Source organism: Dermacentor albipictus, chromosome 4, assembly GCF_038994185.2.
Source record: "Dermacentor albipictus isolate Rhodes 1998 colony chromosome 4, USDA_Dalb.pri_finalv2, whole genome shotgun sequence".
Lineage (NCBI taxonomy): Eukaryota > Metazoa > Arthropoda > Arachnida > Ixodida > Ixodidae > Dermacentor > Dermacentor albipictus.
The window spans coordinates 132,123,103-132,184,050 of NC_091824.1; the positions used below are offsets into that span (position 1 = coordinate 132,123,103).

The 60,948-nt window shown below is 45.1% G+C and overlaps 1 pseudogene; it reads right to left on the reverse strand.

Annotated features, from left to right (window-relative positions):
* Positions 1 to 3,661: 3,661 nt before the first annotated feature.
* Positions 3,662 to 38,470, reverse strand: LOC135898359 (uncharacterized; annotated as a pseudogene).
* Between the last annotated feature and the right edge of the window lie 22,478 nt (positions 38,471 to 60,948).

Sequence of the window (60,948 nt, forward strand, 5' to 3'; positions counted from 1 at the left end):
AACCGATGTCATGCGATGCTAACACATTAGCAACCCAACCACTATGTGTTTTTTTTTTAACATCCAGTATCTCTGTCATTGTAGTTAAGAGGAAGCTTTAGCTCAGGCCCAACTCCGACGCGGCCTATTCAAATACATGTAAAATGCGAAAGCGTTTTTCTGAGATAAACCCTCGACCAATTTTAATGAAATTTGTTGCATTTGAAAGAGAAAGCTAAATTCTAGTGACTGTTGGAAGCGTAATTTCGATTTAGAGCCTGAATTTTGTTCAAAATATTTTCACAAATTCGGAAGTTTGAAAATATTGAAGCACGAAGTTTACAAATTAATAGCTCTGCATGAAGAACAGATATCGCGGTTCTGTAAACGGCATCCACTAGATCATTAAAAACGGACTAATTCTATATGTCATTTTATATCTTATGTGAATTTGTTACGTTGGGTACAAGGGTTCTGCAAAAGCTGTATTTCCATATTACTAAATTTTTTGAGATGCACGTGTAACATATCCATTTTGTCCGCTTTAAATGTACTATTGGATGCAATTCACGGAATTGTGACATCGTTTTTAAGTGCTAAGGTAGAGAGCTGTAAAATTGATAGTTTTGTTTTCTAAAATTTAAATATTTTTGCCACAGTTTAATAAAAAATTGACGGCCTAAATCGAAAATTCGAAACCAATAGTCACTAGAATTTAAGTGTTTCTTTTAAATGCAAAAAACCTCGTCAATTTCGGTGCAGTGGTTGCCGAGAATAAGCGAATTCTCTTTTTAGATGTATTTAGATAGGAGCACCCGAGCTAAAGCTTCCTCTTAATTCCTATAAATATGCGATATTTGAGTTTCCTCGAATTTTCGACGATAACTGTATGCCTGGAAGTTGAACGCCACTAGCATATCCTCGATCATTACGCTAGGCTTATGCGCATTCGACCTTTCCCTGACACAGCGCGCATTTTTTCCTACGTAATGTGTGCCGACTAATTCACCAACGGCATAGATTTCACCTTCCACCCATCCAACCAAATGACAAAGGTGCACGTGGTGAGTTTTGCTAGAAGTATCAATTATTGATTATAACATTGCACTTCTTTTGTTTCTAATGTAGGAATTGGTGTTAAAGGTAAGGCATGATTAAGCCAACTGAATCAAAGACTAAGGTCGAAGAATAACATAGATATGACTAAGGTAACATTGAGTTGCCTAGAACAATATAGGAATTCACGATTGGTAGCCAGCCTCTAGGATAACATATCAAGGCACACCAAAGGTGTTCCTTTCAAAAGATGAAGCGCCAGCAGAGACGCCACACTAATGAAGAAAGAACAATGACAGGACAAGGCGCTACTTGCAACTGTTTATTGAGGTTAAAAGCGGCGGAATATATAGCCGTGGGGAGAGGGCAAAAAAAAGAGGGAGCACTGAACATGTGAACAGCGTGCCGCACTAGACGATTGTACGCGCCAGCCAATATATCACGAAATTAAAGCACGTGTACACCTGCGCTCAAATTTCGCATTAAGGAGTATCGTAATGGTCGGTGAATTGGTTTTGTTTGTCGCTATTGTTTTGGGTATTGAGTCACTGTAGACACACAGGAAGGCAAGCTATTATTCCTTTTCGTTTAGAAGAAAGCGTTCTGCTGACGCGGAAATAAATCTAACATTGCTGATAAAAAAAAAAAAGAAAATCGCCGGTGTGACGTTTGTTCTGCCGTCGAGCAGACTCGTTTTGCAGCAAAGCAAGTTTCTTTCTTTTTTATGTCAAAATTTTAAAACCTGATCACTTTATGCATGAAAGTTGCAGAACAGCCTATGAGAACTTTATGCGAGGGCAGTTATAACTACTTAAAACCTAAAGAGAGCACAATATGAAGCTGGAAATTAAGACGCGGCTAGCGTTTCACAGATCGAACGCAAAAGTGAAAGTCTGCTTTGCTGCAAGAATATTAGCTGCGTGGTGTAGCAGCCCACACTCGTGACATTATACATCTATACAAATGGTACTTTGAGAACTGCCGGTGCAGATTAGTGAATGTGAACTAAATATTTCTGTGAACGCTCTGGCTTACTCACCTTCTTCGAAGCGCGCCTTTGCGACATACCTGCACATTCTTTCCGTTCTATTCTCTACACTGATGAGCACGGACGTCACGGCGCAATAAACGTAAGCAGGCTTTGCAAGCGGGCTCACGCAATTGCCGATGGCATTGATAAGCTCCGTTACGGTACCGAAGTCAGGCAGTGCCACTCACAGCCGTGTCATCGACTGCAGATAGAACTATCAAAAGTAAATCAATGCTGTGGAAGCTTGACTACGCAGAAAACCAATTTACCTTTGAATATGACTGGACCGACACTAATCGGCCACCTTCCCACCAGTGTATGAGCATCGGAAAGCATCGCATAAAAACCATGGCTGGTGGCTGTTGTCGTCTGCTCTAAAGACTAATGGCCACCGAAGGCCTTTAATTGATTGCTAACACAACTCGTTGTGCGCTCCCAGGGCGCGTGCCACAACGAGGGTACACTCGATATGCAGTTGACAATTTGATGCAAAACGTTCCGTGCTGCGGTCCACAAAGTGTGTACCAACCGTATGACCGCTTAAGTCTGCGGCAGCATATACTATATGCAAATCGTTCACAGATCTGCCGGAGTCACCCCAAACGAATTGTTTAGCAGCGTTAACGGCGGGGCCCTTCTCTGGTTTGTAAGACTATCATGGAGGTAAATAAGCTGACTGGCAGGGTAATTGTTCTTGTCTGTGAGGCGCGCATTGAGAAGATTGGAGAAATGAAGCCGCTCTGGCCTTGCTGTTGTTCGTGCTAGCTAAGAACATGCGTCAGATTGTCGTCGGCAGCTTCCATCTGGCTTCTGCACTCTGTCGCTGCCGTATAGGTTGATTGCCACAGAAGTGACAGCACAAATGACGGACCACAAAACGGACGCTAATAGTGAAACTCAAAGCGTGTGAAAATTACGAAGTCAGCCACCGTGGTTGCTTAGTGGCTATGACGTTGGGCTGCTAAGCATGAGGTCGCGGGATCGAATGCCGCCACGGCGGCCTCATTTCGATGGGTGCGAAATGCGAAAACGCCCATGTACATAGATTTAGGTGCACGTGAAAGAATCCTAGGTGGTCGCAATTATTCCGGAGTCCGCCAATACGGCGTGCCTCATAACCAGATCGTGGTTTTGGCACGTAAAATTCCATAATAGAGAAAAAACCAATGCTGCGGAGGTAGCTCCGACAAGAACTTCGGAAAATGCTGCCGATTTTTCATTGCTTAAGCATAAACTGCGCATCACACTTCCGCGATCACATGCTGCAGTTCTATTTAGTTGAGCGACTGCGCGAAAATTGGCAGGCATAAATAGAACAAATATTTGACTCTCAATTTTGTAAACATTGTGTTTGGTAAAAGCGTGCATTGAATGTTTTCGCTTTCAGTGAAGGCATCATGAAAGATAGGCTATCGCTGGCGCTGCTACCAATGCGCCACTAATGACGACACACACACACACACACACACACAAACACACACACACACACACACACACACACACACACACACACACACACACACACACACACACACACACACACTAATCATATACACTAATCACGACTGCATCGTGCTGGCAGACATGGAAAGCCACTTAATTTATGGACAGCTTTATTAAAAGGAGTTTCAAGTCACAAATCTAACTATGGAATATAAAATATTCCGTTGTGGATGCTTTGGAGCAAACAACATCGTCCGGGGTTTTCAAAAGTGTAGAGAAGTTTCAATAGACGGTGTTTTTCGCGTTCTCAGCCTGACTGAATACGGGCGCTGAGGTCAGCTAGTGGAGCTGGGTTCTCCTGTGCACCGAAAGAGTGTTACAGAATTGGAGCAACCTTTGGGACTCTGCCCACTGAATGCAGGGATGTGCATAACTTCCAAGCACTCTTGCTTTTGTCATTCTTATACTCGTTACAGTCTGCGTAAACTTTGCTTTTGCGCCTTTTGAACATATTTCGTGTTTTGTATGAAAGTATCCAATTGCTGACATACTTAAATTATGTACTGACATTTGTGGTTCGTGTCTTGCACTCGTTGTTTGACTGATATAACTCTGTAATCAGCACGTTCCCCATGTTTTCGCTCTCCACTTGCTCATGTGTAACAAATATTCTCGACCATGGAACTTTAAGATCTACTGAGTAATGAACACATGTTTAACTCTGAAATACAATGGTGAATTTTAGGTAGCTTAGCGAGCACGGCACACGACAAACCAATGGTGAACCCTTAGGCACGTGCTAAGTTCTTGAACACGTGACAGCGATTGCGAAGGAACGCGGTCAGCGATGTTTCCAGCACCACGTAGATCGAGTACAGGGACACGCCAAGCCAGAGGCCGAGGTAGCCGCCAATGTAGGCGAGCGCCTCCTGTTCCTGCGATAACGGCGATTAATAACAATACGCATTACAAGAAGTTCTACATAGAGACTTCTCCAAACACCTCGATCACCAGCATTCGAATACACAATACCTTAAGTTCGTAAAAACAATATTTTTTATCGTATGGGCACGTTTTTCGCGCTACCACTAGCAGTTCTACGCTGGAGTCACGCTAGCGACTCTTTCGTAACAAGAACTTCATTAGTACGGGTACGGTGTGTGCATTATGTAACGATTCTTTTCATTTTGCTTTCTTATTGCCCTTCGCCACCGCTTCGCAAGAAGCCGCACTCCTGCTATTGCTGGGATCGGCCGTCGTTTGGAGGGATGATAAGAAATAAATAGAACGCAGGGAAATCCTTTCATAATATGGCCCCAGGGCCTCGTTCACAAAAAATGCGTTTATATTTATTTTTATTTATTTATTAGTTTATTGACGTTAGTGCTGCCTGCAATAGGCGAAGTGCACCCTTAACTTGGTCTTATGCCGATAGGTATCACGATTGGCGGGTAGCTGAACACTGGCAAATGAAAAAGCCCACTTGCGCAAAAAAAAAAAGAAGAGTTGTGAGTTGACACTTCAGAGCGGTCGCGCAAAAAAAAAGTGCGAACCAATCGCAATAGTTACCAGATTATTAGCGAAGGTGGCTAGGCAATAACAGATGGTTCTTTCGAACGAATGTAAAACTTGTCTGGGTTCGCTTTGACAAAGATCTCTCGGACGAGAAAGACGCCTGTGACTGACCGTCGCCGAGACGATCGCAATCACGTGTGGCAGGCCCCAAACGCCGGCCAGTGAGGAAAGGCTCTTACATAGCAGGGATCTGAATTCACACAGCTTTTCGTTCGTAAGGGCTTTTTGCCGTTTATCGGCGCCCATCGCTAATAATATGCCCAACCTCCCGAGTGGCTAGCTTCTCGGGTCAAATGCTCAGAGCTTTTTTTCATTCTAGGTTCTATTTTCCATGGACTGGCCACCTTAGCTAATGATAGGCAGAGCTTCCGGAGTGGCTGCAAGTTGCTCTTACAAACAATTCTAGAGTAAACGCTTTCTGTGCACAAAAAGCACTTTCTCTACGGAATGACTCGGTTTGTGGATGTGGGCCCTGTGCCTGTTCACAAGCACTCTTCTCTCGTAAGAGCGTTCACTCGTTGGCTGACACCCCGGCAGACAATACTTATGATAGCGATCGGCATGGTAATGAAAAGATCGCTATGGAAAATGCCAATCGTAGGCCGTACGAGTTTGGGAATACGTGCCCAGAACTAACGACTCACTTATACAAAGCGAGCGAGAACGGGTTGAGGCAAGTCTACTTTAGTGTTTCTTTTAAGTGCCCATCCTGCTTGAATACATGAGTAGGACTCACCGTAAGCCGTCTCTGGTAGTCGTAGACAGTTAGCGAATTTGTCGCGAAGCGAATTCTGGCCGTGAATGACGACCTGTGAACGGAAGCCAACCATTGCAACTACCATCAAAGTGCTCACGAAGCTATAAGCAGACTTTCGGCAAAATTTCAGGCCACACTAAGAAATTTTGTTATGAACTTTTTGATAACAAACATGCAGAGTAGTATCCATGAAGGGAGGTGGGAGGGGGTCACATCGGACACGTGCTGCACCCGAAATTCTGTGTACCGACATGCCTGGCATCAAACGACATGTGAGAACACCCACTTGCCCCCCCCCCCCCCCTTTCCCCGCTTAAGTGTGAGTAGACACCCATTCACGCAGACCCCGCCCCCACCCCTCGCCCCTCCCCTTTTAATTTCCCAGAATAATATTCCTGGCTAGGCGCTAGAAAGTTACGGTGGGGTGATGGCGACGTACTTAGGAGATAATAAGGCCAACGGAAAACCCGACATTCGATTGCCATCCGTGAAATTAAGTTGCATTTATTCAAATGCTATTAAGTGGACGTGAACAGCACTCGGGAGAAATACATTTCAGCTTGTAAGGCGCAGTAAAACCGGATGACCAGTCATCCGACTTTGGAACTTGTATTTTTATGCTTTTTTACCCAGCCAGTCTCTGACGCTTTTAGGAGTGGCTGGTAGCTTGAGTTTTAAGGGATGCCTCTAGTGTATTTATTGTATTCACCATAGCGTTCAAAAATGAAATTTCTATCCTCAGTACCTTTATATACGAAAGTGCCGACTTAACTAAAGAACTTCAGGATGTTAGTGCTGAGAAACACCCAAAGGAGGGAGAATGGTGCCAATTGAGACACTGAAACGAGTATTGCATTGGTGTAAGAAGAAATAGAAAGCAGTTACATATATCGCGCCATTTGTTTGGAGGTTGATGTACCTACGCATTTGTCACGCCTCTGTTACTTCTTGCTTACGCTATTTTGGTCAGGTTCATAGGCTTAATATGAATATGTTGAGAAAGATAGAAAAAAATCCCAAGGATAAGAAAATAATGCTTACTGGTTTTGTCCGGGCTGGTGCGTGTAAACGAAAGAAAAGAATGCGAGACAGCGTGGGATTGCGCACATATGATTTCATAATGCTCCGGCGTGTGACTTTTTAGTCGACTAGAAGCTTCGGTGTAAGAGCCACCCGAAAATGTAGCTACGGCGAGTCACTGTCCCTTCATTAACGTGACGTCGCTTTGTTCTGACGAGCACATTCTATTTAAGAGCTGTGAATATATAGCCTGCATGTGGCGAGCCTTGATTGAACAAAATTTGTATAAAAATAATTTGCACGTTATTTTCTTCTAGAAGAAACAAGTTCTAGAAGAATTTTTTCTTCTAGGAAGTTAGGCCGAGTTCCAGCAATTAGACAATTCAGTGCAGGTTAAAGCAAGTGTTATTTTTCTATTTTGTTAGCTGTAATAATTTCAAGTATTATTTACGGACCCATTCATAAACCCTTTATGTTCAGTGAAAGAAGAAGGGGTGCGCTTAAGCATGGAATGGTTGCGTGTCAGGTCTTCTACAGGATAGTTACGTACTATGAAATGAAACAGTCTTGAAATTCAGGTGGCTTAAAATATTATAAGCACCCTATAGCACAGTAATACTCCACATGAATCATAACTGGAGTAGTCGCCATGTAGTCCAAAACTCGATCTGGATGATACCAACTCTATTATTTTTTGAAAATGCTAACGAGGAGAAAACGGGCGCTCACTGTAAGTTGATACTAATTGAAGATTGGTCAGTTGTGCTCCTACGACAATACAGTCGATATTAGACTCAGACGACATATCACTATTTCAAGAAACTGCGTCGCGTATACTGAAACCAAAAATAATGAGAATTATGGTCTGCGGTCCTCTTGGTCTGCTGTTTGCATCCGTATATTATACATGCATACGTAACGGCCCGGCTCGACCTCGATTCAGCGACAAAAATGAAAACAAAACTAGACGTGTTGTGAAATGCAGCAGTTCAGTTGTGAAACGCAGCAGTGAAACCGTTTCTTCGGGAAGTGGAAATTTTGATACTGCCTCTACTTGTGTAATTTTGTTGCCGCCATGCTCTGTGGAACGACCTCTTCTTGCGAGAATAAAATTGATGCAAGAGTTCTCACGTTATATCAGAGCTACTACTTTCCTTCCTTAAAGTAATAGCAGTTCGCGTTACTTATTCTTGAGTTGCATTTTTGAGTTACATCTGACATGCATGAGTCACATTAGAGTCAGATTCATCAAAGCTGTTGCACGCAGGTAACAGTGCAATGTCTACTGACAAAGAAGTTCAATTGCTCGTCAGAAATGGCAGTTTCTGTTTGTTAAGCGTTGCGCTACCCTTGAGGCTGTCTATAAATTTTACATGTTGCGTTTTGAGCACAAATAAAATGCTAAGCCAATCAGTGGTGCCTTTTTGGAGACGAACAACATAAGCAGACATTACTCAACAAAAATCGGCCGTTTAGGCGACCTATCATGAGATGGGGCACATAGGGAATATAGTCTTGCACGTTTATGGCTACTTTCTTCCCGGCAGTATCAAAATTGTGTCTGAGAGTCTCTTTTGACACGTCATCATATGTCATTGAAAAATATTACTGTGTAGTATGTCATCGGCCAGCCTTTGTTGTTATGGAGAGGGTCAAAAACTTAAATTAAACGGTGGTGTTCAGCGTCCAGAAACCGCGTCATTGTTTACACGGGTCACTGTAGTGGAGTCATACGTATTTATGTTGACCATGTGTTTTTTTTTTTTTTGACGTGCACCCAATGCACGGCATACCAACGTATTTGCACTCCATCTCCATCGGAATGCGGCCACACCGCAATAGGGGATCGAACCCGCGAACTCGCGCTCAGCAGCGCCCCGTCATGGCCACTTTGCTCACCGAACGACAGCTAAGAGGGCTACGTTGAGCCCAACAGTGTAATTAATTTGCTGAGCTATTGACATCAATAATGTTTCGCTCTTATTCGCAAGAAATGTTTTCACACAGTCTGCGGTAAAACGCATCATGTCACTTTTCAAGCGATACCACAGTCAAATTTCTAGAGACTGGCCTCTATGAATTGACCTACACGGCTGATAACGAACAGCCATAACCACGTGCAGCGGGTCTGTAATAAAAGAAAAATTGCAACACCAAACTCGAGAACGTGCGAAGAACAAAACCTGGCAATACTGGACAAGAGAGCTGAATTATTACAATCGTGCTTACCTCATTATCCGCAAGACCAGTTAGCTTGACGTCGTACGTAATCTCGCTATTACAAAAGGAATGGGAAAAATGCGTTTAAGTAAGTAAGAGGTTTCATGCACTAGGCGTGTTGTGAAACGCATCAGTGAAATTGTAAAACGCAGCAGTTAAATTGTGAAATGCAGCAGTTAAATTGTGAAATGCAGCAGTGAAACCGTTTTTTCGGGAAGTCGAAATTTTTACTTTTTCGAAATTTCCCTGGCTTCAATTAACATTGACGAAAAGTCGCTCTAAAAAAGCTGCTGCCAACATTTTCACATTTTTGCTTGTCTGACTGAGTTAATACACAAAGCAACAGGCTGGCTAGGAGTGAGATCATAGTGGGGGGCTTCGGATTGATTTTGAACCCCTGGAATTGGTAAGCGCCGATTCCAATAGAATGTGGTCGCCGATGCCGCACGTCCAACCCGCAATCTCGTGCTCGGCAAGAGAAAACCATAGCCGCTAAGCCTGCAGGAAAGGATAATTCTAGAATGTTAGAAAAAAGGAAAGTTAGTGGACACTAGTGGTTGGGCGTGCAAAATAACGCAAATGGAATCGTTATTCCACGTTACTTCTGCATTTCAATGAGGCATAAGAAATAACTTACGTTATGCTTCTTGTGGCTTCATTGTATATATGCTTCTTCGTACGATTGTGAGTAACAAAGGTTAAACCCCTTGGTTGTCTTATTGCTCCCACTCGAGTGTAGCTTGGAGTGTTTGCTCATGCTAAGTCACTTGGTGCACATGGCACAAGGTACCATTTTGAACAGAACATTGATGATTCTTTAGCAATAACTTCACGAAACATAGACTGTTCTACATGACTATATTGAGTCTAAAGTTGCGTTCTTGCGAACAGAAAATAACTGCACCCGAACAAGAAAAGTACATATACCTGCAGGGTTGAGAGCATCGCTCTTTGCAGATTTTGTAGTTGAGGTCACGTGAGAACATTTTCGCACATTTGCCTGCGGAGAAAACATCATTTTGCAGACTAAAAAGCTGACTAAACAAGACAGATTGTTGTACCGGAGACGGAAAGCGCGGTTTTGCGCTAAAAGCTCATTTTCGAGTAAATGAGTGAACTCCAGGATGGCCCCAGCCATTTTCCGACTTACTTTTCTTTTCACTTGAGCAGAGAACCCCATTAAAAGAGGTAGCGGCAAACTCGTGGTCGTGAAAAGCACAGCCACAAGTTTTCAGCTCTTGCTGAATCAGGCAATCTTGGAGGCACACCTGCGCAGCAACATACAGGGATGGAAAGTAGCCCGCAGTAACTGCACGTGCAAACTCACTAAAGCTTGTACACAGCATTGTTAAACACGCTTTCTACTGCAGCAGCAGGTATCCCGGAGTTTTTAATATGCAAATATGCTGGCGTTCTATAAGTTTGACGTTCACATGTCAACGCTGCAGACACTGACGTATTGCGTGTGTTGCGGGTGATAACGGAACACTTTGCATGTAACGACCGTGTGCTGCTGTTGGAAGCACAGATTCAAGGTTCTATGCTGTATTACATGGTATTGAAACTGAACGAAGAAAGAGCGAGCAAAAAACCAAGCCGAGCCGATCCCTGACGTTTTGCCGTGTTTTGTGACCTTTGGAGAACAGTGCATTGAAGAAAAAAAAAAAAAAACAGTATATGGTATGTACAGTATACGACGTGTACATGGTTTCGCATCCTTGCACGATAGCGCATAATATCGGTCCGTGGATTCTAAACTAAGACGCGTACATAACGCCGTCTATGTCCACAATCTCTGTGGTCGACACGCATAATCGACAAGACCACCGAATCGCGAGTAATAGGTGTCGCGTGGTCTAATACCAGCGATCAGTTGGGAAACGCAATCGCTCTTGCTACTGCAGAAAGGCTCTGTGCTGACGATTTCCGTGCGTTTAAATTGCTTGCTGCTATGCGCATGCGTTACAAACTATATTTGCGTAAACTATAAGAACACATGTAGCGCAAAACATTTAGTGAAAAGCCAACACAGTTGACCAGGGCTGAATAAATATTCACGATAGTTAAGGATGTAGAAAGGATGCAGGCTGTGTGCGCCGAATTAGGCACTATATAAGTTAATACAAGACTGTGTCAGGGCTGTGTGAATATTCAAAACTGTCGAATAACGAGTATAATATTGTCCTATGTAGTCGTTATTTGATTAGGTCATCGAACCAAATAGTCACTATTCCAATAGTTTTCGAAAACTTTAAATGGTCGGCTGTACACAATCAAACATGAAATTGAAGCCAAATGAAGATAACTTTCAACTTATTCACAGTGGGCATAACAGTTGACAGCTCTCTGCGTCGCTCAGACAGCCTTACTTTTCAGGCTGTGCACCATCATTACACAATCATACACCATCACACACCATCACACACCATCATTAGCAATAAAATTTTAGTCACTGCCATTCGGCAATGGGTATTGTTTAGTACTATTTATAGATGCAGCACCTGTGTTGTCTTGTCAAATTAAATAGGAATACGCTTCATTGCAACATCCTTGGATGGCACATAGTTGTATGCTAAGCGTGTGAAGTAGTCTATATATTGACGTACTGCGTAGTTCATATAGCCGAAGTAGGCGCCCACCCGACCTCTTCCTCGGTAGTCGGTGCACCGTGAAGCGCTCGGGTATGGAAGGCGTCGAAAAGCCCTCTGAAAAAAAGAAAAGAAAAAGAAGCGCAGATACGTTTTTTTTTTCACAGTTCCAATTCATTGTGGTATTATCATAATATTTTAATCCGGCAAATGAGAGATTACGTTGGATTCACATGTTAGTACGAGTATATTCGCGGGGGAAGCATGCAACTGTTGAAGATGTTCGCCCATTCAACACCTCTTTGATGCAATCCCTGATCCAGACGACTCTCTTCTCAGACTATCTCGAGGAGCGCCAGACGCTATAAACAACGCGAGAGGAGGGTACGGCACGGCAGACGACATCATAGCCTTATGGCATTGGCAGCGGCCGCGCAATGACCCCTACCACCCGCAATCATCTCCCCAAGTGAAATGTGCCTGCTCAAGGAAGCTAACTCCAAATATCCGTCGCTCGTGTGAGAATGTGAAGGACTCAATGCATTCCTTGAAATGTGCCGGCCTAAGGTAGCCTAAAGAGGTGATCGCGCCTGAAGACTGGGTTCGACCACGGATCAACGTAAAAGAGGCCCTCAACTCACTATGAAGCTTCGCGCGCGAGGCTTCCGTAGTGGACCATACTTGCTATCTTCCCCTAACCCACTTCTCCACATAGGCCTTGAACCATCCTTTGAATAAATTATTCTCTCTCTCCCTCTTTCTCACTCTGAACTATGAATGCAATGATTGCGCTTCGCGTACTCTGAAAGAAAGTGACTCACCTGGGCTATGGACACTGTGTAGCGCATTCCCTGCCTGAGATGGATGGGGGCCAGCTTTTCCGGTGGGCAGACCTCCGGTTCGTGCACGATGAGCGGGTACTTGAGCACGTTGTCCGTGGGCCCAGTGTTCAGTGCGTCCCACGCTACGGTCAACTCCACTTCTGCCCACGCATAGGCCAAAGGTGGCCGTCCAGAAATATATGGGCGATAAGAAACACCGATGGGCCGTTCGTTGCGTATTTGGAACTAAAGGTAAACACTCATTATTAAACTAATAACTAATTAAGGTAATCGACTTACTAATCAAGTAATGAACTAAGGTAACTAACAATACTAACCGAACTATTACCTCACTAACTAGTAAACGAGCTATAAATATATAAACTAACGAAATGAACTTATCGAACTAGCAAAGCTAACCAACTAATTAACTAAGTAATGTAACTATACTAACAAAGTTATACACTAATAACCTGGCTAACTATATTAACAAAGCAAATATAATTAACTTACTATAGTCGGGTACTGCTTTAGAAAATATTGCCGTGGTTGAACGTGGTTAAACCAAGTTTGTCGAGCGATAGCATGGTTTTGCATGTTTGGGAAAACACACAGCCGCTGCTTGGCGAGAAGCAGCGAGCAAATTAACCTTCATGCTGCATCTCGCTTCGACGCGAGCTAAGCGTGGAAAGCACAGCGCATACGAAGCTACCAACACTCGGCGCACACGTCGCAGATCGCTTTGAAGATGAGGCCCGCGCGACGGCGCACTTTGTCCACATCGCAGCTCGCTTTCAAGATATGCGCGCCCACGCAGCGTACGCAGCAGCCACCGGTAGTGGCAGCCTTATTCCCAGTTTGACCTTGGCTGAGCTCGAAGGTCAGATTTACGGAACCAGGCGTTTTGTGGATTTGTACCTGGAGTAGTAGAGCAATCGCGCTAAAAGAAAGGGGTATATAAATCACAGCCCGCAGTCACAAAAACTTTTCGGCTATAACTGTTCGCAAGAGCGAATTCCGGTGAATGCTGATGCTGGACATATCGTTAGCGAAAGCGGCCGGCCAATGGCAAAGAACACTTACAAACGAAAAACTTTGCATTTTCGGCCCCAGGTTTCAAATCAGTGCTCCCTTTCTCTGCTCCTTTCCAGTTCTTCTGCCATGCTGTTATCCTTAAACTAAGATGCATTTGAGATTTCGATAAAGCTGACTGTCTTTTGAGCTTGTACCTTTGATAGTAATTTAGCCATTTACAGGGTCATACCAATTTTGTTCGGGCAGCTGTTCATAAAACTGATAAAAGTTTGAACTTGAGACAACTTGTTGCAGGGTGAGTTGGTCCCAGGACCCGGCACTCAAGAAGGACATACAGGGCCGTAGCTACGCTGTCTATTCTGGTGAAAACCGAAGTGCTGTTTCACTTGCAACGGGGATGCGGTAAAGTAAAACCTTAACAGGCAACTGACAGCTGAGCAGGGACCAGCGGTATGTCAAGTGCAGCTAGTGGAAAGCTACTAGCGTACAGTCGCAGAAACTGCAGAGCATATGCCATCTTGGTGGCTGTGTTTCCTTTAGGTGGTGGTGATAAACTTTATTGAAAGGGGGAAGGGTAAAGGGGGACGTGCTTGAGGGTTTATGTATTTGATTGACTGTCCACGGATGCTCACGAAACTGCTTAATTACTGAAACGGTCTCATGCCACCTCATAACATCACGTTCCACTCAGTTAAATATTTATTGTTTGTAGAGAAGCTGACGACAAGTTAGTTGTCAGTATTTCTAGCTTCATTAAAATAAACGAAAACACGCTCCTGGTACAATCAAGTGACTTCCGGTGAACAAGGCAAACATGATTGCTTCGAAGTTCCCCAAAAGCGCTTTGTCAAGAGCTCTTGTCGACCTCGGTGGCAAAATACAGTCTGCTCGAGCAGTTCCTAGTGCTGCTGTTCGAACTAGGAGCTATAACTTACAGTTTCCGACAAACCAGATGCTGAACAACCAAGCCTGAGTTCTTATAGGCTGTGCAATTATTGTGACATGTTTCTCAATGTACACGTGCTTCATATTAGCTTTTCATTATTATTATATTGCATAGGACCTACTAGAATCCCTACGAAAATGGGTACAAACACTTGTGCATGCAAATACTTCACTTTTATTTAAAAATATATATTTGAAAATTATTGAGTCATTGCTTGCTCTTATACCTTCTATCGATAGGCTTATAGTTTTGAATGTAATGATGAATGTTTTCAGCGCAGGGTGCGGCGAGGCTGAATTAACGCTCCGGCAATGTGTCTATTCCGTCTGATAACCAAAAAGAATCCAAGCGAGAGAAAGAGAGAGAGAGAGAGAAAATAGTGATACTGACAGATCATCATCATATCTTTATATCCCCTGCCAGGACGAAGGCCTCTACCTGTGATCTCCAACAGTGATAGATATATAGATACATAGATAAATAGATAGCCAGATAGATATGTAGGCAGGCAAGTAGGTAGAGAGAAAGGCCGATTAGAACTTTGGGGAAGCAGTGTCTTGCCAGACCATAGTAGGAATGCTTTTCTGTCTAAAATTGGCTATATACCTGTGTTGAAATATTATGAAATAAAACAAAACCTCTACCGCAAAAGATTTACCGTAACCGTAACGAAACCGCAACGTTCTAATTCTACTGCGCTCACAGGACTGAAGCCATTGAGGAGTTTCGACCTAGATTGATACACAAAGGCACCACTAAGGAGTGTTCCTTGACTCGCTGCACACTGACACTTTAGAAGTGAAAACTGATTTTGTTTAAATGCGATTGTTAGATGCCAGAAGTGGGACCTCAATGCACGCGGACAATGTGCATTATGCAATGCACATGTGCATTATGTACTATACTGTGCATAAGGAGACTCAGCAGAATCTACAATTACTAGTTACATATAATTATGTTTACAATAAGTATCCACGCGCACTTGCTGAATAAGAATGAACTTTACCTCATTCTAGAAACGATATTTTTATCTTTCATTATATTAAACGACGTGACCGCATGACCTTAGGTGTGAAAGACAAATGAAATGGAACGAAATTGCGCGGCTTGCACTCATAACCAATGAACAGATATTCTTTTTTCTGTTTGTAACGCTCCTGAAACTTCGCATGTCTGCATGACAAGCTGCGCGAACTCATCAAGTATCACACTGACGGCCTTAAATAAAGGGCGAACTTTGGTATTTTGGGGCAGATTTGGTCAGATAACCTGACATGATTGAATGGCTCTCCCTTTCTTGACGCTTTGCCCTTTCGGAGATTGGCTTGGCTGAGCGAAAGACTAAACCGATAATGGAATCCTCGGTCAAGTCCATGCAGGCCAGCACTGCTTATGTATGGGCGCAGGGCTTTCTGCACCACGCGCCCTTCAGTATCATACTTTTCTACTTTTTGTAGAGAGAGAGAAAAAACAATCAATTTAATAATTCTTGCAGCAGTTAGTTTTGCTGTCTGACTCCTTCAGAAGAACGCCGTGTCGAACAAAAACTTTTCAGCATATGTGAAGTGCGTTACTTATGGATCCTATAAATATATATATCTTCACACACGTGCAGGCTCGCGCAAAAACTGATTTATCATGGTAGTAACGTTGCGGCCCTAAAGCGAACTCGGAAGCGTAGATAAGCTTCTGACCCGCAACTTCGTACCACATTTATTACTTCTCCCGCTCATAATTTTAGATAATGCAGCTTGCGCGGATTTCTTTGGAAGAACGATAGTGTACGTACGGTGTAGATAAGCGTGCTTTTGGCGGTACCGTTATTGCCGGAAAGCGCAAAATGTAAAAAAGGAAAAGAAAAATGTGCAACGACTAGCTACGAAATGAGCAGTTCGGTTTAGTGTCTGACCTTACATAAGCTTAGCGAGGGAATGTAAAGCAAAATTTTATAATGCAGTAAAACCAAGCAGTGAGCTTGGCTTTGTGTATGCATTAGCGGGAAACGAGGCTTCAATGCAGATTGCTGTTATGCGCCTTATTTCTTATATCAACGATCTCTTTTGTTCTGCTCCATATGCTCCGTATGCACCGTTCCACACGCAGTGGTTGCCTTCACACAAAGCTAACTTCGGTATTTCAGACCTATTTAGTATAGTGAGCGCTGCTGCAAACCTCGTTACTGCCTGTACGCAGAATTTGGTGTTAAGTGACACCTACGGCCCTTAAAAAATTTAGAAAAAAAACATGGCCAGAAACCCACAGCGTCTGCTATATATATGAGGTCTTTAAATGTGTGAGATAGTTGTGAGAATGCCGTATTCTAGCAGTCTGAAAAAAAAGAAATAAAGAAGTGTTAAAAAACAAACAAACAGGGAGGTTAACTCCGCTGAGAGCAGTTGACTGCCCTACACTGGGGAAGGGTCAAAGCGGACTGAACGGGTAAGAAAGAGAGAAGTTCACAGTATGTAGCAACACACGCAATGAAGCGTTCATTGTTCAGTTCACCACAAGTGGTCATATAGGCTAGTATATCCGAAGAAACGCAGCAGCGCTTTTGTGGCTTCGCAGACGCACTGGGTCCGGTCCCAGGAGCTTCTCCTCTGTAACGAGGCTTTCCATCTCAACTTGTTACGTACAGCCCCAGAGGAGGTGCCCTACGGTTCCTTACATGACACATGCATTGCAATTGTCACTGTCCTCCATTCAAGTGAGGAATTAATAGGCCTTAGTAAAAAAGCACTTCTTACGAGTTGTGAATGCGAAACCATTAATGTCAAATTGAATGCCACTGAGCGGTCCTTCGGTTTATGTACTCCTTGCGGGCAGGTGTGTGCGTTGAGATGCTTGACACGTTTTGATTTTGCCTTACCGAGGCGCATTTAGAACGCAGGCGAGAGCTTGCGCGCACAAGGAACGCGCGGATAACGCAGGCTTTGGAGAGTGAGAGCGAGGGTCACGTGGCGTACCGGCGATGCCCTATCCCCTGGCGCATTTACGCGGCAGCAGATGTCCTCTTTCGCCCGCTTTAGTCTCGGTCGAGGCCCGAGCCAGCAAGCGCGAGCCAGCATCACGAGCGCGCGATGCGTCGCAGCAAACGGGAACGGGCTCGTGACGTGGCGTCGCAGCCAGTGGGAAGTTTCGCTGCTACAGACGCCACCGGCTATTTCATTCAGCGGGCCATTTGATGCTTTCGCATCAATAAACGCTTACTCGCAAGCGGCATTGTTATGTTTCCTGCCTTGTGTACGTGAGGAACATGAAGGTATGGACCGATAGTCACTCATAGGTCAGTATAGTAGGTGGATTCTCATAGTCACTCGCCGGCATTTTTTTGCGGACTACATACTAACTCACACTCATGTGTGCTCAAACTTATAGGCACTCACTCACGCTCCTACTTACGGCTACACATACTCGCCAACGCTCACTCGCTCGTACTCGCTTCAATTCACACTTGCCTGCCCCCACCAATGCCCACGAGATCGCGCCCACGCACACTCGCCGACAGTCACTGAAGCTCACGCTCACGTCCACTTAAACTTTTGTTGCTACTCACGCTACCTAGCAGTCGCTCCTCTTCACACGCCCATTCAAACTCACCTGCACTCATTCCGTTCACACTCAGGCTCAGTCACAGATTTTTTTCACGTAAGCACACTCTACCCCACGTTTGTGAAATCAATGTGCAGCGAGTGATCGTGAGTGAGCATGCCAACCTATGCAAGTCCCTAGTTCAGAAGCACAATGTTTAAGTATTCTCTCTTCTTAAAGGATTCGGACCATGGTGCATCCTGGTTGGTGTGATAGCGAGGTCTTACAGCAGCATTGCAGTCGCCGGCACTGCGGGCAATGCTCAGCGCGTATTCAAATTGGCAAGTAGCAAAGGTCAGCAATAAGTACCGATACAACAATTTTGTCAGTTGCACCTCGTTATGAATCTAAAGTGGGCAAAAATTGTTCACTCTCAAATGTACCACTTGTGAGTAGGGCTTCTGCAAAGCCCTTGAAGCATTGTTGCAACAAATTTACGTAAGCTATAAAATTTTGTATCAATATTGTCCGCTTGAGACGCTCTAACAGATGCAGCTTACAAAACTGCGATATGTCTTTTTGTCGCCGAGTTACGGATTGGTAAACGTCGTACTTATATTTCTTTTGAACTTAACGATTTCCAGAAACTTTTGTAAAAAGTACAAGCCTTAGATAATATTTCTGTTTCCACGAGTCACTAGAATTGAACTTTCTCTCAAATGCAACAAATATTACTCAAATTGTTCTACCAGTTCTCTCAGAAAGGCATTTACACGTTTTACATGTATTTCAGTAGAAAAATCATAATTGGCCCCGAGCAAATGCTTCCTCTTAAATCATGACATGGCAGGCGTTCTGAGCTTGTAAAAAATAAATAATAATAATAAAAAACATAGCAGGGAGATGGTGCCGTTCAGCCGATCAGGTAATGCTAGTTCATCTCCACGTATGCCAGATTCCGTTGCTCTCCTCCTCTTTCAGATAGAAGTGACCTAACCATACTAGTCTGAAGACATGACCACTGAATCGCCGGCGATGTTCCATTCCGTGTGAAGTTTTAAGCAAAGCGCGATTCCCGATTTGTTAAGCTGTACCGGTGCCCGAAGGAACACGTGTACTGACTGGTGGTTCATTTGCCTTCTTTTTTTCTTCTTTTCTTTCAGATGAAATTCACGTGTATATGCAAGCAGCAAGAATTTTGTAAGTGTGGCATCGTGCCCTTGATCGCTATAGACCTGAAGGAAAAGAAAGAGACAGAAAGAAAAAAAAAACGCCGACTGATAGTTTCCGGCTTTAATATAAGTGCGTCAGAAGTACGTTTTCCGACGCATTTAAGAATAGCTGTAAAATGGTTGAAAATTATGTCAATAAAAAAATGGACCTCACTAACGTTTGTTCTGCCAAATACTGGAGTTAAGTGGTTATGTATAGTTATAATTAATCAAACTCACGCTTAAGACGATTTTAGCACGAACTTTAGGTGGTTCCTAGTGTGCTTAAGCACGCAGAAAGCATACCTACAGTTGGAAAGCAGTCGCCATGACTCTGCATTAATTTTTGTTTTTGACTTATTGGATCAGTCCACGCGCTTCATTGCACAATCACGCGAGTGGTTGGTAAACATGCTACACGAACCACCTCAGACATATTGTCGGGTCTTGAAAGAGTTGGGAATTGTGCGCACAGATGACAAGAAGAAAATATAGATTAGGAGTGAAACAGGGCACAAAGAGTTTTGATGAACGCTTGGAACAGAGACAGATAGCAAACGGGTAAAGAAAGTAGCAGTAAAACAAGGAGCAAAAAAAATAATCTTTAATCTGCGACCACGTTGCTACTGGGCCTACCGAATCTTGAGAAAATGCGTTCCTATCCCGCCATTCAACTTGAAGTGGAGCAGATTTGCACGACAAAGCTCTTGTCGTTGAAGTTCACCGCTTAGCTTCCAATTCTGGATGCTTGCGAAAGTAGCGCGCGCGCTATTGATTTTGAGAGGTGTACACTAGAAAAACGCTAGGCCGGAAACCATTTCGCTCCACCACGACCCGTCTTTTTTTTTCTTTTTTTGGCCGCTACATACACGAAGCCTGTCATTCTCACCTGCTTCTCAGAACAATCTGCAGAGTCTGATGCCATGCGCTTCCTGTACTGTACTTCGCATTTAAATATCTAAGCGCAGGTATTCTTACTTTCGCCTGCACATATCCGAAAGTACTTCACTGAATGCAATGTATGATGTATGTTTCCTTTGTTGCATTGGATATTCAAATATCTGAAAAACGTTTTCTTTTGTTATTGCTGGCCCATCTACACAAACAGATCAATGAACGCTTTAACTGGCTGTCAGCGCACTGTCAATGGTCCAGCAGTTTAACGCACATGTCGCTCTAGAGCCTCGTAAACATAAATTTTCTTCTTCAACAACACCAGTCTTTCACTCCACCCTTCAGTTCTCACTATTCAGGACCCCGAGTATTTCCTTATTTTATCATAATCAGGCGAACACTAGTAGGTATGGATGGACTATCTCGGCCTGAACACGCAAAGCACACTCCTTAAATCAACCTACTATACTTTCTGGAGCATAAAGCTTTCGTTTACTTGTGCTAGCTGGAGCTAAGTAATGTATGCGAAAAAAAAAACAATTCGTTAAACGAACTGGCACAATGCACAATATGAATAATAGACCTAAATATAGAAAACAGAAATTTGCTGTGACTAGTATGATTAGACTTGCGCGGAAGAGAGACATTGTATTGTTAGGCTAGTTCATTTTTCTTTCGCGGCAGTTAATGCAGAAATAAACTCCCATACGTATATCAAATGTATGCATAGCGGACAGAACAGCAGTAGTAGTTTGTGCTAACAAGCGCAACACAAATCATTCAGGGGAAAGCTAAGGACACAAACACTTTCTCGGCTCATGAGCCAATGACATTCAAGTGCAGAAACAGAAAGGAAGCGGAGAATCAAAACACCATAAACAAATTTATTTATTTATTTATTTAAAAATACCTTACAGGCCTCAAAGTGAGGCATTGAGTAAGGGGGGCAGTACATAGAAAATACATTGAATACAAGACATCTATAAACCGTATCTGCTAAATGATACCAGTATTGTCTGGAGCCTTTAACTAGCAAAATTTTCAAGTGCCGAATCATCGGACAGGAACGTGGTTTTTCCAAGAATGTGTTCTGCAACCCCGACCTATCCCGGTAATGACTTTATACCGATGGACCCTATTGTCTTTGACATTGCTAGGGTAGAAAAATAATAGATAAGTTAAAAGTTTCTTCATCGAGTAGCATTGATAATATAAATTCCAAGTTTTTAATCAGGTGTAAAGTGTACAGTGCTGTAATACTTTCTAATTTATTTCAGCAATCTCTTCACACAGCCTTCATTCCGCAAGACAGGAAGGTCGGGAAAGTGATTCCCTTTCACAAGTTTGGGGATAGCCATTCGCAATATAATTATCGGACCATTTCACTTACGCGGATTCCCTGTGAAATTATGGACCATGTCATTCACTTTTACTTTGCATCATTCCTACAGTGAAATGCTTTTTTACAGACACTCAGCATGAACTTCGCAAGGAATATTCCTCTGAAATTCAACTTTGGTCGCTTACATATGAGCTAAATTCTATACTTGACAGGGGTTCCATTGTTGACTCCTAGATTTTTTGAAAGCGTTTGATAAGATTTCTCATTAACAGTCTTTCTTTAAACTAAGTAAACTTAACCCTGGCCCGAACGTTCTTCAATGGCTGCACTCTTTTCTCACCGATCGTTCACAATTTCTCAGAGCTAATACCAATTTCTCTGTCACTTCTACAGTTGAATAAAGTGTGCCACAAAGCTCTGTGCTGGGACATTTGCATTTTCTCATTTATATCAACGATTTATCTGATAGATCATGCTCATCAATTAATATTTTTGCAGACGACTGTGTCACATGCCACGAAATTAACAGTGACTCAGTTATAGGTCTTTTTTGGTTCAATATCAACCGGTTAAGACGAGGAACATGTAACTAAACATTACCAAACATAAGTGCATGCGTGTTTCTCGTCGTAATAATACACTGCCCTCATATCATCTTAATACTAGCAACCTCGAATCTGTGGCATGTTACAAATATCTAGATATATTTATTTCTTCTAATATTTCTTGGAAGGTGCATGTAGACCATATAACCAGCAGCACTAATAGCATGCTGGGCTATATAAGCCGCAAATTTATCTTTCTTCCTGTTGCGTAGAACTACTTCTTTATAAGCGGTTAGTTCGTGCTAAATTTGAATATGCTGCATCTGTCCGAGATCCCACCGAAGAGGCGCTCATCTATCAACTTGAATCTGTCCAGTACCGAGCGGCTCCCTTCATTCTTTCTAATTATTACCGTAACTCTAGCATCACTATTATGAAAGAAAGCTTATCATTACCATTGCTATCACAACGTAGGAAAATATTCCGCTTTTGCGTCGTTACGACGTCGCAAAGTTGTGTGTAACGATGTCGCAAGGCACGCCGTTACAGCGTTGCTAAAAGTGAGACCGTCAAGCTACGTATGAAGGTGCTGAAGCTGCAACTTGCAACGAAGTTTGATTATGATGCCAAGCCACGATGGTAGAATGGCGAGAAGTGGCCATATGCTGTTCGAGATGTGCAGTTTCCTCACCTCTGGGGAATCATTTTTATTACGTTGTAGAATAACTTAAGCTACGCGATTGCTGGTTTCGCTACTGCAAGTAAACCTCCATTGCAACTTTCCAAACTGTGGTCTTACCGTACAGCCATGGTACATCGCACGAACGAAATGGGTGGCTGGACTCCGAGTACTGGTACAGGTCAAAGGTGTAACACATCAAGAAGGGAGTTCGATAGAAGGTCCTTCGGATCCTACATGGGGAAAGCGCCAAAAAAATTGTCACAAATGTGTGCTGTAAAGAACAGACAAGCATAAGAGGACTACTTTAGGCAGTCAACGAATTTACTGACCTGCCATCATAGACTTCAGACCTACCCTCCTGATTTGATCACCCTCTATCAATAACTTTATTAGAACTACTACGAAAAACTACAAATCTTCGACCAGTATTCGTCGTACCAAGTTTGTAGCTGGCTATATGCAGTAATATATTCCCTGTTGATGCATCAAGCTATTGAGTCGGCGTTCTGCCGAGTGCCGGTGGTGAAGTTCAGACTTTTGAGTTTTGCTGCCAGTGATACGGGAGCACGAACAGGGAAAACTTTGTTCGTGTTGGTTTATATTGAACAAAAGAATCAGCTATTGTCATCAAATGCGAGCAGAATTTCTTTATACTTCTCGCGACAGTAGGCAAGCACAGAAGAAAAAAAAGACGTCTGTTAAAAATGATTTAGCACTGAGGTTCGTGCAAGGAGATGGGTTTCGTGTTATTTAACAGACTCAATTGCAAAAGCGCGAGAAATGAAAGCAGCAATAATTTTTCGTTGCGGTAAGCACATTTCCAATCGAAAGGCTGAACATGTGACGAAAGTCATGAAATGTCTCTTGCGACATCATTGTCGCCAAGATTGAGAAAAAAGAAACAGCAGCGAGCTCTCCCTGACTTTCGTTCGTTAAAAACTTCCATCACTCTTTGGTCTCTTACTAATGACTAACATCAAAGTACACTGGCATATTTTCATTTTTTCTTTCGTTCTTCCAAACGACATGTACTGGATGAGGCGTTAAAACAGAAAAAAAAGAAAACAATAATCGTGGGATGGTGGAAGACAAGCAGAAAGAAAGTAAACGGGGAAATGACGCCGTGTTTCTATGGGCTTTATCTGCAAATAAACAACAAAAAAGATGTACTCGTAGAAAGAAGCGCCTGCGATGAAAGGAACGTTAATTCAGTGCTGCCTTCAGAATAAACTCTCACTAGTTCACATGCCACGAACACGGGCGGCTGGTGACAAATAAACAGTAAGGGACTGAAAACAAACACGCTGGCGAGCCGTATGCCTCACTGCCGCTTCGTTTTTGCAGCACTTTCGGCTGAAGTTTCCCCGAGTTGGTGAAGCGCATTTTCTCTGGAATTTGGGAACACCGAGACGGTCGTTTTCCTATGTTACCGACAGTTGGTAAATAAACTAAAAAGAAAATAGAAAGCATCCGCGTTTGGCGACGAAGCTGAAGCAGCGGGGCGCAAAGCGGCGACGTTGTAGAGAAATTTGCTAGCCGAGAGTTTGAAGGCGCGCGTAGCGAGATGTTTGTAGTTTTCTGCATTATCCACTCTACAAAGCGACGTTAAATGCTTTCAGCGTGAGTTCTTGCTTCTGCCTGTTATATGCATGTTTGTTTTTTGTGAAATGTTTTCCAGCCCACGGAGTTGCATCGATGGCTATGGCGCACTGTTGCTGTGCACGAAACCGTAGGCTTGATTTTCGGCCATGCTTTCCGCATTCCGGTGGTGTCGGAATGCAAGAACAATTTTGCACAGAGATTCTGGGGCAGGCTAAATATATTCAAGTTGCTAAATTTAAGCACTGTCATTAAGACACCCCTCGGAGCACATATGCGTTGAAGTCCGGAAATGAGAAGTCTGTGTTTTACTCGGCTATTATAATGATACCGAAAATTTGCCGTAATATTTGAGAAGTGGCTAGGTTAAGCTAGATTTTATTGGCGAGCGACACTTACTGAGCCTGTAAGGGCGTATAACCTTTCACTCGGTAATACTAAACCTTTATAACTGGCTCCAGGAATTATTTTGATGCCCTGCAACTTCGCTTACTGTGTTTTCAGAGCCAGGTTTCGGGTCACTGGTTATTGGTTTCGAGCCCTTTCTATGTTGCACATGCTCTGTAGAACCACTTCATCATATTATATTCGTCATATATTGCTCATTATACATGATTACAATCGTTGGCCACACTGTCAGATTCCTTTAGATTACTGGACACTGCAGCATACATCGAAGAAAAGAAAGAAGGGGTTTAGCTGCTTGTCCAAATCTACATTAAAGAAATTTCAGGCGAATGTACTTCACAAGAATCGCCACATCAGCAATGACATTTCACAGGCGATTGCTTACGATCCCCGCGGTAAGGAATCGCCTTTGAAGTCAGCCGCTCCATCATGGTCACTTTACATCAGCTTCCTCGTCATCTTGAGACAATATATCATTAGCTTCGTTTGAACGCTGCGTTCATCACTTGCTAGCTGCCTGCACAGTCTTAGGCTGACCACCAATCCCCAGTGTGACAACTGCGGTGCTTGAGACACCACAGGCAGCTTTTGTTAGAATTCACAGCATACAGACGACGAGCAGACTTACTACTTCAGTAGATCAGGCTCAGCTTCTGAAGAACCAGTATAACTTCCAAGCATACTAGGTTCTATGCCTTATTCAAAGCAACTTCAAGCTTTACATTTTCTTTTATCGTCACACCAAGACATCGGCTTAATTGACAAGCTCTTGCCGTTTACATCAAAACTATCACCTTTACCTTGCATGTACATACCATGCATACCATGAACATAAGTTTTCTATTGTTTTTCCGTTTGCCACCCTCTTCCTCTTTGATACTTTCCATCCTAAGTCACTTTCCCCATGCGGAGTAGCAAGTAGGTGTACATAAACGCCAGCAGAAGTCTCTGCATCTCATTAAAAATGTTTTCTTTCAATCTCGCTCTTGGAGATAAGTTCACACATATGGCAACATAATGTGCCCTTATTTTCAGAAGCGGCAACACGACTATATCACCTTGATACTCTCAAGTAATCAAACATTATTCGATGTTTTATCAGCTGCTGGTGTCCCCTTCAACCGAACTCCTTCCTTGGGCCTTGAAGGAAAAGAAGACTGCCCCGACACACTTTGGCGGCATGTAGAAATTTTCAGAATTCTTGACTTGCATCACTGTATTCTTCATTTTCGTTTTTCTTTTGCGCGAGTGTTTTCTTGCGCACTGTTTGCCACCAGCAGGCTGAAAGGTAAGACACAACTTAAAGGAGGATTCGGTGTAGAAGTACAGCAAGAGATGCTCATCCGACTACTTCATCTCAAGTCTGAATGGGAAATGAAATCCTACGCAATTAGGGGGGGGGGGGGGGGGCGCCTCAAGGGCACCGCAGCTGAGACTCTTGTTCAAGAGCTGAGAATAGTCAAAGCGAGAGGTAACGATTCACGCACGCAATGAGTTAGTGCTTTGAAAATGTGGTAATATGGTAATGAAGTATGTACGTACATGGAGGTGCAGGAAAATGCGGCGCACTTGTCGTCCAGCGAGCGCATGCGGCAGTTGAACAGCTCACTCGGAGTGTAGGCAGCCTCGTTGCGGAGTTCAGGGTCAAAAAGGAGCCTCTCGGCCAAGGCTTCAGGTCCGCCCTGCGATGCGATTGCGAGCAAAAAAATACTGTTTTAGTGCTAATTTCTTTTAGGGCTGAGACGTCCGCCTGAACTTAGGCGCTCCTTTGCAGCAGTGGAGCGCGGGGATGACGGAATCTCTCGCTTGTGATGACGATAAGAGAGAGAGAAAGGTAAGTATGCGATTCTACAGGAATCTTGAGATTAGATCATCTAGTACGACAGCAACAACCTCTGCTTAGTTATACAGATGGATAGATAGATAGATTAGATAGATAGACTAGATAGATAGATAGATAGACTAGATAGATTAGATAGATAGACTAGATAGATAGATAGATAGACTAGATAGATTAGATAGATAGACTAGATAGATAGATAGACTAGATAGATAGACTAGATAGACAGACAGACTAGATAGATAGACAGACTAGATAGATAGATAGACTAGATAGATAGATAGACTAGATAGATAGATAGACTAGATAGATAGATAGAATAGATAGAATAGATAGACTAGATAGACTAGATAGACTAGATAGACTAGATAGATAGATAGATAGATAGATAGATAGATAGATAGATAGATAGATAGATAGATAGATAGATAGATAGATAGACAGACAGACAGACAGACAGACAGACAGACAGACAGACAGACAGACAGATAGATAGATAGATAGATGAAAGACTGGCAGTTTAAGCAGAGGATAGCTCCGGTTGGCTGCCCTGTGCTGATGCAGGAGGAAACGGGTGCGAAATAAAATGAGGAGAGGAGTTCACAGTATCGCTCTATTTTGCATGCAAGCACTCGGGAACGGAAACGTGATGCTTGCTACCCCATTGATCAAAGTCGACTTCCTAGAGAACGACCTGCTTCTGGAGCAGCGACGACAACGCCGAATGGATCGTGTCACCTCGTTGGCGCTGCCTCACAAAACTACGGCGTGCGCCGTGTGCTCTGTTGTTACATGCCTGAAAATGCGCCTTTTCACCATGCACTTTTCATGATTTTTGTTAACAGCGAGGGCGTCTATAGGGCACAATTCGGCTTGGATATGTTCGGAGCTGCCGGCGCCTATTGTGAAGCGGAGTAAACGAATATAGCCGACTACGTGCGAAGCTTGGATGTCCCAGGCCGAGCATTACTGAAAGCGTCGGGAAAGATGTCAAGGGTAGAGTGGGAGGGGGGGGAGGTGAGGAGGCTATACATAGCAGTTTGTGAACTAGAAAAAAAAATTTCACCTACGATTACGATACTCCCTCATGCGAAATGCGAATTTGGAGCGCAGCTGTTAGGTGTTTTGAATTCGCGATATATTGTGGCAAAGAATAGATTCTGAACGGCAGGGTGCTCTCGGCGGCGGCGCTGATGAGCCTCTGCTAGGGCGGCTCGTTTAGCAGCAGCGGCAGACGAAATATTTCTACCGGTTGCGTCGCTCGTTGTTCAGACAGAAAGCGTGAACACAGAGAAAGAAGTTATACAAGAGCGGACACTCCCAGAAAGCACAGTGGCCGAATTGACTGCAGCGCACCAAGCCGCTGGCGTTCATACGTGAACGACACTTCCGGTTTCTATTTTGGGCGCGCGCGTTTTGAACGCTAGCTTTTACGCATTACGCCAGCTGTGCTGATCGACGCGTTTTTTTTTCTGTTTTGCTTCTACAGCTTAACCGCACGCGATGTTCGTGCAAGATCGTTTTATTCTTAAGTAAAAATGATTGCGAACGATATTTATACAAGCCTCGATTGAATCTGTGCCACGTGCAATTTCATAAAGACGCAAGACGGCTCGTGAAATGAGGAAATCTTTATTTTATTCTATATAAATGCTCATTGCGGGCTTTTTGTGCATTCATGCAATGTTGTGGCACCACGTAAGCAGCAGGAGTTCCCGTACGACGCTCCACCGGACGAAGTCAGCTGAAGAAAGTAAATTACAAGCACGTGCCATTTCGGTATTAACACCTACGAATAATGCGTGTAAAGGCGAAATGTGCGGAAGTGGTGAATGGAAGCATTACAAACAAAAGCAGTTCGGTTTTACATGCATGACATAAGAAATAGCCGCCTCAACCCAAACGAATACCGTACATACCACGAAAACATCCTACTTACAAGCATTCCCCTCTTCCCGGGACTTATTTCCTGCACTTTAAGAGCACGAATACACGGGCAACTGCGCGTTTCCAAAGGAACTTGGCTACAATCTACGCGATGGTACACTACGAATACACAGAGGTGACCACAACACAGGCCCTCAACCAGACCATGCTGGACGCTCACAGAATTCCTTCTACAAGCAATCAAGACAAATGCGTGAGTGCAAAGCCTGTGTTCATTTGTGCAAAAACAATTTTAGAGTCACGAGTTCTGAGTGTTTGAGCTCCTTCATGTTATCTTTTGCGCGTACTGCAGGCGCAAGCGACACACTCCCGTGTTATCACTCTTAGCAATTGTTCCTTGCGTCTTCTACAAGCGTGAGTACCGAAAGCAGGTTTAAGTTGTTGCGGGGCCATAAAAATTGTCACCAACTTGTCGCAGTAAAATTCAGTTCACGCCAAACTAACTTTGTCACCATTGCCGAGCTGCTTGTCGCTGCGTCATGACAGGAGCGGATAGTGTGCCTCAAGATTATCCCAAAATGCAACGAAATTAATTACAATCATGTTTGGGGTCAGAAAAAGCGTCACGAACTTGTCCCAGTAAGAATCAGTACACGCGAAAAAACTGCGCCAGACAGCCAAGCTGCTTTTCGCTAACTACGTCAGAAGGCCCGGCGCGGCGAGCGTGCCTCGTAAGTAACGAAAAAGTATCGAAATTAGTTTTCAACAATGTTGGGTGTCAGAGAAAGCGCCACAAACTTGTCAGTGCATTAAAGCGCGAAACTTAACTATGTACTATGCCCGAGCTGCTTTTCGCTAACCGCGTCACAACGCCAGGTACGGCTACTGCGCTTGAAAACTACCCCAAAAAGTGACGAAATTAGTTACAATAGTGTTGGGGGTTAGAGAAAGCGCCAAAATTTGTACCAGTAAGATTCTGTGCACATGAAACTGCGTCACAGCGCCCTGTGCGACCAGCGTGCCCCATAACTACAGAAATAAGTTAAAATAATGTTTGGTTCATAGAAAGCGTCGCAAACATGTACAAGTCATTAATTCAACCTAACTGTGCCACGATGGCTGAACTGGTTCTCGCTAACTGCGTCACGAGTCTAGGTTCCGTGCGTTAAGCCTAATTGCTTGAAATGCGTCGAAGACTGTCGAACAAAATTTCTCACCTAGCCGTAGTCCAATAGTGCAGTGGTGCCGTGTCGAAGTGCAGAAAGAACGCGAGAATTCGCCTTGAGCCCAACAAACCAGGCTGAATCCAAAAATAGAAAAACAGGAAGGCGGGTCGCCGCACAGGTCAACGCTGAGATGCGCAACCATGCGCAGCCGGTCTCGCTCGGTTCGGCGGCGTGTCTGACGAATGACGCATATGAATGACGCATGCATCTGGCGTGTCATTCACCTGTCGCTAGGCAACGGAAGAAAATGTAAGCCGCGAAGTGTAATTTCGCGTATACGCAGATATTTTTAGTTTTACCGGGAAACTAAAAAGATGAAACAATGTCTGTTAACTTCGTTTAACACTGAATTTCTTTTTTTCAATGCTCGCGGCCGCAGACGGTCGGCGTTAATACTAGCGTGACGTACTTTCTGTTGCCAGTTTTCGCCGAGTGTTCCTCTTGTATAATTTATTTCTCTATGGTGAACACTGGAACGCGTGGATAGCGCGGAACTAGTGGCGGCGGCGCCGCAGGCAAACTACACTCTTAGGCAAAAGTACACCCTTTGGGGTGTATATCTGCCACACAACAATAATAGTCATCCGCCTTGCTTGCGTTTCCTTCCTAGAAAACGCCGCGTCCGCTACTTTCCTGTCGGGAAAGCTATGTCATGCTGATAACGTGCATGTCGTTCGTTAATGGGAAGTAGCGGGCTCGCCGCGTTAAAGAAAGGAAATGCGGACAAGACAGATGACGATTATTGCTGTGTGGCAAAAGGGTGTAATTTTGCTTATGAGTGATAGCGCATGCGAAGTGGGTCCGAAGCCCACGCGAGCGCTTTGTTTCCGTGCTACCCGCATGCCTGGTCGCCGTCGGCACCATGCTTTCCTCGTCACCCTTTCGACATACCCTCCTCCGCTTTCCGCCTCATGGTGCCGCTGCAGCCTCACCTTTGCTTTCCTCCTCGCGTTTCTTCGCTCTCGCCGCTTTTTTTATCATTCGGTGCGCGCCGCGTTCGCTATCATCTTTCGCTGCGTTCATTCGCTCGGTTACAAGCGACGCTGACGCTCACCGCAGAAACGGGCGTCTAATCCGAGACTACACGTACGCTAGCGGACGCACGCAAGCTCGCGTCTGCGCGCCTAGCGCCTGCCGCGCCTCGCGAGGAATCAACGTTCTTAGACATACTCCAGTTTCGCAGCTCCGCTTGGGAGATGGCCGAAGTGGTGGTCACGCGAACTAGCGGCGCTGCGATCGCGTCTTTCGTCACTTTTTGTTTCGTTTTTGATAGAAGTTGCTCCATTTCTGGTAGATTTCCGGTTTCAATTTTGAGAAGTAGTTATTTCACAGTTCTTAATTTTGAACCTCTTTGTGAAAATTTGTCATATGTGAGCTAGGTATTGTAAATGCGTTTCTGGTAATGAACTTGAAACATGACTTCTGCTTTCACTTCTTGTTTCATGTTGGTTGCGCTGCATTGTCTGTCGTTATCCTTCTCCGTTTTGTAGGTGTTGTGTGATGCGTCGTGATTTGTTCTCTTGAAAAGCTTCTTGAAGAAGCGTTTCTGCGTCTCATGACAGCAAGAAGTTCCCTATGCCGTGCTGTTTTGACCCCGGCTGCATCAGCAGCCTAAGACACGATGCCGCAGGTCACCATGTTTTCGACCCGCCGCAAGACGCTGGAGAGTTTAAAAGTTGGGAACGCATGCTACAGCGAAAAGACAAACGCCTCACAAACAAATCAAAAGTGTGTGAACTCCACTTTGAGGACGACGACATTTTGAAATACTACAAGCATGTTATGGGTAACAAAGAAATATTGATTCCTCGCGGGAAATGGATGCTTGTCTTTCTTGGGCTGCCTGAGCACATCTCAAAGCCAAAAAATGTGAAGCGAAAGCGACGTCCACCAAAAAAACGAGCGCAAATGCCGGCAAGTACATAGGGCGAAGCTTGTAGTGATAGCGCTTCAACTTAATCCAAACCTGCTGTTGGGCTTGGAAGAAGGAACTTGAGAAATATGCGCTACACACTTCGTGCTCAACGAGCTCACGAACGTGACACTGCCTTCTACGCTCTGGAAGTTCGAAATTGTTGAGGACGACGCAACACAGAAGCGATGCGGAATATTTTATATGAGGCAACTGGTAGCCAGGCATCTGCGAGTAATGAAAACTGTTGTACTTGAAGAGGATGATACTTGCTGCATAAACGGCTACAGCAAAATTCACAAGAGGCTATTTCGAGCTGCGACTAGCATTGCAAATGTGGAAAGAATCCTGAGGAAAGCAGAGAGCTTGAACATGTGTGCGGGCGTGAAAGGCAGCGTGACACGGTGACATCAGATAGTATGTACCACAAGCAGTGCAATGTACTTACAAAGCAACTTGTCTGCGCACGTTGTCTCCGTCTACAGAGGAAACTTCGACTGAGCATTGAGGCTCCGAGCGCAACGCTCAAGCAATATCAGAAACTACGCAATGTGAAGAAGAGGCTGCTTAGGGCGGCTGCTGCGCATCAAAAGCAAAAGAATGAAATTTTGCCTCTGAAGAAGGCTTTCTGAAATGCCCGATAACAGAATCGAGGAAGCGTTGGCCGAACTTCCTTGCATTTATGACATCGTTTAAACTGTTGAAAGCAAAGTCTCCGTGTGGCGCGCGGTACAATGCGGACTGGCTTCTGAGCCCTCGAGCATATAAGCTTCAGACATGAATATGCTGCCCTTGCCCGCCGTGAGCCGTCTCACACAAATTCTGAATGGAATACCATGCAAGTATGGTTTCAATCCTCTCTGCATGGAAGCTGTTGGAAAACAGCTGGGCAACAGAGCAGATGGGAAGAAATTCAGCACACTGATTTTGGATGAAATTAAGTTGCGCCAGGCGTACAATTTCAACAAGTCAACCTTCAAACTTGATGGTTTTGTGGACTACGGTGGTATTTCAAATGAAGGAACTGACCAACTTGCAGATCATGCACTCGTGCTGATGTTCGTACCACTTCTGGAGAGCTGGGTGCAACCGATTGCCATCTAGCTTTGCCACGAAAGGTGCTGCGCCTGGCAGGATTTTAGCAGAGCTGGTGTTGCAAGATGTAATGTAATTGCATAAACATGGTGATATGGTGATCGCCGTAGTCAGTGACGGAGCTGGGAACAATCGCTCGGTGTGGCAGCAGAATCAGCGGCAGCGTAACCTCACCTTCTCACAAGATTCCACATACATGCCTGCCTGAGCGCGCGTACCTTTATTTCCTGTGTGATGTGCCACATGCCCTGAAGTGTGTACGCAACCATTTGCTCAAGCACAAATATGGACAGGTGAGCTAGCGTAGTTTATTTCATATATAACCTGTGCTGATTGGCGTCGATAACTGGCAACCACCTCGATGGTCCGAATAAATGTTTTTTTTTTCTCTCTCTCTCTCTCTCGCTGACAGAGCAGGCGCAAGCAGCCAGAAAGAGGGCAAAATTGCTTTGAGCAAAAGTAGCTCAATATTACTTTTTTGTGCACAAAGTAAATAAAAAGTGTCACTGTGTTTATGGTTTGTTTTGTTCGTCAAAAAGAAAATGAATTCAGCTTTGACATAAATATGTTCATAGTATTTAACTTCGTCCTTGTCACTGCTCACAGATCACTTCCAACTCATTTGCACGTCCCAAAATATCCGTGGACAACTATAAAAAATACATGTGTCAATTAAATTTATTAGGCGAAGAAGCGTTGACGGGGGTGGATCAATTCACCACATCTTTGTCTCAAGCGACTGCTGGGCGTGATGCGTTAATGTCCCTACGTCTGCACAGGCGCTCGCCGTCTTTAATGAATACACTTAAGATTAAGCAGCAAAAACAAAGCCCCCGCTGAAGGGAGCACCGTGGCGCTTTTATATGGAAAAAGTTGGTTGAGAAGCGGAATCGCAGTGCACAACCTCTCATTTGCGGTGTAGTTGCAGCTTCTAAAGACTAGCTAGACATGTCATTCAAAGGTCCTTGGCATAAAATATTGTTCGGGCAGCCAAAACACAGTCGTCAAAGAGCAAACGGCACAGGCCAGTTGGGGAAAACGACCCACCGCAGAGATGACATCGCAGGAGTAGACGATGCGCGCTGTGTGACAGATATGTCACTGCAGCGCCGATAGTGCACAGACACCATGAAGTCCCCGTTACTTACGCGCGGCAGGTTTGTCACAAAACTCAGACTCCGTATCTAAACTACATTTACCGACGGATAAGCGTTTACAGGCCTGTTGGGGCAAACGACGCGTCGCAGCAGGAGCAGACGACGCGCGGCGCATGACGAAAGACGCGACTGCAGCGCCGGTAGTTTCAGTGACACCCGTTTCGGCCACGTCGGCCAATGGGCTCGCATAGGGAGCTGCGAAACTGAAGTATGTCTAAGAACGTTGCGAGGAATGGTGGTTTGCATCCACAAAGACGCGCGACAGTGCGACAGTGCGCGCTCAATGGGCTCACTCACAGACGACCTGACAGACGCCGCTTCGTACTTCATTGCTGACATTGTTTCAAAATGCTTCGATGTCTATAACCGTGATTGTTATATTTTTATAGCTGTTAGATAAGCACAAAAAGGAAAGAAGACGCACTTTCTTGCATGATATAAATCTGCTTCACTGAGAGTTGAATGTACAGCGCCGTAGCTCTGTAGACAGGCGCGCCGACGTACGCGAGGCAGCCCGAGTGCGCGATAACAGAGCTGTCCCCCGAGATCACGCCGCGTTTCGACGCGTACGAGCCATGCCGCACCGTCTACGCATGCGCGGGCGCGCGGACGCGAGCTGGCGCGCGTCCGCAAACGTACGTGTGGTCTGGCTTAAGAGCTGCGCTCTAAAAGCTGTTCATCGCACGCGTCGAAAGAAAACCATTGCGCGTGCTGACAGTTTTCAGAGCTGCTTCGAAAAGGAGTGCACATATTTTCCCTTTCGCTTATATTCGCTTATTCTGAATTCGCTTATAGTCTGAATGTCTGCATCGGCTTGCAGTGGTTTGTCTAGTTATTAAACTGCGTCGTACAGGCTGACTCACGATTCGTGGATCTTTGCGTAACGTAACAACAGTACAAAAGCGTGCACTTTCACGTTTAGTGTATTAGCCTAGAATGTTAAGAAACAGTGGGTCGCACACATGCGAGACGACGTCTGGTTGCACTCACCTGGCAGAGTGAATTGTTGTTCCCGCAAAGAACATCTCGCTTGGACCTGCATTCGGAAGCCCGGACCAGAAGGAATGATTGAAGAAACAAATAAATCTTGAGCAGCATACTGCGCTCCCAGCCACCCTACCGCTCTTTCGTTGGCCAATGTATTGCAGTTGATAAGGTGGCCCTGCTTTATCAAAAATATATTCACGTTGCGAAGGTGGCTACTACGAGATGCTAAGCCATGCACCACGTAGGTAAGTTTTACAACTGTTCTTTTTTTTATTATGACCGGCATTTTTTACAGCCAGCTATTGTCACAGAAATTCCGTTCTGTTTGAATCGCGCTGGTCTACTGCATTAAACTCGCCATCTTGTTAAAGGGACCCTGAAACGATTCTGACGGTTTTGTGCAAACGTGCTGAATCCTTAGAGGAGGTCCTTCTGATCATTAATTGATGCATCTAAGTGCTCCGCGTAAAGCGTGTAATTTACTATAAGGTTTTAAAAATGCACATCGCTGCCGATCGCAGCACACTATTCGGCGGAATTTTAAGCCGCCCCTACACATATGACGTAAATCACCCAATTGACATCAGTGGGGCGAGCTATCCTATTGGCTGCCCAGGGCGCGTGATCGATAATTTTTCCAACCTTATGGTAAACAATTGATGTTCGTAATAGTTGAAATGTTACTTAGTTTGTTACTATAAAAAGAAAGTAGCATAAAGAGAATGCACAACGATTTTTCAGTACACTTAAGCACTTCCGGCACACAGCAAGTGTCGTCTGCTTGTGCTACAACGTGCTCCGTCTTTGACGAGAGCTCCGCCGTCAGTGTCGGTCTGTCTTTTCGTGAGCACGATCAATCACTATTGTTGCGTTGTGGGCTGTAGACTTAGCGACTGGAAATATGTCAAGTTGCGACAATGTGTCCCTCTGCAGGGCAGCAGATGAGTCGAGTGGCTGCAGCGCACCGGAGTATCGGCATCCGAGCAGCGCCAGGATTTGAATAGTAAGAAGAGCACACCGTACAACTTGAATGTTTTTGTTTTGTTTTTCCTGTTACAAGCTAAACAGCTACGAGAAGACGGACACGTATCGAACAGAGAAAGTCAATTTCCGCATTTACGCTTACCGGTGGTCGTTGTCATTGTCGGGGCCGTCAGGGGTATTGGGTGAGTCTGGTGGTGGCGAATCGCTGCTGGCATCGTCAGCGTGGGGCGGATTGCAAAAAGGTGTGTCGCTATGTGGGTCAAAACCCATCTCCTCGCTCATCCGGTGCAGCCGCTCCTCAAGCTCCGGGTTCATGACGCGAATGACCATCAACAAAACGACTGGAATGCACGTTGCTTGGATAGCTCTCGCTGGAGATCGACGGCCAAGAGACTAGCGGGGGCGGGCTCTAAAACAACCGGAAGTGGACGATCTGATGTCGCATCGTGACGCAGAACCAGTGAAGTCCCGATCGCTCGGCCAACGAGTTGAGAAGGAAAAGCATGGCTAGGGAGGAGGGTAACTTGTAATCGCTTGTAGCTTCACTTAACGCTTCACTTAAATTGTGCTGCGAATGTTCTACTTAAGCTGTACACTACGCGCCTACAAAATATGTCCGAACCGTTTCAGGGGCCCTTTAATAAAAGTACCATCAAAAGTTTAGCTACGCCAGCGTCACTGACACTACTGCAACAGGCTTTACTTAGACCCATGAATGTTGCAACATCAACGGCAGTACTCATCCAGGAAGCAGACCCCCGAAGTTTGTTTTCTGCTTTGACATGTAACAGTTTAGTGCTTTGAACCAACGTGGAAGGCATCGCAAATAACACATGAAGCTGAGGTGTCATTTATCTTGCCACAATTACCACAGGAAGACAGCATGCATTGAAGCCAAGGAAGACATGCAGAAATCAAAATGCATGGTTTGATGAAAGAATCTATTAAATATAGGGAAGGGTGAAATTCAGTTCATTCAGAAATTGAAGATGTGCGATGACATAGCGTGACAGATAGCCTTAGACTGGCTGTCGAACTCACACCACCGCGCACTATTTACAAGTAGCTCTAGAACTGATGCAGATGATTATTGTGCGCGAGTCACGAGCCTCGTCGCAAATGTTTGTTGCGTTACGGTGTCAGGCACAGCGAAACACCGCACTTGAATAGACTGCTGCATAGAACGATGCACGCAATCAGGGCTGGACATAACTTTAGGCGCAGATTTAACAGTGCAGGGCTATACGGTTGTTTGAATGACAGCGCTTGAAAAAAAATAAAATAAAGCGAGAAGCGCATGAAAAACAATTCGAGGTTGTTTTGCGGAAACTTATTAAGCGGTAACAACGCATGTACGACGTATATATACGAGAGCCATCGCCTGATGTTGGCCTTTATATTTTACGCCTTGAGGAAAATATGTTGTTCAACACCATTATATTATCATCAGACTATTTCATGTCCACTGCATTGGCGAAGGCCTTTCTCGGTGATCACAGTCTCGCGCCAGCCGACCTGTATCTGATGCCTGCATATTTCACAATTCCATAACACCACCCACAGCTCTGCTGTCCTAGACTGTGTTTAACTTCCCTTAACTTAATGAATATTGGAATAAAGTTTGATTTGATTTGTGAAAACTCCGTAATTGTAATAGATCGCATTTGTCTTACCGACTTCACTTACTGTTAATCTCATCTAGGATACTGACCGGTACCCGCAAGCTCTCTAATCCATAAAGCGCTGTTATGAAAGCCAAAACGCATACAGCAGGGTAACATAATTTAATCAGTAAATTCATAAAATACAGTTCAGCCTATAGAGGAGCCTAGGGAGACTTCATGTAAATGGTATTCCTAAGGAAGCCTACACGTACGACTTGCGGGATTACAGCGCCAAGTTGGAACGCTGCCCAGCGGTCCAGCAGTAAAGCTGTCAAGAATATTGCAACGCTCCAGCGGTCGTTGCACTGTTGGAGACGGTAACGACTACGCATGCTGATGCGACGCCAAATGTGCATTGGAAGTGCCTTGCACGTTGCTTCCGCTTTACAGAACATCGCGGACCGCGCGAAGCGCCATTGCAACTGCAGTGATAGCAGCAGCAGTACCGTTCAACCGTGTATATGAGAAACAGGAAGTATACGTGTCTACCATTTCTCGGTGCAGATGGTGGCGGCGGGGAAGCGGATGTGCCGTGAACCGTGCTCCTTGTACACGGTGACGGTGAAGGCGTGCCGGGTGTACAGCTGCAGCACGTCGGACGCCTGGTAGAGGAAGCCCGCCGTGCAGGCGATCCACACGAAGGCCCTGGAGACGACGCCCCATGCTCCGGCCATCCTGGGGGGGGGCGGCTCGCAAAGTTTCGCACGCCGCTGGATCTGTGACCTAAACCATGACCGTTTTAGCATCGAAAAGGAAGTGTTACCGTCGGGAAACACAGACATGGGCAGCAGGGCAGAAGACACACGAAACAGCGCTTGACTAACAACCGAATGTTTGATATTTGTGTAGACACCTAATACAGGGAAAGAGCAAAACTGCATTTTATCAAAACCATTGCCAGTGCACTACGCAATCCTAAGACGTCAAGTATTTAGACACAAGAAAGTAACGACAAGCTGACGCGCTGAAATTTGAGAAGCCATGCACGGCCATTTAGACGGGAGCAGGCACTCACGCATCAGTCCATCGCTAATTCTACTAACTGAAAAAGAAAAAAGGGTACATGCGCACAACAAGTCTGTGAGCGTGGAAAACGAACTGTCGGTGTGACTAGAGAATAATGAGGGACGCGGAATTGGTTGCTTGCTGCTATATGAAGTGTAAAAAAAAAAGAAACAATAAACCTTTAGTTACTAGTCCAGCGGCGTATCGTAGGCAATAAATAAATAAAAAAAATGGCGTGTCCAGCATCCTCTTTCCTGCCGACCGCTGTGCAGCTGAGCTTGATGTCGCGGTTTCGATCCCAGCTGCGGCGGCCGCAATTCGATGACGGTGAAATGTGAAAACCGCTCGTGCATTAGATTTAGTTGCACGGTAAAGAACCCAAGGTTGTCAAAATTAAACCGGAGTTAAACCTGCGCACGGATAGGGGGTTTGTGTTTGAGTTTCCGCGTAACAGAATGATGTTTTCTCGTATATTCAAATTAAACTCCGACGCTGCCATGTCTGTAGATTGTGCTTAGGCCGTACTTTACAATTTTTCTGACGTATTTTAACTTGAGGAATTCGATTAGTTCAGTAACGCCCTTGCGCCACGCAGAGGGCCTGCGTGGTTGTGGTTCGGAATGATTTTTCGCCAAGCGACGTCCGACGCCGACATCTACTTTTTTTTTTTTTGCGACACAGGGCCCTTAACGCTATCGCGTTGAGAAATTGACTCCGCTAGCGTTGAAGTGACAAGCGAGCTTTTTTTTAGCGACTGCGCTCTTTTGGACCCCATGGACTGGTCATTCGTTCACGGCGTGTTATGCGCATAGGAGCAGGAATGAGCCCAACTATATGCAAACAGACCACTTTTGTGCATGCGAAGCCTTGCTGAAAGACGAAAGAAAAAAAAGTATCAGGCAGGCCTGATACAGTATGTGTAGTTGTAACCATAGAAAGCGCAGATACGGCTTACCTTAGAGGGTGCGCGCTTCGCACTTCAAAGCACGACCAAGGCTCGATTCCTGAGCGCGCACAGTTCGTTATGGCGCTCAAGATTCAGAGTGGATACGCGGGTCGAGATGTTCGTAGGAAATCGAAATCGTGACTGTCTTGCATGAAAAATAAAGAACAAAAGGCACCTCTTATGTAGCTGTGCTATGGGCGCACGAAAGTTAGTATTGATGCTCTCTCTATCTAATGCAAACACGGCCGATGGAAACGACTTCATGTTGAGGATTCCATCGAACGATCGGTACACAGAACGTGATAGAACGGTGAAAATTTGATGAGTGTTGACGTAGCACAGTAGAAGCCAGACTTTTGCTCAAAGCACACTGGGTACGCTGGCACTATTGATTACGTTCCGGTTTCCCGTGCTGACATAAGCTTCGGTGGGTTTGGGAGGCAGCCCGTCGGCATTACTCTTAATTTGATATGCATGTACACAGTCCATTTCAGTTCGTGTATCTCCTGATTCTGCAACCACATTGCCCTTATTAGGTCGATAAGCCATGCGTACTTTAATAAAGCATCATCATCATCATCATAATAATCATCGTCGTCGTCGTGATCATCATCATTTCGTGTTGTGCATGCATTGGGCGCATTTAATGTGTGTTCAGATAAGTTCAGCCGGGCATGTCTGGCGACCATTTTTAATTTTGATCAAAAATAAAAACAATCATTTTTCTGCCCGAGTGCCAAGAAAGACGAATCTTAGTTTTGCAAGAAATAAATATACGTTCAAAAACACGCGCGCGCGCGCACGCACGCACGCACGCACGCACCCGGTCAGACAGAAGCGGTTTTGCGAATTTTGCCGAGTCTACATATTTTTGTTAGCTAGAAATGTTGTGACTACCGCTGCAAAGATATTTAGCGACAGAGTACGAGTCCATAGCATTGATTGCGATGAAATATTACAGAGTAAGACCGCTACAATGAGGAGAAAAATATATCGAGAGCGGAACATTGCACAATATTGGTCAAAGTCAAGCTTGTTTTTCTCGGTATCTGTGAAAAGCAGGCCTTTTAAATTTTGTCAACCTGTTACCATGAAAGTTGCTGAAATTTGAGGCAAACATCTTTGCGTTAGGCGACGCTAACATTCACGAGAAGCGCTCAAGATTGGCCTATTGTTAAGTTAGTGGTACTACGAGTCCATAGCATTGATTTCAATGAAATCTTGCAGAGTAAGACCGCTACAATGAGAAAAAAATATCGAGAGCGGAACATTGCACAATATGAGTCAAAGTCAAGCTTGTTTTTCTCGGTATCTGTGAAAAGCAGGCCTTTTAAATTTTGCCAGCCTGTTACCATGAAAGTTGCTGAAATTTGAGGCAAACATCTTTGTGCTAGGCGACGCTAACATTCACAAGAAGCGCTCAAGATCGGCCTATTGTTAAGTTAGTGGTACTTACACAGCTTTTCTTAAAAAAAGTCCATCCTCGATTTTCTTTACAATTTCTCAAATTAAGTCTATTTACTTGAACTAATGCAATCTGCATCTGAAGCAAAGAAAAAAAACAACGAAAATAAAAGAACATGCTACATTAGTTTTGTGTGTGTGTGTGTGTGTCACTTACAAAGCGAGAAATGTGACTGATTGAACGGTATCACCGCTGCGACGTAATGAGTCCGCGCGTGCCCTTTTGTTGCGGGTTCCTTTCTTTTGCGTCACGAGAACTACCCAGGATGGTTCCGAAATCCAGGATTGACAAAACGGAAAATTTTGAGGTGAAAGCATGTAGCTGATTCTTGGGCAGGAATAGCAAAATCTGTGCGTGGGCGCAGTAACAGAACGGCGTGGGATTGTTATATGGTTTCGAGCGCTTGCAATTGATACCGAGGTTTTAAAAACATGCCCTGTATGCAGTTCGCTAAGAACAGAATGGAGAGAACGCGAGAACAATATCTTTAGCGGCACGTACGGCAGTAACTTAATCAGCGAAGGAGCGCTTAGCGGAACTTGCAGTGAGCCAATAGCGCATCGGGCCACGCATCGTCGAGTCAATAGACTTAATTTGGGAAATTTTTAAGGAAAAGCGAGAACGGCCTTTCCTAAAAAAGATTTTTAAGTACCGCTAATTTAACATTAGGCTTCAACTTGAGCTCTACTCGTGAGGTTTTAGTGCCGCTTAAGGCAAAAATATCTGCCTCAAATTTGAGCAGTTTTCATGACAAGAGGACGAAAAAATTTTAAAACAGTGCTCTTCAAAGATATGGAGAAAAAAAGAATATCTACTTTGATTTTGGCTAATACTGTGCAATGTTCCGTTATCGCGATTTTTTTTTCCTCCTCATCTCAGCGGTCATACATACAGCTCAGCTCCTCATCTCAGCGGTCAGTTAGAATCAATAGTAGTGACCTGCACTTTATCACTAAATATATTGAGAGCGGTAGCAACAACAATTCTTCTTTGGGAAATAATCCTAGGACTCGGGCTTGCCAGATCATAACTGAGCAGAGTCACAATAAAGTTGTTGCCACCACCACCACCACCAAATTGTGGATTCGGCAATATTCGCAAAAAGCGCTTTTGAATGACCGGACGCTGATATCTTTTTTTCTTTAATATATATTATTTTTCCGCAAAACTAAGATCGATTTCAGCTTTCTTGACACTCCAGCAGCAATATATATATATATATATATATATATATATATATATATATATATATATATATATATATATATATATATATATATATATATATATATATATATATATATATATATATTGCTGCTGGAGTGTCAAGAAAGCTGAAATCGATCTTAGTTTTGCGGAAAAATAATATATATTAAAGAAAAAAAGATATCAGCGTCCGGTCATTCAAAAGCGCTTTTGGTATATATATATATATATATATATATATATATATATATATATATATATATATATATATATATATATATATATATATATATATATATATATATATTTGTTAAAATTAAGAATGCCTACTGGACATGGCCGGGCCAACTTATCTGGACACACCCGGCTACACGACTTTGATCAATTCTGCACGTATAATACATCGTCAGACAAGGCTTGTTCCAGCGAGTGATAAAGACCCATAATGAGCAGCAGATCTCGGAATGAAAAAGTAGCGAGGTTGGACATCATTATTGATTGACGTAGTTCTGGGTTCATTATTGGAGTGTTCTGTTTAGAGGAACCAGCGAGACTGATTACTTTTTTCTTAAACAAGGAGAACTGTCAGTAAAAGTTTGGTTTCTCATGTGTGATGGGAAAATGATCCTTCATATTCTTTGTAATCAGCAGAGTGCGACATCATAGATCTGTGTAAATGCCAGTGCATTTTTTCGACGTCTTGTTCTCTTCGTTTTCCTTTATCGATCCTATACTAATGCGCACGGAGCAAGAGTAATTATTTGAGATCGTGCTTTACTAATAGTGGTAGCTAGTATAAGTCTTCGCTTCACAGAAACAGCAGTACGCAGCAAAATTATTGAACGGATGTCGCTGCCTTAATATAGTCAGGCTGTTTTTTGAAAGGCTTAAAGAGCGCTGCGTAGTCCAAGCGACAGCATAATCTTGCCTCCCCCTCTCCCCCTCTTTTCCTCTTTTCCTATTTAACGTCGTTTATCCTCTTTTAAACGCAACAGCCAGTTAAGCGAGCATATGGTGTTCGGAACAAGCTGTCAAAAGCAGTCGCTGCTTGCCAAAAGATATACTGTAGGTCTCACTTCTTCACAGTGACCCGCATTGCGCGGTGAAACCAACTTTATGCACGCACTTCTATATTTCATGACCTGCATACAGGAATTAATATTGATGTGCTCAAGCGATAATCACGTAACAACCACATTATTCTTTATCGGAACTAATAAATCGCCCGAGTTGCAACAGGTGGGATTGAATTAGACACGTATATATGAATGGATTCGTCAGCCACGCAACCTGTAAAAATGCCAACTTATGTGCGTGTTTTCTCACTCTTTTGTGTTCAAGAAACTGTGAGTGTCTTAATGGGCTTTTTTTCTTTTCTGTGAATTCCTTTACTCTAGTGAGGAACTTCGCAAATTTTTGTAATATTTGACTGTTTCAACGCTATCACGCTTTTAGATTTGCTTGCCTTGCGAAAAGTGGTAGCCGAAGCCATTAAAGATGTCAATCTCGCCTTCAGGTACGTACCGATATAATTAAACAGGAAAAAAAGTAAATAGACAAGGTGGCCCAACTTTGAGACTAACGCTAGACTGATAAAACTATGACGAAATCAATTAACACCAGGAATTATGAGAATCTAATGCATCTCGATCCGTTGTGGAAACCGGTACGCTGAACCACCAATGTAGGGCTGCGCGTGCAAGGCTGAACAGTGGTAATAATTGCAAAAAGTCAACAGTGAATGCCACAAGGTGTATAACGATGATGACTGAGCAGGATACGAGCGCTCAGCCTGTCAACCAACCAGGTGTTCATGACAGTGCTGGGATAAACGCAGCGCTTTGTGGCTTAACACGTAGAGAAGACTTGCAACGAACAGCAGCAGTGCAGCATAAGGCCGGAGTTATGCCACAATTTCCCGTGAGACCACGCACTTTCAAGTGCCAGAGTGAACTATAGCACTCTTTATTCTGCATATGCGCATAACAAGTGAAGAGTACATAACGATTGCCTCCCCCCCCCCCCCCCCCCTTTACGTGCTAGCTCAAACATTCGCAACTCGAAACGATGGTGGGTTACGATAAGACCATAGGTTACGTTCGCTTCTTCCGCGCTCATGAGGTTGGAGTTCATTTTAATTTTAATGCGTAAGCTACGTCAACATCTTCGTGTCATGGACGTAACAAAAAAAGAAGTTAAAACATGTAGTCGTTATAATAGTTCAACTGCAGATGATTGGCAGCGTAAAAAACAAGAACAACAAAAAAAAAACTGGTGACATCGCCGTCACCGCGTCAAGGGCGTAACAAAAAGAGAAATAAATGAGTAAAGTTGCAGTCTCTCCAAAGAAAAAAAAAGGTTGAGGGCGTTTCGGCTCAGTTGATACAATATATCTGGAAAATAAACGCATAATTGGTCAAGTTAGCACATGTAATCATTACACTAGTGCAATAGTAGATGTTTGGCAGCGATGGGTAGAAATGCATGAGCTAGCTAAACAGGCAAAATCGAAACAACAGCCAAGCCAAAGAATGCTTACGCATTAGTAGACAACTTTCAGAATTTGTGTAGCATTTTTTAGCTTGTCCGCATGGTGACGCGCTGGTGTAGTTGGGGCACCTAGCGAAGTTAGGAAAGGAACACTGGGGAGATTGGAAAATGCGAGGGGCAGATAAGGTGCATTGGAAACGAGAGTATACAGGGAGCTAGACGTATCAGTATCCCCGAAACGTTTGGGCAGTGAGTGTGTCAAACACATTACGAGGTAGGTGAGTCGGCGTTTGCTCGACCGGACGTGACGGCCCACGATTGCACAGATGACTATGTGCGTGCGCACGAATTGTTTGTCGTACAAATCGAGCGTCGACATGCACACACACTGCTGAGTGGGTCCGCTAAACGGTGAGTGGGTCCGCTAAACGTACAAACTATGAGAGCGCGCCAGCCTCTAGCTAGACTGCTTTACGCGTACCGAGAGGGACGCACTCCCGTGTTTACTGTCATAAAGCTTTTGGCTGTACTGCATCAACCATGAGAACAGCCCAGATTACAACCACTGATCTGTACCAGACACACTAGCGCACATATACTTTACGTCTGCCCATCATACAGACAGGAGCGGCAGACTATAGCTTTTTAATTGCAAAAGTATTATATGACCCGTTACGCAAAACTCCGTCGGCGTGACCGAACGATGGTACCAATAATCACCGGCGCTGAAATGAGTAAAAAAAAACGTCACAAAATGCTAGGATTGACTTCACATTTATCAGGGAGGTTGCTGTGAGCAAAGTAAATTATTGCCTTTGAGGATAAAATTGGGAGAATTTGGGTCTGGTGGGCTTCTCGGCTGGGCCACTACACAGGCCGCTAACCCTTTCATCCTGATCAAGCACGTTGGTAGCTCGTATCATAGGCCTACTTAAAAAAAATCAGGTGATTACTGTTTGGTGCAGCTGGGGAGCCCACAGCGCTGCTATTTCCTTGTTAACGAATGCGTTAACGTCCTACGCGCCTTGCTAATGCATTCAGAGGACGTAGAGACATACCCTGGTTCTGAAAAACTTGCTCTGGACGAGCTGAAAAAGTTCTCCGTCAGCCAGTCGACACTAATATCTGAGATGCAGGGTCTTAAATCCCAGCTAACGACCACAAACCAAACTATCACTCATCTTAGCGCGCGCATTGCAGTTTTAGAAAATCATTGTCAAAATCTTGTGACCCCTTGGACAGAGCTAGCCACCATAAACACTAAGGCAGTTCAGTTAACCCACCGTGTGTGTGACATAGAAGAGCGCCTTGACGACCTCGAAAACCGTTCCCGGCGTAAAAATTTAACGTTTTACGGTCTCCCTGACACTAACATGAACGAAACATGCGCTCAATCGGAACGAATCGTAGCTCGAACGCCTTAGTCTTACAATCGATCCAAAAGATATAGAGCGTGCGCACAGCCCAGGGCGGCACAACAGTTACCGCAAACGACCCCCCATAAGAGTGAAACTTTCATCCTTCAAAACTAAAGAACCTATTCTTTTAAACGGCCCGAAACCAAAAGGTACAAATTTGAGAATTGACGAATATTTCACCCGTCCCGTTCGAATTGGACGAAAGCAGCTCGTTACCTTTGCTAGGAGCATATCTGTACGATTCTCATCGCGATTCAAGGCCTTGCACACTGGATCTCAGAGAGATGCATCTTCGACAACGCAGCATGAATTGTCAAAGAGATATCGTAGGGATTAGCACGCCGTCGGCAAGCGTGTCAGCAGCCTCGTACAAACGCTGGCGCAAACCTTTCATTTTATACTAACATACGTAGTTTCCTTCCTAAGCGCGTGATCCTGTCTAATTTCTTACAATCATCTGGCAGTATAGCATACAAATATTGGCCAAAATGTGGCTTACTGACAACATTTCAGACAAAGAGGCCCTCGCTGTTTTTCCAAACTTTAACATTTTTCGTCGCGACCGCAAAAATGAGCGTGACGGGGGCCATCGCATCTAACAAAGAGCTATCATGCTCTCTTATCAGCACTGCTTCACAATTTGAACCACTATGGCTGATCTGCCGTGCCGCACCCAAAACAGTAATACTTTGCGTATGCTACAGGCCCCCTCATACTGATCCGGATTTTGACCACGAACTTAATGAAATATTATCTCACCTTGCTAATAAGCACCCCACCGCTCATATTCTCCTCTGTAGCTATTTTAACGTCCCTAATATTGACTGGCTGAACCAAACATCACTTATTACAGGAAATACTGAAGCAAGGGAATGTGTCGATGTTTGCCTTAACTTACCCTAACCTTAGCCAACTGGTAACTGAACCAACCCACGTATAGGGAATTTTCGAACATTTTAGACCTCATACTAACAAATAACCCAGAAAACTTAAAATCAGTGACCACAAAGTAATTGATACTACATTTAATTTCGTCCCCAAAACTCGCCACATTTTTCGCAAAACAATTCAGTAGTACAATAAGGCCGAATGTGATGCAATTAATAATGAACTACGACATTTCCTGCCTACGTACGAATTCAGTCTCGATTCCCCATCTCTTAATGACAACTGGCTAATCTTTAAGAACAGAATAATTGAGCTGGCTAAAAAATTCATCCCTAAGATAAACTTCCTTGCCAATAAAAACAAATCATGGTTTTCAAAAACTTTAAAAACAGGGGAAAAAAGGAAAGAGCGTCTTTCGTACTGCGAAACTTAGTGAAAGTGCCTGCGTATGGGATAGGTACTATGCTGCAGTAGACGCATATCATACTGCAATTCGAAATGCAAAACAGACATTTTATGACAGCGACCTATCTAAAATTCTAAAAGGTAACCCTAGGAAGTTCTGGGTAGCTACAAACCCACAACCGACACACGACATTACACTTACGAACGATAATGACGATGATGTGAGTGACGCTTAGTGCACGGACTTGTTTAACAACGCTTATTATGACGCCTTATTCCTACGCCATCTGCTACAACATTACCGGTGATGGCCCTAGGGACATCCTCTGTTGTTGTCGTTTCGTCCCTCATCGATAAAATTAAACTTTCATCATCGGCTGGCGTAGGCGAAATTACCTCCAAACTGTTGAAAAATACTAACCAAATGATTACAGTGTATTTATCAATGCTGTTCTCACTGTCTCTTAAAACAGAAATTTTACAAGATGACTGGATAGTGGGAAAGGCCATTCCGGTCCACAAATCAGGTAACGAGCAATGCCCCTTCAACTACTGCTCTATTTCACTAACGAGCGTCCCATGCAATATCATGAAACATGTCATACACTCTCACTTAATGCACTTCCTGGACACTAACAATTTCTTTAATTATTTCTAGCATGGCTTTCGTAAATTCTTATCTCGTTAAACTCAACTGGCAATACTTATACATGATTTACATTCTAATCTTGACCGTAACCTTCAGACTGATGCAATCTTTCTGGACTTCGCTAATGCATTCGAGAAAGTACCATTCAAACGCTTGCTACTAAATCTTGCCCAGATGAGCCTGCACCCTCACATTCTCGAATGGATTTCAGAATTTCTTGCTAACCGTTCTCAGGTCGGCTCTATTAAAATTAACCGTTCTAGCTCCCTCACTGTAAAATATGGCGTCCTCCAAGTGTCTATCCTCCCACCCCTTCGGTTCCTAATTTATATTAACGATCTGCCTAATCACGCATCTTTTCATATTCGTGTTTGCCAGCGATTGTGCTATCTATTGCACAATTACTAACTTTCTAAACAAACTACGCTTCAAAATGACATTAACCGTGTACAGTAGTGCTGCGATCTTTGGCTAATGAAGCCTAATCCCACTAAATGCAAACTCGTTTCATTTCAACGCCAACGTAATCCTTTGATTTTATCGTACGTAATCCCTAACTGCACTGTTGAGTAAGTTCAATTTTATAAATACCTTTTATAAAATTTTTAAAATTTTATAAATACCATTGCAGCCATCAGTTGTAGATCAACTATTACAGAAAACGCAACAGCGCACTGTTCCACTTGACGATTGGTATTTGCAACTTTCATTTGCTAGCCCACGGGGGTCTTTAAGGTAATAAAGCGATGAAAGTGATGGATCAAGCCCGGGAATCCAGGGTGAGAGTTGAGCACGTATTCCCAGCGCCACGGCGGCTCCAAGGTTCTGGTTGACTAAAGGCCGCCCCACATTCAGCGTTGCACCATCGCCACTGAGCAACCCCGGCGGGTGCGTTTGCCCAGATGCAGAAGGGAAAAGCTGCAAAATAAGCAAACTTTTTGATTCAGTGGTGTTTTTAACGCGATAGCGTTAAGGAGCTCGTGTCGCAGAAAAGCCGGTGTCGTCGGCGTCGGGTGTCGGCGTCGGCGGCGTTGACCGTGAGCGATAAATCACGGCAGGCGCTTCATAAATAAAAAGCAACTTCCAAGATTGGCCCGGTGGGAATCGAACCCGGGTCTCCGGAGTGTGAGACAGAGACGCTACCACTCAGCCACGAGTTCGATGCTTCCAAGCGGTGCAAACGCGCCTCTAGTGAATGCGGTGTTGCCTTCGAAACCAGCCGCGGAAAGTTATACTGCGGTGTATATCGGTAATTATGAACATGTAACGTACAGAAGTCACAATTACACGAGTTGCGAAGTGCGTTTCCGCCGCATTTCTTTTGCGCTTTCCGCACACGCAGAGCCATCTTGCGGCAAACACAGAAGACCCCCTCCTCTCAATGTACGGCGCTGCCCCGACAGGAGGCGCGCCGCGCGCGCATTGGGACCGCTGCCAGGCGCGTCGCGGGACTCCCTCTCCCCTGACGACGCTTCGCCGTGCTTCCGGTTTAGATTACTATCTATCTCTCTGCCCGTGCCGATCACGACGTTTGGGTGGCGTAGATCGTTTCCCCTCCGAGACACCGAGTTCTTTGGTTCGTTTCGTTCGCTCAGGCGCACGTTTCGTTGTCGCGCCGAACGCTGCGTTGCTCGACGTTCACCGCGTGATAGGTGGGCGCTAAGTCCGATGCGGGGCGCATCGTAAGTGATTGCTGTGCCGTAGCGCATTGTCTTATACCCCTTGGCGGGTCGACGGGAACGCTGTCGCGTCCCACTCTTGAAGGCGAAGCTTAAGCGTCCTCCAATTTTTATCTTGTTTAATTGCTGCTAATGAGGTGTTTATGTTTTCTCTAACCTAGCCTAAACTAACGTGCATAAAAACAAGGGACTCCTTTCAGAAGCGCTTTCACTTGTGCCTGCTTCATTGCCACAGAAAGTTGTCCGCGAGTATATAGTACGTGCGTCATTGCACACTATTGCACGTCGCACGCGGGCAAGCGAGTGCATCGAGACGCTTGACTCGTTTTGATTTGACCTTACGGAGGCGCAATTAGAACGCAGGTGAGAGATTACGCGGACAAAGAACGCGCGAAAGAAAAAAAAATACATTTCACCATAGGGACAGCAATGCTTTCGCATGCCCACACGCAAGAAGTCTTAAGTGTCTCTGCCGAATTTTTATCTGGCAACTATGAACGTCAGATTTCTATTGAATGTCTTTTCTGGATTCCTGAGTGAATTCTAGATGTGCTTGACAATATTTTTGTCATCATTTTTCATCTCTCTTTTGCTTCCCTTTCATATTCCCCAGCGCAGTGTAGCGGGTTAGAGCGCACAAGATCAGGCCGAATATCGGACTTTCTGTAAATAATATATTGCCTCTTTCTCTCCTCCAGCCACATAAAGTGTCTTTCCACGACTGCAACACCCTGGCGCGTCCCCGCAATATTGCCGTAGAGTGAACGTATAACGTGGCGGTTTTTCACGCTGCTTCGAACAGGTCGCTGTGTGTCCGTAACCCAATTTGACCGATGCAGGAGCACCTTATACGGCGTTCTTGTTACGGCTTTAATGAAGCCATATAATCCACATCCAGAGCAGAACAGCACTCTGAAGAATTCGCGGGTAGTGCCTGCGAGGTACATTAGGAAAATGCGCAAGTGGCTTACCTATATAGTAACTTTACGAGTGCCATTTATCTTTTACGGCTTTCAGTACCGCCCGTTCCGGAGATTTGCGCGGAATTCGCGCCTTCCATCCGAGAAATGGCTTCGTTAATCCTTCTGTAAGAGCACCCAGTGTTACGCTCGGCGATGAAAAGAGAGAATTACTTGCATCGCGGGTTTCGCGGAACATATCGTTTTATTTCTGGACAGACAGAAAAGTGAAGAGAGATTGCTTACTGAGCTGATGGCAAAGCTTGCGTATCACTATGTCGCGTTGCTTCACGGGGAAGGTAGGAGGTCTGGCAACAGGGAGTCGTGTGGGATTTGGGACGCTTTCTGAGGTAGTGCCTGAACTGACGCCATGAAGTCTTAACCGGATTAGTGCTCTGGAATGGCCGACCGTTACGCTGATTGAGGCGCGGCGTTACTGTGGTGAGCCTCGGAACTTCTCAGCATAACCTTTATATATATTTTTTACCTGTCTCTCCTTTCATGGTGGTTTTATCGAACCAAAGGGAAAAATAGCCTGAGAAAAGACATGGAAGACGAGACGCTTCTAATAAGATTAAGTGAAATCATTGCTGGACGCGAAAGGAAGAGTGCCATGCCGCGAATGGCATCACCCAAGTTTCTTGAAGCCCTATATTCAAGTGTAGCAGGGCAGTCTACAGGTGAGGGAGTGAATGTGTTAGGCCAGGAGCGATCCTAAGTGCTGGTTAGAAGCGTACTCCGACTGGCTTGAGAAGCTTTTGTGGGCGCTCGCTGTCGGCGCTAGCCGGACAAAGGTTTTACACTCACGCACGTTCGTTCAGACGTAATAAAAATGCTATAATCTGAAATAACAAAAGAAATAATCTTGTTCTTTGTAATATCATTCAAAATTCAGGGTCTAGCGTTTGAAAAGCTTGACGGAGACGGATACATGCCCTGTTTGTACGAGGTTTGCAAGTGTGTTGAGTTATCTTGAAAGCGTCGTGCTGAAAAAAAAAAAAATACGTAGGTCTTTTGTTGCGCATGGGGAAGTGGTGCGGTGAAGGTTCATATGTCTCACCCGTTTACCTGCCTGTAGTCTGAAAAATAAACGAAACATAAATATTCATACACTTTATTTGCGTAAGGAGAGAGAGAGAGAGAGAGAGAGAGAGAGAGAGAGAGAGAGAGAGAGAGAGAGAGAGAAGAAGATTTTATTCAATGATAAAAATTATTTATTGTCATGGGGGAGCCCTAGTCGAGCAAGGATGTCTATGCGGTACATGGTAGAAAATAAGCCAGAGAAGTGTATTATAGAAAAAACTTTGCATTTTCTTGGGCTGTTTAGGGGAAATTTGCCTTTACGGCAAGGTTCGTCTCCTCAACAGCGTGAAAGAATGAAAGGTGCAGGAAGGTGACGAAAACAGCGCCGTCACTTTGCTTATGTCCCGCTATTTCGTGCACTTACGAAGATGATCCAAGAGCAGCTCGCTCAACTTCCAATTTTCTCGTAAGACCTGTACGTCAAGTCTTCAGATTAGGAATTAACACATTTGAGAATTAACGCTGAAAAATACGTTTCGTGTCAAGCAAAGTACACAAACAAAGTGAAATTACGCAGGCAGATGGGGGTGTGTTTGCCAAGTAGACTTGCGTCTACTGTGGACATGCTGAAAAAGCGCCCAATATCATAATTCCAATATTAAGAAAAGAAAAAGAAAGAAAGAAACAAACAAAATCTACGCCTTCACTGTAGCTCTTCGAGCAAAAGTTCACATCATCTGAATCACAAATACTGAGCATATTCCAACGTTGAGTGCCGATTATTTAGCCGCAATCACACGCTATTCTTCAGGGGCCATCACCGAGAAGATAGTTCGAAGTTGTCAGTCTATTTACCTCTCGGCAAATGGTAGCAACCACGCAGGACAACTCAGGGCAGCCATGAGTGAATAAAGATGGCCTTGTGGCACCCTGGTTAGCAGCAGTTAATGGTTCATCAGCAGTGAGTACTGAGCAGGAACACCGAGAGCTTGTTTGAGAAATGATGTGAACAGCTGCAACTGTGTGCCTTTAATAGCTGTCACTAGGCAGGCTTGTCCCTAAACGACAGACTAAGCATCGGTGTCCTGCAGATTGCAGATAATGACAGCAAAAGAGGAGCCAGAAAAGTGCTTTGTCATGCAAGGTTGATCGAAGAAGTCGAACACATATCACTGGCGCGGACTCTGGTTTCAAGATAATTGCCCAGTTCCAACTTTAAACTGCTCCACGTCACTGTACTTATTTTATCTTTTTACTATGTACGCAAGACGAAGTAAAATGACGGTGCTCTTTATTGCGGTACAGAGATGCTTGCCATAACATAGCGCACCCAGGCAAGGTCTTCAATTAAGCAAGCGTTGGAATGCCGTGAAAGAACCAGGAATATACTGCGAAGAGGTAGTAGCACTGACTTCCTTCTTGATCACATTAGATGGTCTTCTCGTGATATATTCGCGACTCGCCATTTGACAACGCAAGTTCCCGAGTTGAATGTATTCGACACGAAATGGATGAGTCATCAGCGGCTGGGATCGGCCACGTGCACGGCGTGACTCAGAATCGGTGGGATGTTTCGGTGTCGGAATTGCAACGCGCAGGAATGTCACGACACGATAGCAGGGAAAACAGGCTGAAGATAAATGGCTTCCTCCAACTCCCTTTGGCAGACGGCATACATAAAGACTACGCGCTGGGCTCTACCAAACTTCGTGCTTATGCTCGAAGCGAATTCATGCGGACACACACAACCGCAATCTCAAAATTGCCTACACAGTGCACGCGTACCGCTGTTGTACAATATGTTTCACTTTGGTGGCAATCAAACACTATAAAGTGAAATCAGATGATGAATGGGAAACAGCGTGCGGGGAGTGTTCTTTTCTTCCACCATTGGCTGTACACCATGAACACAATACTTCTCCCTGTCACGTTTTAAAATAAATATGGCAGAACTACAGGCTTTCACAGGGGAAACCTTCTTCTATAATTGCAAACTGCGATATTTTATGCCCACATAGGTTGGGGGGTTGCTTTGGAGAGCGCGCCCAAGTGAACTAATCAGTGGTCATCGGCGGAGCGGAAACAGCCGTCCTGAGAGGTCGCCTTAAACCTCACAGAAAGAAAAGATATTCACTGCAAATACCTACACCGCCTTCATTAAGCACAGTAAACTACTAAATAAATTATATGTAGTATCACTGTGCTTATTTCGTGCATAATGACGCACAAGAGTTATTTACTGTCACACATACGCCGTCACTTAAGCTAAGTGATGTTTCGCAGCGGGAACGTAGACAGAGGATTGCTAAATGGGTGACAAATGAATGCAAGTGCTTTTCTCTTCCACCGTCCGTTGTCTACGTTCCCTCCATCAAACATCATGGACCAATACTAAATAGCCAGGTCGCATACCTAACTGCAACGTAAGCGAAGGGCTAATGTCCAAACAAACATGCGTTATCTACTTCGAAGTCTCCGGCTCCTTCGGCCACTACGCAGCTATTACTGCCACATTTCGCTACGTGAGGGCAAGCAACGCCTAGCATCGGTTACCTTTTTTCGTACGTTATCAGCTTTACTGATTCCTTTAGTACATGGTCCGATAATTTCATGCTCTCTTTGCTCCCGTTGCGGATGTGACCGAATTGATACACAAACTTGGCCGCTTCAGCAAGGCCTATGGAAAGAATATCATCTTGAATTTAGCATGTAATATTTTCGGAAAGGAGGCTGCGGAACGCGCTACCAGAATTTATTCTCATCCATGCACTGGTGTTTCTACTACATGTGCAAAAATGCGAAGCTAACAAGAGTAAATAGAACCTCCCTTTGTACATTATGGAGTAGCACGCATTACTCCACATTAAGGAGCATCAGCTCTGGTCACTCTATTTAACGGAAATTTTAATTGAAAGCTTCTTAGAAGTCTGCGTGCAAGCCAAGCCAAATCAATATGTACTGCAAATAAGTCCTCGTGGAAAAGCAAGTAAAACTTCCTCTATTGGCAAATCCAATAGGGCTAGGATTACGATCCTGCAATACACTGACAAGAAAAGGAGCGGCAATGCATCGTGATCCTACATAACTTAAAGGGTGACGCGATAGTAAAGACAACTCGTGGCCTCACTAAGAAAGCAAGCAGAAAAATCACCCCTTTGTGCTTCTCGTAAGCGTTTGCCGCCTCGAATTTTACTGTACGCGAAAAGATACGGTAAGCACGTAATGCGTGGTTCGAGTGGCCGGAAAACTACGGTCCGTTGGCCACAACATTTCTTTTTCTATTCCTCGCTATTACGCTTCCAACTCAACACAAACATGAACTCTTCTATGTGCCTGGAAATTCGAAGTGTCTTGCTGCGGACAGACATTGGCAAAGAGAAGCCAACTGCTAGGCACCCTGCCACACTAAACGACCTTTCTTCCAATCCTCCGCGTCCTCTCTCCCAATCCTCCTTGGCTCGTTAACGAGTCGCACGTGGCTAGCTTTCGCTCGATGGCGCAATCGTTGCTTCATCCGCCAACTCCGCACCGAATATTTGGTTTCTGCCGTACCAAATGTAGCAGTCGTGCGCAGCCGTGTAGTAGCGCGAGGGTTGCGCTTTAGGACCGCGCAATGTGAAGGTTATTGCCGGGCCATTATTAAGACGAATACGTTGCCAGTAGCGATACCTCGCAGCTAGGCATCAACGTATTGTGCTACGCAAATAGGAATAACATTGAAGAGAAATAGTGACATATAGAATGCCAGCCAGAGCGGAGTTGCACACATGTTTGCAGCTCCGAGAGAAAGCCTTAGTGACAACAGACTGTTATTGTTTACCGTAATGCTTGCGCGAAAGACGATCCCCCTCCTCCCCCCCCCCCCAAAAAAAAAAAGAAATGTAAATGAAGGACACCGGCATAGAAAGTGCCCGATGGATCGCAAGATTGATGGTACATTGGAGCGACCGTGTGTTCGTGCAGTGGGTGCATTTGATCTGGAAGCACTGCCTTTCGGTTCTATCATCTGGCTTGTCTTCAGAACAACAACTAACGCTTTTGTAGGACGAACTGTACTGCTAGATTAGTGAAAAGTGTTACCAGCACAAAATCGACCGATCGAACAATTTTGCGCTGGTAGGATGTTTCACGAATTATGGATGCGTTCAAACTCAGCGGTAAGCTCTCGTTACCTGCAAGTGTTTACTATGGTGAACGGTGCAAAGCGACAACAAAAACTCAATGCATCTGTATCAAACATTTTATACACGAAAGGGGATCCGTCCTCAAGGGAGTTCATTTTATCGCCGAGGAACCGCTTCACCGAGCACAGTATATTGTGAAGCAGAAACTGCCTAACAGATGGTTAACTTCTTGATAAGGCGATCACCTTAACACGTTTATATTTATGTCGCACTCGGATTCTACGTACCCGCTTTCAGGAAAGGAAATGATAGCAAATTTATATGTAGTCCTGGTCACTTTGCAGCAGGTGACAACGATCTAGCGTACACGGAGGCAGAGTAATGCCTTATTGGTAGCACTCTGGTCTAAGTACACTTTCAAAAGCCTGAGATTAGCCTCATACTTTATCACATAATGCGTAACACTCCAACGGATTGCTGCAGTAATCTGTATCACGTCCATCGTCAATGTTTGTCTACTGCTTATGTTAGTTCCCTGTCCATCGTCTATGTCGCGCAGGAAGACAGCCGTCCACTACCTGCAATAATAATGCTGAGCTAGTGAACAAAATGCTGCGCTCACCAGGGAGCATAACACACTCGATGTGCGTCTATAAAAGACCCGTCCTGTCTTGAATGCGAAGTAAAAAGAAAGTGTTACCTGCAGGTAAAAAATGTTACCGACTGCGCCTCCATTCCCTTGGCGCCAATTCACTTCCTCTAACAGAACACCGGTCGTTTGTTACACGCAAGACATGCCTTGCCCAACCCCGTTTCTCGTCCCGATTGCCGCCTGACCCGACATTCATCGTCTTTCTTTCATTTCGCTGCATGACCAGACGCTGAGCCGTGCTCACTGCAGGAAAGAAGAAATAGCGCCGCTTTCCTCTATGCAGCCTCTTTTTCTCTAGTCCCGCCTTGCATGACTTGAGTATATAGTAGTAAAAAATGATGTTTACCGTGCCCGACCGAACTGCGAGTGCCTAACTATAACTCGCGGGACGTCTCCGCTCGACGACTGTCGAGCCATGAAATGGGGATGCAGCGCGATTCTTGTTTTTTCATTGGTGGGCGTTGAGGTGACAACCGCCATTTTGCGATTTTTTCCCTGCGCTACGGTCGCCTTAGTTACTTTTCTGAAATCCTTCCTGTTTTTAAAGTTCACTGCTTCTATTTATAGGCGCTAGTAACATTGTGAATCTGCCCAGGTGCCTGTGTAAGCAAATTTTAATGCGAAAGCATTATATGCGCCATTATGTGAAAATCCGGAGCTGTCGTCGGCGGCCTGGCCGAAAGATGGTACCAAAAAATGGCCTTACGGCGCGACGAGTAAGAACACGTCATAAAAGCTCGGATTCACGCCACATTTGTCAGCTAGGTTTATGTAAACAAAGTCAATTAATGTAATTGAAAAGAAAATTTCGCACATTTCGGTCTAGGTGGGAGTCGATCCCGGACCTCCGGGGTCCGAGGCAGGCACGCTTTCTGACGCCATGGTGGCTCCACGGTTATTGAATTACTTGGAAGAAATAGCACTACCCATACACAAAACACTTCAACCCCACCCCCGGAGAAGCGGAAACGGGAAGAACAGCCAGCTCACAAAATCACTTCAAACCCGACACCACAACGAGCAACCGCGCAGCCCACTGCACCGCAGGGAGTCATACCCGTCCAATATGCCACTCTCCAGAAGGTAGAAGAGGTAGTAGCAAAAGCTATTCAGAGCCTTCAGACATCCCTACAAGCTACCATGCAGCAACAACTCACAGCTATACAACAGTCAGCGGCACAACAACAACAATACGCAACTCAACAACAACACTCTAACACTCAGTTGGCGGAACGCATCATGAGGCTAGAGGAACGCATACTAGCACTGGAAGCTCGTCAGAGCCGGCGCCCCAAGAAAACAGCTCATCAGACCCTACCAGAATTGCCAGATTCTCTGGGCTCCCCAGAACCCCATCTTGTGCACGCATCACCACCCCTTGATAACCAAGATGGCTCCGCCTCAACATATATGCAGTAAGCGCGGGGGCTCCTCAGGCGAAACCACGGTGTGGCAGTGGAATTGCCGGGGCTACAAGAACAAGTATGGATCACTGATACAATACATCGCTACATCAACAAGACCACCCGAAATCATCGCACTGCAAGAAACGAACACACACGTCCGCCTACCCGGATACGTCACTTATGGCACCGATACAGGCAGCAGCCTTCACACCCTGGTCAGTAAGAAGCTAGTGGCCGTTCAACACCATCTCCAGCAATCCGACCCGCTTGCCATTCTGCTCGAAATTATCCCACAGGCAACAAAGAAGAAGAGTCCCATGTTTGTTCTAAACGTCTACTGTCGGCCGAAAAGCGCGCCATCGGTCCTCAAACTGGTTTTGGAGCAAGCCACGCACGCAGCACGCAACCATCCGCTTCTAATTGTGGGCGACTTCAATGCAGCCCACCCCCTCTGGGGTTATACGTACACCAACCCCAGGGGAAACATGCTTCACAAGGTTATTGAGGACATGGATCTCACACTCGTCACCGATCCAAAGAATAGCACGAGGCTCGGCACAAGTGTTCAAAGAGACACGAACCCCGACTTAACCCTCATCAGAAATATCCCCCAAGCTTGCTGGACCAATCTGGAGTAGTACCTAGGCAGCGACCACGCGCTGCTAGCCACCACTCTCCATGGGCTCGAATACAAAGCCAGGATAGGCACGGCTCGCCTCACGGATTGGACCAAGCTGCGGGAGATAAGAGAAGAAAGAGCTGCGAACGAACAGAGCCAACAGCATCAGTCAATTAAGGACTGGATCACTCAGCTTCAGAAGGATGTGAAGGCGCACACCAAAATGCTTGAAACATCCACCACCACTCCAAGCATCGACGCTCGCTTGCTCCACATGTGGGAAGCCCGGCGTAGCCTGCTGAAGCGTTGGAAAAGGCAAAGATTAAATCGCAAGCTCAAGAGGCGAATAGCACTACTCACACAAGAGGCTGCGGAATACGCTACCACACTATGCCGACAGAATTGGCTATCCCTCTGCGACAGCTTGAGAGGAAGACTGAGTACTTCCAAGACGTGGAAGTTATTGAGGTACTTAATCAACCCGGCCAGCAGCAAAACGGAATCCCACCACAATATGGCCCGAGTAATTCACCAATTTCCTGGAAATGAGGCGGACCTCCTTTTGGCTCTCAAAGCCCAGTACTTCCCCACACAGCCATCGGAGCCTCTGCCACCCTACACCGGCACCCCTAACAAGCTCCTAGATGAGGATATTCATCTACATGAGGTAACAGCGGCGATAATGGGCTTGAGACGCCACACAGCCCCGGGAATGGACCAAATTACCAATAAGGCACTCGTAAATCTTGACAGCCCCTCGCTACTAGAGCTTACCGCTCATCTTAATGAAGTATGGAGGAAAGGAAACCTTCCCGAGGACTGGAAAACAGCCGAGGTTCGTCTGATACCGAAGCCAGGCAAGCCACCAGCCATTGAGAACCTACGACCGATCTCCCTCACTTCGTGTGTAGGAAAGCTCCTAGAGTACATCGTTCTCAATCGGTTACAACCATTCCTGGAGGACTCGGGGAAACTTCCAACAACGATGATAGGATTCCGTCCACACCTCTCAACTCAAGACATCCTACTTCAGCTGAAAGAGGAGGTGATTGTACCAGCGACACGCAACTCCCCCACGGCTATCCTCGCCTTAGATCTTAAAGGGGCGTTCGATAACGTCAAGCACACAGCAATCTTACAGAGGCTAAACGCGCTGGGCTGTGGGGCCAGGACGTACTCCTATATCAGAGATTTCCTCTCAGATAGAAAAGCCATCGTAAAGGTCGGGGACAAAGCCACAAACCCCTTCCTACTGGGCGGGCGCGGCACACCACAGGGCGCAGTGTTATCCCCTCTCCTTTTCAATATCGCCCTAATAGGCCTACCGCCGCTCCTCGATAACATCCCAGGGATCCGGCATGGCCTATATGCTGACGACATTACCATCTGGTCGTCCACAGGGTCCATCGGGGAAATGGAGAACCGCTTGCAGGAAGCTGCAGACGTGGTGAGCGACTATGCTAAGTCATGCGGGCTCAGCTGCGCCCCCCAAAAGTCGGAGCTACTCCTGGTCTCACCGCGAAAGAAGCACAGATGCGACTCGCCCACTATCAACATACAGCTGGAGGGACACACCATCGTTCCGTCTCGGAGCGTAAAGATATTGGGAATGGTTTTCCAGTCGGATCGCACCAATACAATATTAATTCAAAAGCTTAAGACTACAACAGCCCAAGTTACGCACATGATCCGGCGAATAACAACCAAGACAAGAGGCATGGGGGAGGCGGACACGCTTCGGCTTGTCCAAGCCTTCGTCGTGTCTCGAATAACTTACGCTATTCCGTACGCACTACTCAACGAGACGGAACTCAAGAAAATCAACACAATGATCAGAAAGGCATATAAGCAGGCGATGGGTCTGCCAATCAGTACGTCCACAGAACGCCTACTACGACTAGGTGTGCACAACACAGCCGAGGAGCTGATCGAGGCACATTTATCCAGTCAGCGAACAAGGCTGGCGATTACGGAAGCAGGGAGGTCCATTCTCTTACGCCTGGGGCTCTCTGCCCCTATGAGCCATCCGCCGCCTCAGACTGTGAGCTTACCCCATGCCATCCGGAGAAAAATCACCGTACGTCCTCTGCCTCGCAACATGCACCCAGTGCACCACGCAGAGCGAAGGGAGGCCCGCGCCCTGGCCATACACAAGCGATACGGAACTTTACCCTCTACAGCCTACACTGACGCGGCTTCTTACTCCAGACGCGCAGCCACAACAGCCACCGTAGTCGTCAACACAGAACATCGGAGCAGCATTTCGCTCACACGAAACAATCCCCTCCAAGCTGAGGAAGCGGCCATAGCCCTCGCTCTCTCCCAAACAGAGGTTGAAGTCATAGTGACCGACTCCCAACAGGCGTGCCGCAACTTTGCTAGCGGCAGAATTCATGCCACTACACTCCGGATCATCCATCAAAAGCCGCCAACGAGATCAGTCATGATCATCTGGGCGCCAGCTCATCAAGGCATTCCTGGCAACGAGGTCGCCAACCACGTGGCTCGAGATCTGACCCACCGAGCCGACGCCGAGGATTCTGAACCCGAGCGCATGCACCCTCTAGTCTCTTACCAAGA